Genomic DNA, 71,771 nt, shown 5'->3' with positions numbered 1-71,771 from the left:
TCCCAGGCTAAGCCCCTCTTTTCATCAGTTCCCCTTTCCCGTCTCCCCGATTCGCTCCCTTTGTCTTACCCTGCCTCCCAGCCCCACAGCAATAGTGTATATTGGTACAAATCTATATTTATTTATATCGATGCCTGTTTAGTTGTTTTGATGTGCATATATCTGTAATTCTATTTATTTACATTGATGCCTGTTTACTTGTTTTGATGTCTGTCTCCCCCCTTTCTAGACTGTAAGCCCGATGTGGGCAGGGATTGTCTCTCTTTATTGCTGAATTGTACTTTCCAAGTGCTTAGTACAGTGTTCTGCACAAAGTAAGTGCTCAATAAATACAGTTGAATGAATGAATGAATTCATTGAGTTCTTACTGTATGCAAAGCACTGTATTAAGTGCTTGACTTCTCTGGGCCTCAGTTACCTCACCTGTAAAATGAGGATGGAGACTGTGAGCCCCATGTGGGACAGGGACTGTGTCCAACCCCATTTGTTTGTATCCACCCCAGCTCTTAGGACAGTGCCTGGCACGTAGTAAGCCCTTAACAAACACCACAGTTATCATTATTCTCAATAGGACACTCCACTGCCTTCCCAAGAGTTCAGTATGGTGTTTTAATAATAATAATAATAATAATAATTGTGGTATTTGTTAAGCACTTAAATACCATAGCTATTAACAAATGCCATTATTATGGTTTTTATTACAAATCCTGATTTTACCACGGTGCGTTACCGTCGTCTCCATGGGTCTCCCAGGCTCCAGCCTCCCCCGGCACCAATCGAGGCTACGGGCCGCCGCTCAGATCATCGCCCTGAAGCATCGCTCCTCCCACTTCTCTCTTCTCCTTAAAACCCACCACTGGCTCCCTATGCCTCTTTGCAGCAAACCAAACAGCAACCCTCAATCAACTTCAGAGTTCTCCACCATCAGAGTTCTCACTAATTTTTTTAATGACCTCTGTTAAGCACTTACTGTGTGCCAGCCACTTTACTAACCGCTGGGTTAAATGCAAGCTAACAAAGGTAGACGCAGTCCATGTCCCACGAGGGACTCACAGTCTTAATCCCCATTTTACAGAAGAGGGAACTGAGGCCTCGAAGAGCGAAGTGACTTGCCCAAGGTCGCACAGCAAAGTGGCGGAGCCAGCATCAGGACCCAGGTCCCTCTGACTCCCCGGCCTGTAGTCTATCCACTAGACCACGCTGCTTCCCACTTCACTTCTTTGTGCCTCAGTTTCCTCAGCCCTCATTTTTACAAATTCCATTAAAAACAAGTGACTTGCCCAAAGTCACACAACAGACAAGTGGCAGAGCCGGGATAAGATTCCCAGGCCTGTGCTCTATCCACTACTCCATGCTGCTTCTCAAAAGCTTGCTACGGGCCCAGCCCTGTTCTAAATGCTGTGGTGGATACAAGCAAAACGGGGTGGACACAGTGCCGAGATTAGAACCCAGGTCCTCCTGATTCCCAAGTCCGTGCTTTATCCATGCCCTCTTATTTCCAAACTCCCCTCCTTCTGACCTCCCAAGCCAAGCTTCTAGTGGTACCTTCCTTACTCTCCATTCTCCCGCCTCCTTCCCCTGCTGATGGTTTCCCCATGTCAGACAGACCACACAGCTTTCCCCACATTCAAATAGTTCCTAAAATCCTACCCTCTCCAAGAAACTTACCCCAGTTAATTTCCCAGCAATCTGAGCCCTCTAATACACCTCTCCAGCTAACTCCAACATTTATGAACTTATTTTAATTCCTCCTTAGTACCCCTGTAGGTAACGTGGCTCAGTGGAAAGAGCCTGGGCTTCAGAGTCAGAGGTCATGGGTTCGACTCCCGGCTCCGCCACTTGTCAGCTGTGTGACTGTGGGCAAGTCACTTCACTTCTCTGGGCCTCAGTTCCCTCATCTGTAAAATGGGGATTAACTGTGAGCCTCACGTGGGACAACCTGATGACCCTGTATCTCCCCCAGCGCTTAGAACAGTGCTCTGCACATAGTAAGCGCTTAACAAATACCAGCATTATTATGATTATTATTATTTCCTCATCTCCCACTCCCTTCCGTGGCACTCTTTATTCACCCCTCCCTCAGCCCCGCAGCTCTTTTGTCCACATCCGTAATGGATTTATTTATATTAATGTCCGTCTCCCCCTCCAGACTGTAAGATCTTTGGGGTCGGGGAACCATCAACTCTGTTATACTGTACTCTCCCATGTGCTATACAGTTCACTGCACACGGTAAGCCTTCGATATATATGACTGATTGTTTGAAGTCCACTCTATTTTTGATCTCTCTAACTGTAAATATTTTTATGTTGCTTTCCCCCAGTTGAGTGCGATCTCCTCGAAGGCAGGAATGTGTCGCTTCATTCTAGGTTGTAAACTCATTGTGGGCGGGGAATGTGTCTAGTCTTGTCTTATGCCGTCGGGTCGTTTCCGGCCCGTAGCGACACCACGGACGCATCTCTCCCAAAACGCCCCCCTCTCCATCTGCAATCGTTCTGGTAGTGGATCCAGAGAGTTTTCATGGTCAAAATATGGAAGTGGATGACCGTCTCCGCCCCCGAATCTCTCCCAGGCCGCCGCTGCCCAGCACAGGTGAGTTTTGACTTGTAGCCGATGGCCTTCCACTGGGAACCACTGGCCAAGCTAGGAATGGGACGGACAGGCCTCTGCTTGACTCTCCCTCCCATAGTCGATACCGGTAGAGGACAGGAAACTCTCCAGGTGTGACCCTGAGAGGATGTCTAGTCTAGCGGCCCTGTTTTATTGTACTCTCCCAAGGGCTTAGTTCAGTGCTCTGCACACAGTAAGTGTTCAGTAAACATAGTTAACTGTCATTCATTCATTCATTCATTCGTCTTCCCAAGTACCTAGTACAGTGCACACTTGGGTGCTCAGTAAATTTCACCACTATTAATAATGTTGGTATTTGTTAAGCGCTTACTATGTGCAGAGCACTGTTCTAAGCGCTGGGGGAGATACACGGTCATCAAGTTGTCCCACATGAGGCTCACAGTCTTCATCCCCATTTTCCAGATGAGGTCCCTGAGGGACAAAGAAGTGAAGTGACTTGCCCACAGTCACACAGCTGACAAGTGGCGGACCCGGGATTCGAACCCATGACCTCTGAGTCCCAAGCCCGGGCTAATACTACTCCCTCCCTCCCTCCTCAAATTCCTCCTCATATCTGACTCTCCCCTACTTCAAAACCTTACTGAAGGTACATCTCCTCCTAGAGACCTTCCCAGATTAAGCCCCACCGCTTTGTGACCTTGGTTGAATCAGGAAATTTCTCTGGGGCTCAGTTTTCTCATCTGTAAAATGGGGATTGAATGTTTGTTCCCAGCTCTATCGCTTGTCAGCTGGGTGACCTTGGTCAAGTCACTTAATTTCCCGGTGCCTCGGTTTCCTCATCTGTAAAATGGGGATAAAATACCGCTTCTCAATTTTGCTTCTCAATCCATTCCTCATCTCCCACTCCCTTCTGCGTCACCCTGACATTCTCCCTTTGCTCTGCCCCCGCCCAACTCCAGGCCCCACAGCATTTATGTATAGATCTGTAATTTTATTTATTGGTACTGATGTCTGTCTCCCCGGCCTAGACTGGGAGCTCGCTGTGGGCAGGGAATGTCACTGTTTATTGTTGTACTGCACTTTCCCAAGCGCTTATTACAGTGTTCTGCACCCAGTAAGCACTTTGAATGAACGAATAAACTACTAATATGATTACCTTTCCCCTATATTCTGGTTGGTTTCTAAGGGTTCACCTTCCTGAAGACAGGAGGTGAAGCAGCGTGGCTCAGTGGAAAGAGCCCGGGTTTGGGAGTCACACAGCTGTGTGACTGTGGGCAAGTCACTTAATAATAATAATAATGTTGGTATTTGTTAAGTGCTTACTATGTGCAGAGCACTGTTCTAAGCGCTGGGGTAGATACAGGGTCATCAGGTAGTCCCACGTGAGGCTCACAGTCTTCATCCCCATTTTACAGATGAGGTATCTGAGGCACAGAGAAGTTAAGTGACTTGCCCACAGTGACACAGCTGCCAAGTGGCAGATCCGGGATTCGAACCCATGACCTCTGACTCCCAAGCCCGAGCTCTTTGCTCTGAGCCACGCTGCTTCTCAACTTAACTTCTCTGCGCCTTGGTTACCTCATCTGTAAAATGGGGATTAAAAACTGTGAGCCCCACGTGGGACAATCTGATCAACTTGTATCCCCCCTGCGCTTAGAACAGTGCTTTGCACATAGTAAGCGCTTAACAGATACCACCATTATTATTAATTAGATGGCTTGTCAAGGTCTCTTCCAGTTCAACAATTTGTAATTCCATGAATGGCACGTGGAAGATGTCACCATCCAAGGATAGTAAATCTATCTAAGAATAATAATAATAATAGTAGTCTTTGTTAAGCAACTCCTAAGTGCAAGCACTATGTTCAGCACTGAGGTAATAATAATAATAATAATGATGGTATTTGTTAAGAGCTTACTAATGTGCCAAGCACTGTTCTAAGCAATGGGATAGACACAAAGTTATCAAATTATCCCACGTGGGGCTCACAGTCTTGATCCCCAATTTGCAGTTGAGGTCACTGAGGCACAGAGAAGTGAAGTGACTTGCCCAGAGTCACACAGCTGACATGGTGGCAGAGCCGGGATTAGGACTCCCGACTTCTGACTCCCAAGCCCGGCCTCTTTCCACTAAGCCACACTGCTTCTCATCTTGCATCTTGGTGGATACAATGTATTCAGGTTGGACACAGTTCCCTATCCCACACGGGGCTCACAGTTTCAGGATGATTCATTCAATCACATTTATTAATGATAATGTTGGTATCTGTTAATCGCTCACTAGGTGCAGAGCACTGTTCCAAGCGCTGGGGTAGATACAGGGGAATGAGGTTGTCCCACATGAGGCTCACAGTCTTCATCCCCATTTTACAGATGAGGGAACTGAGGCCCAGAGAAGTGAAGTGACTTGCCCACAGTCACACAGCTGACAAGTGGCATTTACCATGTGCAGAGAACTGTACAAAGCGCTCGGGAAAGTACGATACAACAATAAACCGAGAGAATCCCTGCCCACAGTAAGCTCACGGTCTAGGGCGGGAGACGGACATCAACACAGATAAATAGACATCAATACAAATAAATAAAATTACAGATATATCATGGAGTAGTGGATAGAGCACAGGTCTGCCAGTCAGAAAGTCATGGGTTCCAATCCTGGCTCCGCCACTGGTCTGCCCTGTGACCTCGGGTAAGTCACTTCACTTCTCTGTGTCTCAGTTACCTCACCTGTAAAATGGGGATTGAGACTGTGAGCCCACATGGGACAGGGATTATGTCCAACCCGATTATCTTGTGTCTGCACTAGCGCTTAGTACAGTGCTCGGCACATAGGAAGTGCTTAAAGAATACCATTATCATTATTATAAGTGCCGTGTGGCTGGGAGCGGGGAGGGAAGAACAAAGGCAGCAAGTCAGGGCGACACAGAAGGGAGTGGGAGATGAGGAAAAGTGGGGACTTGGAGGAGATGTGCTTTCATTAAGGCTGGGGAGGGAGGGGAGATTGCTTGTCTGGCGGATTTGAGGAGGGAGGGCGTTCCAGGCCAGAGGCAGGACGTGGACCAGAGGTCAGCGGTGAGACAGACGAGATGGAGGCACAGTGAGAAAGCTAACGTTAGAGGAGCGAAGTGTGCGGGCTGGGTTTTAGTAGAGAAGCCAGGTGAGGTAGGAGTCGGGCAAGGGCCTGGAAACCTTTAAAGCCAACGGTGAGGAGCTTTTGCTTGCCTCCCAGCTTGATAGGCACCCACTGGAGATTTCTGAAAAAGGGGGGTGACATGTCCTGAAAGTTTCTGTAGAAAGATACTATCGGCAGTGGAGTGAAGTATGCACTGGATTTGGGGAGAGGCAGGAGGTTGGGAGGTCAGCAAGGAGGATGATGATGATTATGGTATTTAGTAAGCACTTACTATGCGCCAGGCACCGTACTAAGTGCTGGGCTAGGTACGCAATATCAGGTTAGACACAGTCCCCTGGCCCATCCGGGGTTTGCAGTTTTAGGATGATGATGATTATGGTATTTATTAAGGACTCACCATATGCCAAGCACAGTATTAAGTACTGGGGTAGATACAAGATAATCAGATTGGACACAATCCCTGTCCTACCCTGTCCTACCTACTTTGTCACACACAAAGTAGGAGGGAGTTGGATTTTATCCCCATTTGACAGATGAGGAAACCGAGGCACCGGGAAATGAAGTGACTTTGACCAAGGTCACACAGCTAACAAGGGGTGGAGCTGGGGACAAACGTTCAATCCCCATTTTACAGATGAGAAAACTGAGCCCCAGAGAAATTTCGTGATTCACCCGAGGTCACACAGCAGGCAAGTAGGGGAATTGGGATTAGAATCCAGGTCTTCTGCGCCCCAGGTCTGTGCTCTTTCCACTAAGCCACGCTGCTTCTCACTAGGCCATACCGCTTCTCAATTTTGCTTCTCAATTCGTTCAGTCGTATTCACTGAGCGCTGACTGTGTGCGGAGCACTGATGTGAGTTTTTGAAGAGTGATAACTCACTTTGAAGCTTCTTGCATCAACCCTGGTGTTATTTCCCACTGTAGACCAATGGTTAGACCATTGAACTAGGAGAAGGAGACCCTCTGCTATTTTTTTTTCAGTTTCTTCTACCGGTTTGAGCTAGTCACTTTAGCTTTTCTGCGCCTCAGTTTTTCCATCTGAAAAATAGGGTGATAGTCGCTAACCCATGTTCCTTACTATGCCCCAAGGACCGGTGTAGAGAAAAGACATCATTTCTAGGAAACCGCTTTGAGCTCTTAAGTGGAAAAACTAAAAGTGCTTAGTATTTTTTTATGGCATTTGTTACGGGCTTAATGTAAAAAAAAGGTGTCTCTATGAGGCTGACCCTTCCAGCCACCGGGCCCTGCCTTTCTACCGTCAGGTGGAGAAGTGGGTGCAAAGTGAGAACTTCCTTGCATTCACTATCAATCAATCAATCAATAGTATTGATTGAGAAGCAGCGTGGCGCAGTGGAAAGAGCGCGGGCTTTGGAGTCAGGGCTCATGAGTTCGAATCCCAGCTCTGCCACTTGTCGGCTGTGTGACTGTGGGCAAGTCACTTCACTTCTCTGTGCCTCAGTTCCCTCGTCTGTAAAATGGGGATTAAGACTGTGAGCCCCACGTGGGACAACCTGATTCCCCTGTGTATACCCCAGCGCTTAGAACAGTGCTCTGCACGTAGTAAGCGCTTAACAAATACCAACAAAAAAAATTAGTATTTATTGAACACTTACTGTGTGCAGAGCACCGTGCTAAGCGTTTGGGAAAGTACAACATGGCAGAGTTGGTAGACACATCCTCTTGCCCACAGTGAGCTGACTTTGTGCTGCTTGCAACCCAGGGCCGACTGAAGAGAAGTACAGAGAAGCAGCGTGGCTTAGTGGATAGAGCAAGGGCCTGGGAGTCAGGAGGCCCTGGGTTCTAATCCCGGCTCCGCCACATATCTGCTCTGTGACCTTGGGCAAGTCACTTCACTTCTCTGGGCCTCAGTTACCTCTCTGGTAAAATGGGGATTAAGAGTCTGAGCCCCATGTGAGACAGGAACTGTGTCCAACCTGATTAACTTGTATCTACGCCGGCCCTTAGAACAGTTCTTGGTATATAGTAAGTGCTTTAAAAGTACTATTGTTAATATTAATATCATTATTAATAATAATAACGATAATGCCCAGTAGTGGAAACTTTTAATAGTCAATGATCATGGAGGAGAGGAAATAATCAATCATATTTCTTGAGCACTTACTGTGTGCAGAGCACTGTACTGAATGCTTGGGAGGGGACAATACAACAAAATTAACAGACACATTCCCTGCCCACAGTGAGTTGACATTCTAGGAAGTGTCATCTCCCGAAAACCTCAGTCCTCCTTCCTGCTTCTGTTCCAGAAACCGCAGCCAGAGGAACATTGCAAGGAGAGAGAAATCTGGCTTGGGCCCGGCTTTCTTCCCCGTCCAGTCCTCCCCAAGCCCCGGCCAAATCCTCTCGGCTCAGGAGCAGGTGTCCGCCCCTGCTCAACAGATGACTTTCTCACCTCCTAGTTGAGGCGGCGACTTCCAGTCAGAGGAATTTCCCTTTTTTCATTCCCTTCCCTTTTCTAAAAAAAAAAAAAAATTTTTTTAAAATGACATGTTGCAGAGTTGGTAAAACAACAGGAAACCTCAGGCTTCCTCCCTGCTCGGCCAATACGATGAACTCACCACAACGATAACACCAGCGCAACACAGAAAAACACCCTCCGCCCCGGGAAAGCCTGGCTTTCTGCCCTTCTCCCCGCCCCCGTGGGGCCCCGTTCAGTGTCCTGGAGGTGGCCAAGCCAGTCCCCTGAACCCATGGCCAAGCCAGTTTCCTGTACCCCACCCAAGCCAGTCCCCTGTTCCCGTGGCTAAGCCAGCCTCCTGTCCCTTGGCTAAGCCAGTCCCCTGAACCCAGGCAAGTCATTCATTCATTCATTCCTATTTATTGAGCACTTACTGTGTGCAGAGCACTGTACTAAACGCCTGGGAGAATACGAAAGACAACAATGAACGGATGCTTTTTTATGATGGTATTTGTCGATCGCTTACTGTGCGTCAACCACTGTTCTAAGAGCTGGGGTAGATACAAGATTTATCCCATGTGGGGCTCCCATTGTAGAGATGAGGTAACTGAGGCACAGAGAAGTTAAGGGGCTTGCCCAAGGTCACACAGCAGACAAGTGGCAGAGCAGGGATTAGAACCCACGTCCTCTGACTCCCAAGCCTGGGCTCTTGCCACTAAGCCACGCTGCTTGCCTGCCCACAGCGAGCTTACAGTCTAGAGTCCTCCCCAGCCAAGCCAGCCCCGTCTACTCAGGTAACTCAGTTCCCTGCCCAAGCCAGTCCCATGTCTACCTTCCTGTAAACCTACCCCAGCGCTTAGAACAGTGCTCTGCACATAGTAAGTGCTTAACAAATACCGACATTATTATTATTACTATTATCTCCCCCTCTAGACTGTAAGCTCACGGTGGGCAGGGAATGTATCTCTTTATTGTTGTATTGTAATAATGATAATAATAATGTTGGTGTTTGTTAAGCGCTTACTATGTGTCAAGCACTGTTCTAAACGCTGGGGTAGATATAAGGTAATCAGGTTGTCCCACGTAGGGCTCAGTCTTCATCCCCATTTTACAAACGAGATAACTGAGGCACAGAGAAGTTAAGTGACTTGCCCAGGGCACACAGCTGACAATCAGGAGCTTAGTACAGTGCTCTGCACATGGAAAGTGCTCAATAAATACAACTGAATGAATTGAAAATGAATGAATGAGTGCCCTCCCCATCCCCCCGCCCTCATCAAGCCAGTCCCCATCCATGTCGTTCCTCCATTTCTTTAATGGTATTTGTTAAAGCACGTAATATGTGGCGGGAACTGTACTGAGCACTGGGGCAGATGCAAATTAATCAGGTTGGACACAGCCTCTGTTCTACCTGGGGTTCACAGTCCTAATAATAACTGTGGTATTTGTCAAGTGCTTACTATGTGACAAGCACCGTTCCAAGCAATGGGGTAAGATACAAGGTAATCAGGTGGAGCACAGTCCCTGTCCCTCACGGGGCTCACAGTCTTGATCCCCGTTTTATAGATGAGGTAACTGAGGCACAGAGAAGTTAAGGGACTTGCCCAAGGTCACACAGCAGAAAAGTGGCAGAGCCGGGATTAGAACCCACATCCTCCGACTCCCTTGCCCTTTCCACTGGGCCATGCTGTTTCTCATCATTTTACAGGCGAGGTGACGGAGGTACAGAGAAATGAAGTGACTTACCCAAGACCATACAGCAGACAAGGGGCGCAGCCGGGATTAGCACCCATTTCCTTCGGGCTCCCAGGCCCGCGCTCTAGCCACTAGACCACACTGCTGCTCCATTCACACGATTCCTCCATCCATGCTGTTCCTCGACCCACGCCATTCCCTCTAGCCAAGCCAGCCCCCCATCCGCCCTGCTCCCTCCAGCCCAGCCTCCCTTCCCACCCCTCACCCCGCCGAGCCGTTCCCCACCCCCAGGCTTGGAGGTTAGAGAAGAGAGCGGCTGGTACAGTGCCGTGCCCACTGAGCCATGGGGGAGACTCCCTCGATGCTTCAAAAGATGTAATTATGATAGTATTTGGTAAGCGCTTACTATGTGCCGGGCACTGTACTAGGCGCTGGGGTGGATACGAGCAAATCAAGGTGGACACAAACCCTGTCCCACATGGGGCTCAGCCCCAATCCACATTTTACAGAGGAGGTAATGAGGCACAGACTTCCCCAAGGTCACGCAGTAGACAAGTGGCAGAGGCAGGATTAGAACCCAGGTCCTTAATAATTGTGGCATTTAAGCGCTTACTATGTGCCAAGTACTGTACGAAGTGCTGGAATGAATACAAGCAAATAGATCTGGGCACAGTCCTTGTCCCGCATGGGGCTCATTTTCTTAATCCCCATTTTAAAGAGGCAGTAACTGAGGCCCAGTGAAGTGACATGCCCGAGGTCACACAGCAGACAATAGGCAGAGCCAGAATTAGAACCCATGACCTTCTTACTCCCAAGCCCGTGCTCTGTCCACTAGACCACGCTGCTTCTCTGAATTCAGTATGGGGAGAGCACATCCCGTAGCCCGCCCCCCCTCCTCGGCTCCAGACCTCCAGGGATGGGGAGCGGGGACCAGATGGTTGCCCAGTCTGGAGATAATAATAATGTTAATAATAATAATAATAATGTTGATATTTGTTAAGCACTTACTATGCGCAGAGCACTGTTCTAAGCACTGGGGGAGATACTGGGCAATCAGCTTGTCCCACGTGAGGCTCACAGTTAATCCCCATTTTCCAGATGAGGTAACTGAGGCACAGAGAAGTTATGTGACTTGCCCACAGTCACCCAGCTGACAAGTGGCAGAGCAGGGATTCGAACCCATGACCTCTGACTCCCGAGCCCGGGCTCTTTCCACTGAGCCACGCTGCTTCTATGGGATAGATAGGAAGAGCGAAGGGAGGGCCATCACCTGGTAGAGTGTTAGGCCAGGCCAATCCAGCCAGGGTCAGTTCAGCGCTTAGAACAGTGCTTGGCACATAGTAAGCACTTATCAAACACCGTTATTATTATTATTATTATTATTATTATTATTATTCCAGATCGATCCGGCTCGGGCCCGGCTAAGGAGTCCTCTTCCACCAGAGGGAAAAGCCAAGGATCCCAGCTATTCCTTGGCGGATCCTGATGGAGGACCCCAAGGAGACAGGCCAGTTCTGGGCTTCCCCGAGGAGCTGCGCCATCCCGGTCCCCGCTGGGTCACCAGGTGGCACGGGACCCCTCCCGTTGCGGGGCTGGGGGGGAAGAAGGGGTCGAAGAATCTTCTTGCAGTAGGGAAGGGGCTTCCGGAAGCCATCTAGACCGCAGACTATGTGCTAAGCACTGGGGCAGGTGCAAGATAATCAGATCGGACACGGACCCGGACTTGTTCGGGACTCAGCGGCTAGCAGGGAGGAAGAGCCGGGATTTTACCTCCACTGATTCCCGGAGGTCGCACGGAGGGGCCGGAACCCGGATCTCTCGACTCCCAGGCCTGGGCTCTGTCCACTAGGCCATGCTATCCCCCACTTCACAACCCCCTGTGAACATTAAATCTTGTCCAACATGTACATATTTTTATACTTATTCATTTATTTGTGTATGTGCCTTTTACATTCTCTCTTCCGTTTATTGAACACATCTCTATTTTTCCAACTCCTTAATATCCGCTCGCGATGATGTGGCCTCTTTTATGCATTCAATCATATTTAGTGAGCGCTTACTGCATGCACAGCACTGCACTAAGCGCTTGGGAAGTACAATTTGGCTACAGAGACCATCCCTACCCAACCATGGGCTGTTTTAGACAGTAAGCTCCCAGAGGTAGGGACCAGGGTTTATTTCCTTACCCAACACCTGCACAACGCTATGAGGCTCTGGGGGTCGTCCCTTCCAACCTCAACCCTCTCTTCTGCGGCATGAGCCAGGACAAATTTAGCCAGACAGAAAAGACTCAAGACGCCCTCGGAGGAAACCAGAAAGAAACCCGCGACCGTCCGCTCACTCCTCCGCTCATCTAATCAACTGGTCAGAGGAATTTATCAAGCACTTGTTGTGTACAGAGCCGAGTGGACAAGGAATGTGACCGTCAACTCCGTTGGAGTGTACTCTCCCAAGCACTCAGTGAAGTGCTCCGCCATCAATCCGTCGCATTTCTTGAGCGCTTACTGTGTGCAGAGCGCTGCACTAAAAGCTTGGGAGAGTACAATCAGACTTGGTAGATGTGCTTAAGGAGCTTACAGTCTAGAGGATTTTACAGTCTACGGTTTGCACATAGTAAGCGCTCAATAAGTACCACGGATTGATGATTGTACTGAGCGCTCAGGAGAATACAGCGGAGTAAGTAGACACCATCTTCGCCTCCAAAGAGCTTTAGAAGGGGAGGCAGACATGAAAATTAATTACAGACAGGGAGAAAGGAACAGAGTTAATCAATCAATCGATCATATTTATTGGGTGTTTACTGTGTTCAGAGCACCGTACTAAACAATTGGGAGAGTACAGTGAAACACAATTCCCTAACCACAATGAGCTTAAGTGCTGAGGGGATGGAAAGGATGAGGAAGTACCTAAATGTTTAGGGGATATAGACCCAGGTGCATAGGGAATGCAAAAGTCAGGGCAAGTAGGATGGGGAGATGAGAGGTTAGGCAGGGAAGACTTCCTGGAGGAGATGTGATTTTAGTAGGGCTCTGAAGATGAGGAGTGTGGAGGTCACCTCTTGGATATGAGGAGGAGGGATTTCCAAGCAGCAGAGAAGAGGGGAGTAAAGGGTGAGAAAATCAAATCACGGTAGAGTGAGTAAATTGGTATTAGTGGAGTGAAGTATGCGGGCTGGGTCATAAGGGGAGACGAGCAAGGATAAGTAGGAGGGAAAGAGAGCTAACCGCATGCCTTAAAGCCGACGCTGAGGAGTTTCTGCTTGTTGCGGAGCTGGACGGATGACCATCGGAGATTTTTTAGGCATGGGGGACGGGCACGTGCAGAACCACGTTTGAGAAAACTGAGCTGAGCAGCCAAGCGAAGTGAGGACTGGGTTTGCATCGATGAAGACCGGTGATTGATTGATTGATTGACCGAAGGAGTGACTGACTGGAAAGGGGAGAAGCTGGAGACTTTCCCCGGTGACTGCGGCTTAAGGAACCATAACTTCTACAGTTTCGGAGGGAGGGCGAAGGGCCGGGCTGGGAGGGCACAGTCAGAATGAAGCCGAGGCTGGGGCCGACTGGCTGGCAGGCTACCGCCATCGCCATCCTCACCACCAACCGGGGCCCGTTTCCTCTGGGGGATTGGAGATAAGGGATCCACCACCCCCTACCGCCTCCCTCCTCCTCCTCCTCCTCCTCCTCCTCCTCATCTATTCTGCATTAGTTCACCGACTGGCTATTTAGGTCACCCAGTGCTTAGGGGATTCCTCTCTTCACCCACGACACAACACCAGCTGTCTGGCTAACACGCACGCACACACACACACACACACACACACAAACGCAGTGGGAGCCGTTCTTCATTCTGAGACACAAGCGTACTCGTCTCCGACTGAGATCGGAGCCCCGGCCCAGCACGTTCTCTTCCCCGTCGATGCCTGACTTCAGAAAGCCTCGAGTGTTTCAAACGGTTTCCTCGCTGAGTTCATTTTGGAGTATTCATTCATTCATTCATTCAATAGTATTTATTGAGCGCTTACTATGTGCAGAGCACTGTACTAAGCGCTTGGAATGTACAGATCGGTAACAGACTACAGAATCTTGACTACAGAATCCCCTCGGCCCCAGTGACTGCCATCCCTACTCCAGTGTTACAAGCAAGCAGGTTCACCAGTGAAGCCGCTCCAAAATAGCGCACGTGGAGATGCACCTAACGTCTCCTGCTTTCCGTTTCCCTGGTAATTAGAATGATGGCATCTATTAAGCAATTACTCTGTGCCAAACCACAGAACACTGGGGTAGATGAAAGATAATCAGACTGGACACAGGCCCTGTCCCATGTTGAGATCACAATCTGAGAGGAAAAGAGAAACAAGGAGAGAAGGAGGAGAGAGAGAAGGAGAGAGAGATTATTGGATTATTGGATTGTATCACCATCTTACAGAATCCCCTGAACCCCAGGCCTGTGGTCTTTCCATTAATAATAATAATAATAATAATGGTATTTGTTAAGTGCTCATTATGTGCCAGGCACTGTACTAAGTGCTGGGGTGGACACAAACAAATTGTATTGAACCCAGTCTTTGCCCCGCATAGGGCTCACAGTCTTATTCTCCATCTTATAGATGAGGTAACTGAGGCCCAGAGAAGTGAAGTGACTTGCCTAAGGTCACACAGCAGACAAGTGGCAGAGCCGCGATTAGAACCCGTGACCTTCTGACTCCCACTCTCGTGCTCTGTCCACTACGCCATGCTGCTTCCCTGCTTCTCCAATTTACTCTACCACCATTTTTTGGAAATATGTTGAGTAAGTCTAAATCTAGAGACTATCACCCCCGACCCTTCACTCTCTCTTTCTCTCTCTCCCTATGCATTACATTTCTTCCCGTGTCCCTTTTACCTCAGACTCTGCTTCTGAGCCAAGGAATTAGGTGGCAGAAGGTGGGGCAGAGAGAGGTTGGGTGACTAAAACAGAAATACCAGGCGCACAGGAATATACTGCGTACCACAGCTGCCCTGGGTAGGGGCTAGGTTGCCAGAAAGCTAGACTGTCTGGTACGGAATTGAGTGACAGGCCCGCCCCCCACCAAGTAGACCCCATAAGCCATTCCTTCCCCGCAAATCACTTGTCCCATCCCCTGGACCAACAGAGCCAGCAGGAGAAGGGAAACTGTGCAGCAGGGTCCCCTTTGGTGAGAGTCGGGGGCTCTTAATAATAATAATGTTGGTATTCGTTAAGCGCTTACTATGTGCCGAGCACTGTTCTAAGCGCTGGGGTAGACATAGGGGAATCAGGTTGTCCCAGGTGGGGCTCACAGTCTTAATCCCCATTTTACAGATGAGGGAACTGAGGCACAGAGAAGTGAAGTGACTCGCCCACAGTCACACAGCCGACAAGTGGCAGAGCTGGGATTCGAACTCATGAGCCCTGACTCCAAAGCCCGTGCTCTTTCCACTGAGCCACGCTGCTTCTCCTTCCCAATCCCCACTCACTCCATCACTCACTCTTCTCACCTTTTACTGCTCTCTCAGCCTCCCTTCCTCCTCCTTTTCCTTCTCCTCTTTCCCTTCTCCTCCTCTTCCTCTTCCTCCTTCTCCTCGTCTTCCTCCTTCTCCTCCTCTTGTTCCTCTTTACCGTACGATCCATCGCTCCCCGCTTCCTCTTCCCCTTTCCCCCGTCTCATCCAAAATGTCATCGTAATAAACCCAGGTGACGAAACATCAAGACAAACAAAAGTCAACCACCACAACGAAAACGTAAGAAATCGCTTCCCAACGAGTTCCCCCAAAATGTCGGTGGGCCCACACAAGTCCGGTCATCTCTTCCGACGGATCGAAAGCCGGAGGAGCGTCTGGCTTCACCCGAGCAAGCGCCCGGATCGAGTCCCCGCTTTGGTCAATAAATATTCGACCGTGGAGACGGAGTAGGGGAGCGAGGACTCGGGAGGAGGAGGTGGCCGGGTTCCCTCACGAAGGGGGGCTCGCCGGCGTCTCCCGAGGCCCACCCGGGCCCTGGCGTGACCCCTGAGGCGACCCTGCCGACGGGCCGGGGTCAGTAAATGGAGGACCAATGGCAGCGCGTCTTCACGACCTGCAGCAGCGGCTTCTTGAAAGTCAGGAAGATGACGCTGCAGGCCACCAGCAGGGTGAGGCAGGTGGGGAGGAGGAGCACGAGGTAGAGCAGGGTCGGGTCGGCCCGCCCCCAGCGACAGTCTCGGACCACCTCCTCGGGCAGCTCGGCCACGCGGAAGCCGCGGGAGGAGAAGTTGCAGAGGACCCGGGCCCAGTCGGGCAGGCCGAGCCCCGGCCGGCTGAGCAGGAGGTCCCAGCCCTCCACCCGGCAGCAGTCGAAGGGGTTCTGGCCCAGGTAGAGGACCCGCAGGCTCTGCGGGAGCCGCTCGGCCACGGTCCGGCGGGGCAGGGCCGCCAGGCCGTTCCGCCGCAGGTCCAGGCTCTCCAGGGCCAGGCGGCCCAGGGCCCGGGGGATGTCGCTCAGGGAGTTGCCCGCCAGGCCCAGGACCCGCAGGCTCCTGAAGCGGGACAGGTCCGGCTCGGTGCAGTTGGGCCCCAGCCCGGCGCGGCCCAGGTGGAGGACCCTCAAGGTGGGGGCCAGGGGCCCCAGGGCCGAGCCTCCCCGGCACAGGGCGCGCTCGTTTTCGGACAGGTCCAGGTGGGTCAGGGCCGTCCCCCGGAAGGTCTGGGCGTCCAGGCCCACCAGCCCGCAGCCGCCCAGGGAGAGGCTCCTCAGGGAGGCCGCGTCCCGGAAGTCCACGCAGGCCCCGGCCGGCTGCGGGCACAGCTGGATGCGGTTGTGACTCAGGTCCACTGTAGTGATGTTCCCGGCGTGGGCGAAGAAGCCGGCGGGCAGCCCCCGCAGCCGGTTGGCGCTCAGGTTCAGGAAGCGGAGGTCCCGGAGGAGCCGGGGGAGGGCCGCCCCCGCCCCCGCCCCCTCCCCGGCTGGGCCTCGCCCCCGCGGGGTCCGCCCCGGGCCGGGGTCGGCGGGGGACGCCCCCGGGGGCCGGTCCTCCCGCAGGCCGAGCGACTCCAGGCAGTTCTGGTTCAGGTCCAGGTGGGCGAGAGCCGTCAGATTGTGCAAGAATCCGGCCGGCAGGTACCGGAACTGGTTCCGGCTGAGGTCCAGGAAGCGCAGGGAGGAGAGGTCGCCCAGGGCCCAGTCTTCCCAGAGGGTCACGGTGGTGACCGAGAGCAGGCCGCCGTCCAGGAGCAGGAACTGCACCACTTCCTCCCGCCCCCGCGGCCGGGCCTCCCCTCCGGGGGCCGCCCCGCCGGGGGCCGCCGCCTCGTAGAAGCTCATCTCGTTGTCGGCCAGGAGGAGCGTGTGCAGCCGGCTGGTCGCCGGCAGGAGCGGGAAGAAGAGGAGTCGGTTGTGGGACAGGTCCAAGGTCTCCAGGCGGAAGGCCGCGTCTCGGCCGGACGACAGGAACCACTCGAGGATGTTGTTGCTCACGTTGAGCACCCGCAGCTGGGTCAGCTCGAAGTCCACGATGCAGGGGAGGATGTTGTAGGCCAGATCGAGCCGCTCCAGGGCCCCCAGGCCCTCGAAGGTCCCCTTCTCGATCTCGTAGATGTAGTTCTTCTGCAGGTCCAGCTCCCGGAGGTTGCCCAGGCCGGCGAAGACGGAGGGGTCCAGCCGCATGAGGCTGTTCCGGGCCAGGGCCAGGGACTCCAGGGAGGAGAGGTTCCGGAGCAGCACGGCGGCCGTCTCCTCGGTCAGGCCGTTCCTCGACAGGTCCAGCCTCCTCAGGGCCGGGAGGGAGCGGAGGGCGGCCCCCGTGGCGGCGGCGTGGGTGGAGAGGGCGTTGTCCGCCAGGGCCAGGGTCCGCAGGCGGGCGCTGCCCAAGAAGGTGCCGGTCTCGATGAGCTCCAGCCGGCAGCCGCTGGCGCTCAGCTTCCCCAGCCGCGGGTAGGAGGAGGAGAGCTGCCCGCCCAAGGTCTGGACCGGGTTGTCGTCCAGGAGCAGCTCTTCTAGCTGGGGCGGCAGATGGGTGGGGGGCGAAGTGAGGCCTCTCCTCCGGCAATCAGCGCTCCGATCCACCTGGTCGGGAGAGGGGGAAAACACTCAGATCACCACCCCAGAAAATAGAGGGGCGCAGAGGGGGAGCGGGGGCAAAAGGCTCGGGGAGCAGCTCGGCCTAGTGGAAACAGCACGGGCCTGAGAGTCGGAGGATCTGGATTCTAATCCCGGGCTCTGCTGACTGCTTGTTGTGTGAACTTGGGCAAGTTACTTCACTATTCTGGGCCTCGTTTTCCTCAACTGCAAAATTCAATCCTATTCCTGCAGCTCTTACTGTGTGCAGAGCACTGTTCTAAGTGCTTGGGAGAGTGTAATGTAACAGTAAACAGACACATTCCCTGCCCACAGTGAGTTTACAGTTCTCTTGTCTACTTAGACTGTGAGCCCCGTGCGGGACGAGGACTGTGTCTGTCCTAATTAACCTACTCCAGAGCCTAGAACAGTGTTCGATGTATATTAAGCACTTAAATACCACTAAAAAAAAAATGGATTCAGCCTTCGGGGCTCGTGGTTTGCAATTCTAGGCACTTTTCCCATATTTTAACTCGATCAATTTGCGGTATTTACTGCTCCAAACACTTGGGAGCATACAATAGAGTAATAATAATAATTACGGTACACGTTAAGCTCTTACAATGTGCCAAGAACAGTCTAAGCGCTGGGGTAGATTCAAGTTAGTCAGGTGGGCGCAAGTGGGAACAATCCCTGTCCTCGAGGAATATGCAATTTGGCAGAGAGAAAGAAATGTACGAAGGGTGAGTACCTAAGTACTTAGAGGCGCGTACTCAAGTACATGGGTAACGGAGTAAGGAGAGAAAATAGATGGGTAGATGAGAGGGTGGTCTGAAAGAAATGTACGTTAAGTGCAGTAGGGGTGAAGGAGAGTGAGTATCAAAGTACTTAGGGGGTGAGGATTTAAGTACATGGGTGATGGAGCAGGGAGAGGAAATAGACGGGTAGGTGGGAGGGTAGTCGGGGAAGGCTTCCTGGAGAAGATGGGGGGGCGGGCAGCAAGGGGTAAATGGCGAGAAGAATGAGATCAAGGTACAGTGAGAAGGTTGGAGTTAGAGCAAAGGGTGCAGATTGGGCTGGGGGCGGAGAGGAATGAGGATAGGTAGAGGGGAGAAAGCTGGCTGAGCGCCTTAAAGCCGACGGCGAGGAGTTTCTACTCGAGGCGGAGGTGGATAGGCAACCACTGCAGGTTCCTGAGAAGTAGGGAGACTGTATTTTAGAAAAACGATCCAGGCAATAATAATAATAATGTTGGTATTTGTTAAGCGCTTACTATGTGCAGAGCACTGTTCTAAGCGCTGGGGGAGATACAGGGTAATCAGGTTGTCCCACGTGAGGCTCACAGTTAATCCCCATTTTACAGATGAGGGAACTGAGGCACAGAGAAGTTAAGTGACTCGCCCACAGTCACACAGCTGACAAGTGGCAGATCCGGGAGTCGAACCCATGACCTAGAGTGAAGTACGGGCTGGAGAGAGGCGAGGCCGAAGGCAGGGGCGTCAGTGAGGAAGCTGACGTAATGGTAGACACGGGACGTGACACGGTACTTGGACCAGCATGGTGACCGTTCGAAAGGGAAGGAAAGGGTGGATTTTGGAGTCGTCCTGAAGACCGGGCCGACTGGATTTAGTGACCGAATGAATACATGGGTGGAAAGAGAAAAAAGAGTCCAGAACAATACCAAGCTTGCGGCTTGTGAGGCAGGGAGGATGGGAAAGTTGCGGGGAGGGAGAGAAGATGAGCAGCTCAAGTTTTAGACATGAAGAGTTTCAGGTGTCACTGGGCCATCCAAATAGAGATCTCCTGATGGCAGGGGATGGTTTTTCATCTTGATATTAGTGAAGATGATGACCATATTAGGTAAGCATTTTTATCCCCCTCTGTACCGTAAGCTCCTTGTGGAGGAGGGAACCTGTCCGCCATCTCCTCGGTCGTACTGTACTCTCCCAAGTGCTTAGTCCAGTGCTCTGCACACCGAAAGTGCTCTATAAATACCAGCCTCGCGTCTCCTCCTGCCTTCGAGACATCTCTATTTGGATGTCTTCCCATCACCTCAAGCTTAAATGCGTCCAAAAGAGAACTCCTTCTCTTCCCGTCCAAACCCTGTCCTCCCCCTAACTTTCCCATCCCTGTAGACAGCACCACCATCCTTCCCGTCTCACAAGCCCATAACCTTGGCATTATCCCCGACTCCTCTCTGTCATTCAATCCAGATAGTCAATCCATCACTAAATCCTGTCAGTCCCACCTTCGCAACATCGCTAGAATCCGCCCTTTCCTCTCCATCCAAACTGCTACCAGGTTAAATACAATCACTCATCCTATCCTACCTGGATTAGTTTCCTTGCTGACCTCCAGCCTCCTGTCTCTCCCCACTCCAGTCCATACTCTACACTGCTGCCCAGATCATTTTTCTACAAAAACAGTCAGGCCATTTCACCCTGCACCTCAAAAAATTCCAGTGGTTGCCCATCTACTTCCTCATCAAACAAGAACTCCTCACCATTGGCTTTAAAACACCCCATCACCTTTCCCCCTCCTACCTCTCCTCACTTCTCCCCTTCTACAGCCCAACCCACACACTTCACACCTCTAGTGCTCACCTTCTCACTGAGCCACAGTCTTGCTTATTTTGCTGCCGACCCCTAGTTCACGTCCTGCCTCCGGCCTGAAATGCCCCCCCTCTTCAAGTCCAACAGAGCATTACTTTCCTGCCCTTCAAGACCTCACTGAAGAGAAGCAGCATGGCTCACTGGAAAGAGCCCGGGCTTGGGAGTCAGAGGTCATGAGTTCGAATCCCAGCTCTGCCACTTGTCAGCTGTGGGACTGTGGGCAAGTCACTTCACTTCTCTGGGCCTCGGTTACCTCGTCTGTAAAATGGGGATGAAGACTGTGAGCCTCTCGTGGGACAACCTGATTACCCTGGATCTACCCCAGTGCTTAGAACAGTGCCTGGCATATAGTAAATGTTTAACTAATACCATTAATGTTATTATTATTATTTCATTCATTCATTTGACTGTAATGATTATTATTATTATTGTTATTAATAATAATTACAATCAAATGAATGAATGAATGAATGAAATACCAATGACTGATTATAAGCATGCCTGTCAATCACTGGTATTTCATTCAGGCATGCTTATAATCAGTCATTGGTATTTCATTCATGATGCCAAACACCATCTCTAGCCCTAGGGGAAGATGCAAAATAATCAAGCTGTGTACAGTCCCTGATCCAACCGGGGCTCATATCCTAAGACATGAGGAAAAGAAGTTGTTCTATTCCCATTTTGCAGTTGAGGAAACAGAAGCATAGAAAACTTAAAGGAAGCAGTGAAGTGAAGTGGAGATAGCATGGACCAGGGAGTCAGAAGGACCTGGGTTCTAATCCCTGCTCCGCCACTCATCTGCTGTATGTCTTTGGGCAAATCACTTCACTTTTCTATGCCTCAGTTCCCTCATCTGTAAAATGGGGATTGAAACTGTGAGCCCCATGTGGGATAGGGATTGTGTCCAATCTGATTTGCTTGTAGCCATCCCAGCGTTTAGAACAGAGCTTGGTACATAATAAGCATTTAAATACCACAGTTATTAGTGGAAAGAGCCAGGGGCTGGGAGCCAGAGTACCTGAATTTAAATCCCAGCTCTGCTGTGTGACCTTGGGCCAGTCACTTAATTTCTCTATGCCTCAATTTCCTCATCTGTAAAGTGGTGATTAAACCTACTCCCTCCTGCTTAGACTGTGAGCCCCAAGTGGGACAGGCCCACGTCCAGCTTGATTTTGGTATCTACCCCAGCACTTAGTACAGTGCACAGCACGTAGTATGAGAAGCAGCTTGGCTTGGTGGATAGAGTCAGAAGGACCTAGGTCTAATCCCGGCTCCACCACATGTCTGCTGTGTGACCATGGGCAAGTCATTTAACTTCTCTGTGTCTCAGTTTCCTCATCTGTAAAATGGGGATAAAAGTGTGAGCTGCACGTGGGACAGGGATTGGGCCTAAACTGATTAACCTGTATCTCTCCCAGCATTTAGAACAGTGCTTGGCACCCATAGTAAGCGCTTACCAAGTACCATAATTACTATTATTATTAGTCGGTGCTTAACAAGTACCAGCATTACTATTACGCGACTTGCCCAAGGTCATACGGCAGGCAAGTGGCGGAGCCAAGAGTAGAACCCGGGTCCCCTCAACCCACAATACATCCAGGGGCAATGCGTAGTAAGGAAAGAACATTTCTGGATATTCAGGGACTAAAATAGAGACGCATCCATTCAATAGTATTTATTGAGCGCTTACTCTGTGCAGAGCACTGTACTAAGCGCTTGGAATGGACAAATCGGTAACAGATAGAGACAGTCCCTGCCCTTTGACGGGCTTACGGTCTAATCGAGCATCATGGTGTAGTGGTTACAGCCTGGGCCTGGGAGTCAAAAGGTCATGAGTTCTAGTCCCACCTCCTCCACTTGCCTGCTGTGTGACCTTGGGCAAGTCACTTCACTTCTCTGGGCCTCAGTTACCTCATCTGTAAAATGGGGATCAAGATTGGAAGCCCCACTTGGGACAGGGACTGTGTCCACCCCAATTTGCTTGTGTCCACCCCAGCCCTTCGTACAGTGCCCGGCACATAGTAAGCGCTTAATAAACACCATAATTATTAAAAGTATTTTAAAATTATTAAAAATGATGTTGCTCTTCTAGGACTCCCACGTGCTTATCTTTCCATTTGCATATTGAGCAGCCGAGCCCAGCCCAGGCCCTGGGATCCGCTGGAACAACAGGATAAGCAGAGGAAAGACCTGGCAGCAGCATCCCTAGGCCGAGAGCCGGGAGCTCTCCTGGGAGGCATCAGCTTCGGACAGTCAATCGATCAAAGGGATTTATTGAGCGCTTACTGTGTGCGGAGCACACAGAGCACTTGGGAGAGTACAGAACAACCGAGGTGGTGGACCCGTTCCCTGCCTGCAACGAGTTTACAGTCTAGAGGCGGAGAAAGACATTAGTATAAATATCAATCCGTCAATCAATTGATAGTATTTATGGAGCGCTTACTGCATTCAGAACACTGTACCCGGGGCTTGGGAGGGTACAATATAATGGACGTGATAGACACGTTCCCTCATTTCAGTGAGCTGAAAGTCTAGAGGAGGAGACAAACTTTGGGCAAGTCACTTAACTTCTCCGTGCCTCAGTTCCCTCATCTGTAAAATGGGGATTAACTGTGAGTCTCACGTGGGACAACCTGATGACCCTGTATCTACCCCAGCACTTAGAACAGTGCTCTGCACAGAGTAAGCGCTTAACAGATGCCAACATTATTATTATTAATATAATGATGGTATTTGTTAAGCACTTACTATGTGCCAGGCACCGTACTAAGCGCTGGGGTGGGTCCAAGCAAATCGGGTTGGACACGGTCCCTGTCCCAAGTGGGGTTCGCAGTCTCCATCCCCATTTTGAAGATGAGGTAATGAGGCCCAGAGAAGTGAAGTGAATTGCCCGAGGTCACACGGCAGACAAGTAGCAGAGCTGGGATATCAATCGATCGGTCATATTTATTGAGCGCTTCGTGCGGGCAGAGTACCGCGCTGAGCTCTTGGGGGAGTACGACGTAACAGAGTCGGTAAGACGCGTTCATTCCCCTCGAGGAGCAGACGGAAGCGTTTCGCCCAGGGCTGATGCTATCGCCCTGAACGAGGGATATTATCAGCCCCCTGAGCAAGCCAAATCATCAGACGGCGGTCTGGCGGGAGAGTCCCGAGGCATCAGAATGGGGTCTCGCGTATCACGTTGTTCGGACGAGCGAACCTTTAGCTAACTCCACGCTCTGTAGAGCCATCCAAAAGCAGCAGGCGGGAGGAGTGGCCTCGGGGGAAGAGCACCCATCTGGGAGGCCCAGGACCTGGATTCTAATCCCACTTAGTAAGCACTTAACAAATACCATAATTATTATGTGCCAGGCACTGTTCTCAGCGCTGGGGGGGAAGCAAGATAATCGGGTTGAACACAGTCCCTTGTCACACCTACGGCTCACAGTCTTATTCCCCATTTTACAGAGGAGGGAACTGAGGCCCAGAGAAGTGAAGTGACTTGCCCAAGGTCACACAGCAGACGAGTCGAGGAGACGGATTAGAACCCACGACCGTCTGACTCCCAAGCCCGTGTTCTATCCACTCGGCCATGCCACTTCTCTCAGGGAGAAGCAGCGTGGCTCAGTGGAAAGAGCGCAGGCTTGGGAGTCAGACATCACGGGTTCTAATCCCGGCTCCGCCGCTAGTCAGCTGTGTGACCTTGGGAAAGTCACTTCACTTCTCTGTGCCTCAGTTACCTCATCTGGCAAATGGGGATTAAAACTGTGAGTCCCACGTGGGACAAACTGATCACCTTGTATCCCCCAGCGCTTAGAACAGTGCTTTGCACATAGTAAGCGCTTAACAAATACCACGATTTACTTATCCACACTTGTCCACTCTGGGACCTCAGGCATATCGCTTCACTTTTCTGTGCCTCAGTTAGCTCATCTGTAAAAATGGGGATTAAGACGGTGAGCTCTAGGTGAGACACGGACTCTATCCAAACCGATTAGCTCGTGTCTGCCCCAGCACCTAGCCCTGGCCTGGCATGTAGCTCTTAACAAATACCACAAAAACAAAAATCATAATCTTGCTCGGCCACTTGCCTGCCCTATGACCTTGGGTAAATCACTTGACTTCTCTATGTCTGTCTCCTCATCGATAAAATAAGGATTAATTAACCCATTTCCCTCCTATTTGGACTGTGAGCTCCGTGGCAGACGGTGATTCTGCCTAACCTGGTTACCTTGGCACAGAGTAAGTGCTTGACAAATACCACCATTATTATTACTAATATCTCACACTCAAATCTCTCCTAGACTCCCATCTCCTCCAACAAGCTTTCCCCAGTAAATTTCCCATCTCCTCACCCGTATTCATTCATTCATTCAACTGTAATTATTGAGCGCTTACTGTACGCAGAGTGTGGCTCAGTGGAAAGAGCCCGGGCTTGGGAGTTAGAGATCATGGGTTCAAATCCCGGCTCTGCCACTTGTCAGCTGTGTGACTGTGGGCAAGTCACTTCACTTCTCTGGGCCTCAATTACCTCATCTGTAAAATGGGGTTGAAGACTGTGAGCCCCACTTGGGACAACCTGATTACCCTGTATCTACCCCAGCGTTTAGAACAGTGCTCTGCACATAGTAAACGCTTAACAAATACCAACATTATTATTATTATTATGGTACTAAGTACTTGGAAAGTACATTTCGGCAATAGAGAGAGATTCTCCTGCCCACACCGTGCTAGAAGGAGAGAGACAGACTTCAAAACAAGTAAACAGGCATCAATAGAAATAAATAGAATTATAGATATATACACATCAAAACAAGTAAACAGGCATCAATATAAATACAATTATAGATATATATGTATTTACATAAGTGCTGTTGGGGGTGGGGGGAGAGAAAAGAGAGTGAGTCAGGGTGACGCAAAAGGGAGGGGGAGCTGAGGAAAAGGGGGCTTAGTCTGGGAAGGCCTCTTGGAGGAGGTGAGCCTTCAGTAGGGCTTTGAAGGGGGGACGAGTGATTGTTTGGCAGATCTGAGGAGGGAGGGCCTTCCAGGCCAAAGGTAGGACGTGGGCCAGGGGTCAATGGCGGGACAGGCGAGAAGGAGGCACAGTGAGGAGGTTGGCACCAGAAGAGCGGAGTTTACGTGCCGGGATGGAGAAGGAGACAAGCGAGGTGAGGTAAGAGGGGGCAAGGGGTTGGAAAGCTTTGAAGCCAATTGTGAGGTGTTTTTATTTGAAACGGAGGTGGATGGGCAACCACTGGAGGCCTTTGAGGAGGGCGGGTGACATGTTCTGAACGTTTCTGTTGAAAGATGATCCAGGCATTGGAGTGAAGTATGACCTGGAGTGCGGAGAGGCAGGAGGTTGGGAGGTCAGCAGGGAGGCTGATGCATAATCCAGTCGGGATAGGATGAGTGACTGTACTAACATGGTAGCAGTCTGAATGAAGAGGAAAGGGTGGGTCTTGGCGATGACCCGTATCATCCCTTCCCTTAACCTTACCACCTACAGACTCATGTACATCTTCCTTAGCACCCATGACCACTCTAGTATTTTTATTATTATTATTATTACCGGTAATAATAATAATAATGGTATTTGTTCAGTGCTTACTACGTGTCAGGCACTGTACTAAGCGCGGGGCGATACAAGCAAATCGGGTTGGACGCAGTCCCTGTCCCATGTGGGGCTCACAGTCTCAATCCCCATTTTGTAGATGAGGTAACTGAGGCCCAGAGAAGTGAAGTAACTTACCCGAGGTCACACAGCAGATGTGGCGGAGCCTGGATTAGAACCCATGACCTTCTGACTCCCAGGCCCGGGCTCTACCCATTGTCTCTCCTGTCAGTGTGTAAGCTCCTTAGGACCAGGGAACGTGTCACTTTGAAGTCTGTATTTACCAAGTGACTTTAACGGTGCATCACACCGAGTGGTGTTATTGTGTCAGCCTTCTCTCCGACCTCCCTTCCTCCTCTCTCGCCCCGCTCCGGTCTATTCTTCACTCCGCCGCCCGGCTCATCTTCCCGCAGAAACGATCTGGGCCTGTCACTCCCCTTCTTAAACAACTCCGGTGGTTACCTATCGACCTCCGCTCCAAACAAAAACTCCTCACTCTAGGCTTCGAGGTTCTACATCACCTCGCCCCTTCCTACCTCTCCTCCCTTCTCTCTTTCTCCCGCCCACCCCGCACGCTCCGCTCCTCCGCCGCCCACCTCCTCGCCGTCCCTCGGTCTCGCCCGTCCCGCCGTCGACCCCCGGGCCGCGTCCTCCCGCGGTCCCGGAACGCCCTCCCTCCTCACCTCCGCCAAACGGATTCTCTTCCCCTCTTCAAGGCCCTACTGAGAGCTCACCTTCTCCAAGAGGCCTTCCCAGATTGAGCTTCCCGTTTTCCCTCCGCTCCCTCTGCTCCCTCTCTGCTCCCCCTCTGCCCTTTGCTCCTCCCCCTTTCCCCTTTCACCTCCCCTCCGCTAAGGCCCCTTTCCCTCTGCTCCTCCTTCTCCCCTCAGCACTGTGCTCATTTGTCTATATTTTTATTACCCTATTTATTTTGTTAATGAGGTGTACATCACCTTGATTCTACTGATTAGAGAAGCAGTGTGACTCAGTGGAAAGAGCCCGGGCTTAGGAGTCAGAGGTCGTGGGTTCGAATCCTGGCTCTGCCACTCGTCAGCTGTGTGACTCTGGGCAAGTCACTTCACTTCTCTGGGCCTCAGTTCCCTCATCTGTAAAATGGGGGTGAGGACCGTGAGCCTCACGTGGGACAACCTGATGACCCTGTATCTACCCCAGCGCTTAGAACAGTGCTCTGCACAGAGTAAGCGCTTACCAAATACCAACATTACTATTACTGATCATGATTATGTTGTCTTGTTTTTGTCTGTCCGTCTCCCCCGATTAGACTGTGAGCCCGTCACTGGGCAGGAATTGTCTCTATCTGTTGCCAAATTGTACATTCCAAGTGCTTAGTACAGTGCTCTGCACATAGTAAGTGCTCAATAAATACTACTGAATGAATGAATGAATGAAAGTGGTTGCTCAATAAACAATAACACTAATAGTAATTACGGTATTTGTTAAGCTCTTACTATGTGCCAGGCACTGTACTAAGCGCTGGGATGGATACAAGCAAATTGGGTTAGTCGTAATCCCTGGTCACAGTCTCAATCCTCATGTTAGAGATGAGGTAATTGGGGCACGGATAAGTTAAATGACTTACCCAAGGTCACACAGCAGACAAGTGGCGGAGCCGGGATGAGAACCTCGGTCCTTCTGACTCCCAGGCCCGGTGCACTAACCACTACGCCATGCTGCTTCTTTATTACTACTGCTTTTACTAAACGATTCGATGGCATAAGACGAGACCTATTACTACTCTGGCGTAGTGGATAGAGCACAGGCCTGGCAGTCAGAAGGTTATGGGTTCTAATCCTGGCTTCGCATTCATCTGTTGTGTGGCCTTGGGCAAGTCACTTCACTTCTCTGGGCCTCAGTTACCTCATCTGGAAAATCGGGGTTAAGACTGTGAGCCTTATGAGAGACAGGGGCTCTGTCTAACTCTCGGCTTGGCACAGAGTAAGTACTTAACTAGTACCAAAATTACTATTATTATTATCATTACTACTCTCAATTGATCAATTTGTACCTGAGAGTTTACTGTGTGCAGAGCACTGTACTAAGCACTTGAGAGAGTGGACTCTAACAGAGTTGGTAGCCATGTTCCCTGCACAAAAGGAATTTACAGACTAGCAGGGGAATCAGACATAAAAATAAATTATAGATAAGGACCTAAGTGCTGTGGGGCTGATTGTCTCTGTGTTGCTGAATTGTACTTTCCAACCGCTCAGTACAGTGCTCTGCACACAGTAAGCGCTCAATAAATACGACTGAATGAATGAATGATGGTGGGGAGAATAAAGGGGACAAATCTAAGTGTAAGGTCAATGCAGAAGAGATGGGGATAGGGGAAATGACCATTTAGTGGGGGAAGGTCTCTTGGAGGGATGTAACTTTAATAAGACTCTGAAGGTGGGGAGAGTGCTGGTCTGTCAATCAATCAATCATTTGTATTCACTGAGCGCTCACCGTGCGCAGAGCACTGTACCAACCTCTCGTTAGACGTGGCTCAGTGGAAAGAGCCCGGGCTTTGGAGTCGGAGGTCATGAGTTTGACTCCCAGCTCTGCCACTTGTCAGCTGTGTGACTGTGGGCAAGTCACTTAACTTCTCTGGGCCTCAGTGACCTCATCTGGAAAATGGGGATTAACTGCGAGCCTCGTGTGGGACAACCTGATTACCCTGTATCTACCCAGCGCTTAGAACAGTGCTCTGCACATAGTAAGCGCTTAACAAATACCAACATTATTATTATTATTATTAGAGAACAATGTGACAGGTCGGTAGAAATGTTCCCTGCCCACAACGAGCTTACAGTCGTATATGTGGTAAGTGAAGGGGGGAGGGAGTTCCAGGCCAGAGGAAGGACGTGGGCGAGGGGTTGAAGGTGAGAAAGATGAGATGGAGATACAGCGGTCGGTTAGCGTTAGAGGAGTGAAGCGTGCGGGCTGGGTTGTAGCAGGAAATAAGTGAGGTAAGATAGGAGGGGGCAAGGTAACTGAGTGCTTTAAAGCCGACGGTAAGGAGTTTCTTTTTGTCGCAGGGGTGGATGGGCAACCACTTGGAGGTTCTTGACGAGGGGGAAACGTGGACTGGATTTTTTTGAGAAAAACGATCCAGGCAGCAGGGTGAAATATGGACCGGAGTGTGGAGAGACAGGAGGCAGGGAGGTCAGCGACGAGGCTGATGCAGAAGTCAAGGCGGGATAGGATAAGTGCTTGGATCAGCCTAGTAATAGTTCGGCTGGAGAGAACAGAGTGGACTTTAGCGACGTTGAGAGGGTAGAACCAAAAGGATTTGCCGACAGATTAAATACATGGATCGAATGAAAGAGGTGAGCTGAGGATAATGCCACGGTTACAGGCTCATGAGATAGGGAGGGTGGTGGTGCTGTCTACAGTGATGGGAAAGTTGCGGGAGGATGTGGTTTGGGGGTGAAGATAAAGAGCTCTGCTTCCGACATGTTAAGTTTGAGATGATGGCGGAACATCCAGGTAGGGATGAATCCAGGTAGGGATGACCTGAAGATGGGAGGAAATATACGATTTCTAAGGAGAAAGATCAGGGCTGGAGAGGTAGATTTGGGGAATCAGCTGCACAGAGATGGTAGTTGGAGCCGTGGGAGCGAAGAAGTTCTCCAAGGGAGTGAGTGTAGATGGAGAAGAGAAGGGAACCGAGAACTGAGCCTTGAGGGACCCCCACAGTTAAGGGGTAGAAGGAAGAAAGCTATGAAAGAGATGAGATTTAGCAGCCAGAGAGAGATTCATCCATTCAATCGTATCTATTGAGCGCTTACTGTGTGCAGAGCACTGTACTGAGCGCTTGGAATGGACAATTCGACTACTACTGCTACTGCCTTCCCCCTCCCGGACTGTTAGCCCATTGTCGGGTAGGGATTGTCTCTGTTGCCAAATTGTACTTTCCAAGTGCTTAAGACATGGTAAGCGCTCAATAACTACGATTTAATAAATGAAAGAATGTTTGTTTTTTTAATGGAATTTGACAAGCATTTACTCTGTGCTAGGCACCGTACTAAGCGCTGGTGGAGATACAAGCTACTCAGGTTGGACCCAGGCTTTGACCCATCTGGGGCTCACAGATTTAAGCCCCATTTTACAGATGAGGTAACTGAGGCACAACACCCCCCTGCTCTTCTCCCTTCCCCTCCCCTCAGCACTGTGCTTATTTGTATATATTCTTTATTACTCTATTTTGTTAACACTGTGTATAGCTCTATGATTCTATTTATCTTGATGATGTCTGCGCTAGACTGTTTTGTTTTGTTCTGTTTTGCTTTGCTTTGCTGTCTGTCTCCCCTGTTTAGACTTTGAGCCTGTCGTCGGGCAGGGATTGTCTCTATCTGTTGCCCAATTGTCCATCCCAAACGCTTAGTACAGTGCTCTAAACATAGTAATGAATACTGTCGAATGAATGAATGAAAGTGAAGTGACTTGCCCAAGATCCCCCAGCAGGCAAGTGGCAGAGCCAGGATTAGAACCCAGGACCTTCTGACTCGCAGGCCCGTGCTCTATTCTCTATCCACATTTACTTGTTATTACTGCTGCTTCTGAGGCTTCTGCTGATTCTATCACTACTAGTCAGTCAGTCAGGCGTATTTATTGAATGCTTACTGTGTGCTAAGCACTCTAGTAAACCCTGGGATTACATGTAACAATATATCAGACACATCCCCTACCCACAAAGAGCTTAGAGTCTAAGGACTACTATACTTCGTTCATTCATTCATTCAATTGTATTTATTGAGCGCTTACAGTATGCAGAGCACTGTACTAAGCGCTTGGGAAGTACATTTAGGGAAGCAGCGTGGCTCACTGGAAAGAGCACGGGCTTTGGAGTCAGAGGTCATGGGTTTGAACCCCGGCTCTGCCACTTGTCAGCTGTGTGACTTTGGGCAAGTCACTTAACTTCTCGGTGCCTCAGTTACCTCATCTGTAAAATGGGGATGAAGACTGTGAGCCCCACGTGGGACAACCTGATTCCCCCCGTGTCTACCCCAGCGCTTAGAACAGTGCTCGGCACATAGTAAGCGCTTAACAAATACCAACATTATTATTATTATTATTACATTTCAGCAACAAATAAAGACAATCCCTGCCCAGAGCGGGCTCACTTCTACTACTAGAGAAGCAGCGTGGCTCAGCGGAAAGAGCCCGGGCTTGGGAGTCAGAGGTCACGGGTTCGAAACCCGGCTCTGCCACTTGTCAGCTGTGGGATTGTGGGCAAGTCACTCAACGTATCCATGCCTCAGTTACCTCATCTGTAAAATGGGGATGAAGACTGTGAGCCTCACGTGGGACAACCTGATGACCCTGTATCCACCCCAGCGCTTAGAACAGTGCTCTGCATATAGTAAGCGCTTAACAAATACCAACATTATTATTACTACTACCATTACTGCTATGACTACTATTCATTCATTCGGTCGTATTTATTGAGTGCTTACTTAATCCTGGTTCCGCCACATCTCCACTGTGTGACCCTGGGCAAGTCACTTCACTTCTCTGGGCCTCAGGTCCCTCATCTGTAAAATGGGGATTGAGACTGTCAGTCCCACGTGGGAAAGTGACTGTGTCAAACCCAATTTCCTTGTATCCACCCCAGAGCTTAGTACAGTTCCTGGTACATAGTAAGTGCTTAATAAATACCATTATTATTATTATCATTATTAATACTATTACCACTTCTGCTACTGCCGCTACTACTACTATTTGGATAACAATGCTGGTATTTGTTAAGTGCTTACTATGTGCCAAGCACTGTTCTAAGCGCTGGGGGGGGGGGAATACAAGGTAATCAGATTGTCCCACATGGGGCTCACGGTCTTCATCCCCATTTTCCAGATAAGGTAACCGAGGCCCAGAGAAGTGAAGTGACCGGCCCAGAGTCACACAGCTGACAAGCGACGGAGCCGGGATTAGAACCCACGACTTCTGACTCCCAAGCCCGGGCTCTTTCCACTGAGTCACGGGATCCCGGACAGAAGGGACCCAGATCTGGTGGAGCTCCTACTGAGTCTCGGGATTTCTCACCCGCAGCGTCATCAAGGCTAAAGCGGGGAGGGAAAGGGAACTTCTGTTGTCGGTCTCCCCCTTCTAGGCTGTGAGCCCACTGTTATTATTATGTTGGTATTTGTTAAGCGCTTACTATGTGCCGAGCACTGTTCTAAGCGCTGGGGGAGATACAGGGTAATCAGGTTGTCCCACGTGAGGCTCACAGTTAATCCCCCTTTTACAGATGAGGTAACCGAGACACAGAGAAGTTAAGTGCTTGCCCACAGTCACACAGCTGACAAGTGGCACAGCCGGGATTCGAACTCATGACCTCTGCCTCCCAAGCCCCTGCTCTTTCCACTGAGCCGCGCTTTAGGGATGATCTCTATCTGCTGCCGAATTGTACTTTTCCAAGCGCTTAGTACAGTGCGCTGCGCGCAGTAAGCGCTCAGTAAATACAATCGAATGAATGAATGAGTGGGTCCAGGATGGGTTTAGAGCATCATTTTAAGGGACCCCCAGAAGTTTAACCCTCGCCACGCAGAGGTCGTCCCCCGGGGCCCCACGTCGAGCACCCCCGGGGTCGATCACACCCCAACAGCCCATTTGCTGGGTTTTCGGAGGAACTGTGGTGGTCTCCCTGGGCTGCCCGGACTCACCAGCCTGCACGCATCCTGGGAAGCACCTGCGGTCATTCCCGTCCCGCTCCTCCATTCCACGGCCAAGAACACGGAACTCAGGGACAAGCAGAAGGACAGTAACTCCATCTCAAGTGCAGCACTCCTATAGGGAAGAGGAAGAGAGGAGCTGAATCACAGCGCAGAAGTCGGAGACTCTTTCGAATCGCAATTACTACCGATATTAGTTACTCCTTACTAGTAAGGAGAAGCAGCGTGGCCTAGTGGATAGAGCCCGGGACTGGGAGTCAGAAGGTCCTGGGTACTGATCCCAGCTCCACCACTTGTCTCCTGGGTGACCTTGGGCCAGTCACTTCACTTGAAGCAGCGTGGCGCAGTGGAAAGAGCCCGGGCTTGGGAGTCAGAGGTCATGGGTTCGAATCCCGGATCTGCCACTTGGCAGCTGTGTCACTGTGGGCAGGTCACTTCACTTCTATGTGCCTCAGTTACCTCATCTATAAAATGGGGATGAAGACTGTGAGCCTCACGTGGGACAACCTGATCACCCTGTATCTACCCCAGCGCTTAGAACGGTGTTCTGCACATAGTAAGCGCTTAACAAATACCAACATTATTATTCTCGGTGCCTCGGTTACCTCACCTGGAAAATGGGGATTAAGACTGCGAGCCCTATGTGGGAGAGGGACTGGGTCCGACTCAACTACCTTGTTTCTATCCCAGCGCTTGTCAAACACTTAACCAATACCACAGTTATTATTATTAATGTTCATAATCACCTTGAGTGAATCAAGTTATCGAGCAATAACAGTTATCGAGCACTGGGCTAAGCGCTTGGGAGAGTACAGCAGAACTAGTAGACATGATCTCAAGGTGGGGAAGCAGCACGGTCTAGTGGGAAGAGCCTGAGCCTGGAAGTCAGAGCACCTGGAGTCTAATCCAGGCTCTGCACTTGTCCGCGGGGTGACCTTCGGCAAGTGACTTCACTTCTCTGGGCCTCAGTTTCCTCATCTGTAAAATGGAGGTTAAAACTGTGAGCCCCATGAGGGACAGGGACTGTGTCCAACCCGATCAGCTTGTATCAACCCCAGTGCTGAGTAGAATGCCTGGCACATGGTGAGCACTTAACAAATACCATAAAAAAAATCACCCAAATATGCTGATGATGGAGTCTCGCTTCAAGAATGACAGATAAGCAGCAGGCGTGAGAGTTTAGGATGGAGCCCCACCTCCGCACCAAACAGAAACTCCTCACCATCGGCTTTAAAACACTCAATCCCCTTGCCCCCTCCTACCTCCTCTCACCCCGCTACTCTCCTACTACAACCCAGCCCACACACTTTGCTCCTCTAATGCACCTGGCCCAGGGGTTAAAGCACGGGCCTGGGAGTCAAAAGGTTGTGGATTCTAATCCTGGCTCTGCCACTTGTCTGCTGTGTGACCGTGGGCAAGCCGATTCACTTCTCTGGGCTTCAGTTCCCTCATCTGTAAAATGGGGATTGAGAACCTGAGCCCCACGTGGAACAGGGATTGGGTCCAACCCCATTTCCTTGTATCTATCCCAGAGCTTAGCACAGTGCATGGCATATAGTAAGCACTTAAAAAAATACCACAATTCTTCTTCTTCTTATTATTATTTCTCCTCTCCTCAAGAACCTCCAGTGGTTGCCATCTACCTTCGCATCGAACAGAAACTCCTCACCACTGGCATTATTATTAATGCCAACCTTCTCACTGTACCTCTATCTCATCGATCTCACCGCCAACCTCTCGCCCACATCCTGCCTCTGGCCTGGCACACCCTCTCTCTTCGTATCCGATAGAAGCTTACTCTCCCCGCCCTCAAAGCTTTATCGAAGGCCCCTCTCCTCCAAGAGGCCTTCCCTGACTAAACCCTCCTTTCCTCTTCTCCCACTCCCTTCTGCCTCACCCTGACTCACTCCCTTTATTCATCACCCCATTTCGGGCCCACAGCACTTACCTCTATATCTATAGTTTTTAAAAATGTATATTATTGTCTGTTTCCCCCCTAGACTGTAAGCTTGCTTTGGGCAGGGAATGTGTCCGCTACAGTGTACTCTCCCAAGCTCTTTGTACGGGGCTCTGCACACGGTAAGCACTCAATAAATGGGATCCATTGACTGAGATCCCCGTGCGTGGAGGAATTGATTCTAGTGCTAGTGGCTTGTGCCACTCAAACCGTCGCTTCCCTGATAGTGAGATTCCGGCTGGGCCAGGGCAACACAAGAGGACAGCCAGGGGTGAGGCACACTGTGCGGTGCACACGGAGGTCATTCACGTGCCGGACTGTTTACAGCCAAAGAGATGGCAAGGCAGTGCTGGATGCTGAGCCAGGAACTGTACTAAGCGCTGTCGTAGTCACACGCTAATCAGGTGGGACACGGTCCAAATCCCTCGTGGGGCTCACACTCTTCCTCTCTATTTTACAGATGAGGGAACTGAAGGCCAGAGAAGTGAAGTGACTTGCCCAAGGTCACACAGCAGACAAGTGGCAGAGGTGGGATGACAACTCAGGTCCTCGGACTCCCAGGCCCCTGCTCTTTCCATTAGGCTACTTGCTAGCACAGCCAAGCGGTAAATGCCTTGGAAGCCCTCCCCTCTAGACTGTGAGCCCGTTGTGGGCAGGGATTGCCTCAATTTGTTGCCGAATTGTACTTCCCGAGCTCTTAGTACAGTGCTCTGCACACGGTAAGCGCTCAATAAGTATGATTGAATGAATGACTGAATACTCTTTTGTAGTGCACTCTCCAAAGTGCTTAGTACAGTTCTCTGCATTTCATGTGAAGCAGCGTGGCTTAGTGGAAAGAGCCCGGGCTTGGGAGTCAGAGGACGTGGGTTCTAGTCCCAGCTCCGCCACTTGTCAGCTGTGTGGCTTTGGGCAAGTTACTTAACTTCTCTGTGCCTCAGTGACCTCACCTGTAAAATGGGGATTAAGACTGTGAGCCCCACTTGGGACAATCTGACTACCTTGTATCTCCCCAGGGCTTAGAACGGTACTTGGCACAGAGTAAGAGCTTAACAAATACCATTATTATCAGCACTTAGAACAGTGCTTTTGGCACATAGTAAGCGCTTAAAAAATACCACCATCATCATCATTCATTCATTCAATTGTATTTACTGAGCGCTTACTGTGTGCAAAGCACTGTACTAAGCGCTTGGGAGAGTACAGTTCAACAACACGATAAGACCTCAATAAATACCCATCGATGACAATGGTGATGATGATTTTACTCCCCCAAGGACTTAGTACAGTGCTCTGCACAAAATAAGTGCTCAATAGATACCATTGATGATTGATAATCACATACTGCGAGCTCCTTGTTGCCAGGAACTGGAATTTGATTTGCCTGTGTACACTCTCAAACAGATCACTGTACAGCATTCAATTAATCAATCTATCGATGCTATTTATTGAGCACTTACTAGGTGCAGAGCACTGTACTACGCACTTAGGAGAGTACAGTACAATCAGTCAATTAGTCAGTGGTATTTATTGAGTGCCTAATTGCTGCAGAGCACTGTACTAAGTACTTGGGAGAGTATAATACAATCAATGGTATTTATTAAGTGCTTACTACGTACAGAGCACTGTACTAAGCACTTGGGAGAGTACACTACAATAAAATTAACAGACACGTTCCCCGCCCATAATGCGCTTAGAGTCTAGAGTACACGTAGATTGTAAGCTCATCCTCTAGACCGTAAGCTTGTCGTAGGCAGGGAATACGTCTGTTGCTGCGCTGCGCTCTTCCAACTGCCTAGCACAGTGCTTTGTACACAGTAAGCACACAATAAATACAAGTGAATGAACATGTTCCAGGCTTTCAATAAATACTAGCGATGACATAGATCCGAGACTGATTTGAGAGCTCCCCAGAGAGAACTGCCTGGCCTTGTCCTTTACACCACTTTTATAAAGAAGAAAAGTTCACTCCGGAAATCATTTGTGACCCATGCCAAGATTTGGAGTATGAGAGTTACACGGTCAGTCGATCATCAATCAATTCATTCATTCAACAGTATTTATTGAGCGCTTACTATGTGCAGAGCACTGTACTAAGCGCTTGGAACGTACAAGTCGGCAATCAGTCGATGGTTATTCCTTGAACATTTACTAAGTGCAGAGGAGCATAGGACATAGTCCTCTGCACAGAGAGAACTGTAGAGAAGCAGCGTGGCTCAGTGGAAAGAGTCCTGGCTTGGGAGTCAGAGTTCATGGGTTCGAATCCTGACTCTGTCACTTGTCAGCTGTGTGACTGTGGACAAGTCACTTCACTTCTCTGTGCCTCAGTTCCCTCATCTGTAAAATAGGGATTAACTGTGTCTCACGTGGGACAACCTGATTACCCTGTATCTACCCCAGCGCTTAGAACAGTGCTCTGCACCTAGTAAGCGCTTAACAAATACCAACATTATTATTATTTTTAGTAAAAGCTTGGCAAGTTCCCTGCCCACAGCGAGCTTACAGACGAGAGGTCAGAACCCACAACCCAACGGACCACCAGTTGGGTGACATTTTCTGGACTGATGGAAAGAGGGGTTGGATGCTGCATGGCATAGTGAATAGAGCCCGGGCCTGGGACTCGGAAGGTCATGGGTTCTAATCCTACCTCCGCCACTCATCTGCTGTGTGATCCTGGGCAAGTCACTTCACTTCTCTGAGCCTCAGTTGCCTCATCTGTAAAAGTGGGGATGGAGACCGTGAGCCCCACTGGGACAGGGACTGTGGCCAACCCAATTTGCTTGTATCCACCCCAGCGCTTAGTACAGTGTCTGGTACATAGTAAGCGCTTCCCTCTCCCTGCCCCACAGCCCTTGTGTATATATGTACCTATCTATAATTCTATTGATTTATATTGATACCAGTTTACTTGTTTTGATGTCTGTCTCTCCCCTTTTAGACTGTAAGCCCGGTGTGGGCAGGGATTGTCTCTCTTTATTGCTGAATTGAACTTTCCAAGCGCTTAGCACAGTGTACTGCACATAGTAAGTGCTCAATAAGTACGACTGAATGAATGAATGAAATACCACAACTATTATTATTATGCTGACAGGGAGGCCATCTGTGAGGGGGTTTCAACAGTAAATTTGTCCTGCAGATTGAAGACAGCACTGTCGACAGAGGGACTGCAACTCTCTTATACACTATCATTCAATCAATCAATCAACGGTATTTATTCACTACACTGTCCTCTCTTAGTTCTCCTCCTATCTCTTTGACCGCTCCTCCTCAGTCTCCTTCGCGGGCTCCTCCTCTGCCTCCCACCCCCTAATTGTGGGGGTCCCTCAAGGTTCAGTTCTGGGTCCCCTTCTATTCTCCATCTGCACCCACCCCCTTGGAGAACTGTTTCACTCCCATCTCTATACAGAGGATTCCCAAATCTACAACTCCAGCCCTGATCTCTCTCCCTCTTTTCAGTCTCGCATCTCCTCTTGCCTTCAAGACATCTCTACTTGGATGCCCTGCCATCACCTCAAAATAGAACTCCTTATCTTTCCCCCCAAATGCAGTCCTCCTGATTTTCTCATCACCGTAGACAGCACCACCATCCTCCCTCTCTCACAAGCCCGTAACCTTGGCATTATCCTTGACTGCTCTCTCTCGATCAAACCACATATTCAATCTATCACTAAATCCTGTCAGTTCAACCTTCACAGCATTGCTAAAATCCACCCTTTCCTCTCCATCCAGTCTGTTACCACTTTAAACAAAGCACTCATCCTAAACTGCCTTGATTATTATATCAACCTCCTTGCCTCCTGTCTCTCTCCACTCCAGTCCATACTTCACTCTGCTGCCCTGATCATTTTTCTACAAAAATATTCAGTCGACATTTCCCCACTCCTCAAGAACCTCCAAACGTTGCCCATCCACCTCGACCATCCAACAGAAACTCCTTATCGTCGGCTTTAGAACACTCAATCCCCTTTCCCCCTCCTACCTCATCTCGCTACTCTCCTACTCCAACCCAGCCTGTACACTTCACTCCTTTAATGCCAACCCACTCACTGTACCTCAATCTCATCTATCTCACCGCCAAACTCTCACCCACGTCCCACCTCTGGCCTGGAGCACCCTCCCTCTTCACATCCGACAGCTATTCTCCCCACCTTTAAAGCCTTTCATTCATTCATTCATTCATTCATTCATTCAATAGTATTTATTGAGTGCTTACTATGTGCAGAGCACTGTACTAAGCGCTTGGAATGAATGAGTCGGCAACAGATAGACACGGTCCCTGCCGTTTGACGGGCTCGCGGTCTAATCGGGGGAGACGGACGGACGAGAACGATGGCGATAAATAGAGTCGAGGGGAAGAATGTCTCGTAAAAACGATGGCGACTAAATAGAATCGAGGCGATGTACATTTCATCAACAAAATAAATAGGGTGATGAAAATAGATACGGTCGAGCGGACGAGTACAGTGCCGAGGGGACGGGAAGGGAGAGGGGGAGGAGCAGAGGGAGATGGGGGGAAAAGAGGGTTAAGCTGCGGAGAGGTGAAGGGGGGGTGGTAGAGGGAGTAGAGGGAGAAGGGAGCTCAGTCTGGGAAGGCCTCTCGGAGAAGGTGAGTTTTAAGTAGGGTTTTGAAGAGGGGAAGAGAATCAGTTTGGCGGAGGTGAGGAGGGAGGGCGTTCAGGGACCGCGGGAGGACGCGGCCCGGGGGTCGACGGCGGGATAGGCGAGACCGAGGGACGGTGAGGAGGTGGGCGGCGGAGGAGCGGAGCGTGCGGGGTGGGCGGTAGAAAGAGAGAAGGGAGGAGAGGTAGGAAGGGGCAAGGTGATGTAGAACCTCGAAGCCTAGAGTGAGGAGTTTTTATTTGGAGCGGAGGTCGATAGGTAACCACTGGAGTTGTTTAAGAAGGGGAGTGACAGGCCCAGATCGTTTCTGCGGGAAGATGAGCCGGGCGGCGGAGTGAAGAATAGACCGGAGCGGGGCAAGAGAGGAGGAAGGGAGGTCAGAGAGAAGGCCGACACAGTAGTCTAGCCGGATATTATAAGAGCCCGTAGCAGTAAGGTAGCCGTTTGGGTGGAGAGGAAAGGGCGGATCTTGGCGATATCGTAAAGGTGAAACCGGCAGGTCTCGGTAACGGATAGGATGCATGGGGTGAACGAGAGAGACGAGTCAAGGATGACACCGAGATCGTGGGCCCGAGAGACGGGAAGGATGGTCGTGCCATCCACAGTGATAGGGAAGTCTGGGAGAGGACTGGGTTTGGGAGGGAAGATTGAAGGCCCATCTCCTCCAAGAAGTCTTTCCTGCTAAGCCCTCCTTTCCTCGTCTTCCACTCCCTTCTGCATCGCCCTGATGTGCTCCCTTTATTCACCTCTCCCTCAGCCCCAAAACACTTAGGTACATAACTGTAATTCATTTATTTATATTAATGTCTGTGTCCCCTCTAGATTGTAAACTTGCTGTGGACAGGGACTGTGTCTACTAACTTTATTTTGTACTCCCCAAGGGTTTAGTCCAGTGCTCTGCACACAATAAGCACCAATAAATCCGATCATTTGCTGGATTGATTGACTGCTTACTGAGTGCAGAGCACTGGACTAGGCATTTGGGAACGTATCTGAGCCCTCCCTTTCCCTCTTCTCCTTCCCTCCCCATTCCCCCTTCTCCCTCCCTCTGCTCTACTCCCGTCCCCTCCCCACAACACTTGCATATATTTGTCCATATTTATTGCTCTATTTATTTTATTAATTCATTCAATAGTATTTATTGAGCGCTTACTAGGTGCAGAGCACTGTACTAAGCGCTTGGAATGAACAAGTCGGCAACAGATAGAGACAGTCCCTGCCCTCTGACGGGCTTACGGTAATGAATGAGAGTGCGATACAGTAGAGTTGGTAGGCACATTCCTTGCCCACAGTGAGCTTCCCCATGAAAGCCCAGTGGTTCAACTTTTCTGGCCCCTCACTACTTGGAGTGAACACTGGATAATATAATTGATCAAGCAGGATCCAACTCGAGCTTTGACAAGGCATTCTACATGAGGGCTGAAAGGATCGCAGTGAGCCAGAAGGCCTATTCTCTACAGAGCAAGATGCACTGAAGAGGTTTCAAAGAAAAGTTTTCAAGGCTCAATCCGATCGATCACGCGGGAGTATTTATTGAGCACCTACAGAGCAGAATATTGATTCTTTTGAAATGTGGTGTTGGAGAAGGTTTTGGCAAATACCATGGACTGCCCAAAAAACAAACGAATTTTGGAGCAAATAAAATCGAAGTGGTCTCTGGAAGGCCAAATGACTCGATTTAGAGTAGCATATTTTGGACACCATAGGGAGGACTGATTCTCTGGAGAAGACACTAATGCAAGGAAACGTCCAAGGAAAATGTAAAAGAGGCAGAACGGCAGCTAGACAGTTAGAGACCGTAACAACGATAAAGGAAGAACCTTAGAAAGGTTGCGGATTATGGCAGAGGACAGAACATTCTGGAGAAAGAATATCCATGGAGTTGCTATGAATCGGAAACGACTCGACGTCGCTCGATAATAATAATACCGGGCAGAATACTGTGCTAACCACATGTCTAGAAGGAATGGATGTGATCCCTGTCTTCAAGACACTTACAGTTTAGCAGCGCAGAAAGAAACAAAGGTGAAATATAAATAGGAGGGAAAAAACAGAGAATATGAGATCTGCAAATAAGCCCTAGGGGACTAGGAGTTTGCGGTATCACAGTGGAGCCAGAACACCATATTGTGTAGAAAGAAGCAGCAAGGTTTAGCAATCTATTGGCTCTTAGGGAGATAAAACAACGAGATGCTAATGGTGTTGCAATTCCCAATTTCCCAAACGCAGCTTCCTCTTAAGCAAAGTACCCTCTATTACCACACTATTATCCTCTGCCTGGATTCCTCTCGCTTTTGCACTTTGAGTAGCTTAGAAGCAGCGAAGAGCATGGGCTCAGGAGTCAGAGGATGTGGGATCCCGGCTCCGCTACCTCTCTGCTGTGTGACTTTGGGCAAGTCATTTAACTTCTCTGGGCCTCAGTTACCTCATCTGTAAAATGGGGATTAAGACCCCGAGCCCCACGTGGGACATCCTGATTACCTTGTATTCACCCCAGTGATTAGAACAGTGCTTGGCACATAGTAAGGATTCAACAAATACCATTATTATTGTTATTATTAATATAGCCGTTTGAGTATCGGTAGGTGTGGGGATCTGAAGGTTTCTCGGATTTGCAAAAGCAAGAGTCAAGGGGCTCCCCTCCCCACTTTCTCCCTACTCTCCCATCGTTCCTGAGAGGATTGTGCCAGAATAATAATAATAATGGCATTTTTAAGCACTTACTATATGTCAAGCACCGCGCTAAACACTGGGGTAGATACAAGGTTTGGACACAGTCCCTGTCTTGCACAGTGCTCACAGTCTAGGTAGGAGGGAGTGGAATTTAATCCTGGTTTTAGAGTTGAGGTAACTAAGGCACCGAGAAATGAAGTGACTTGCCCAAGGTCACACAGAAGAAAAATTGATGGAGCCGGAATTGGAACTCATGACCTTCTGGGTCCCAGGCCCGTGCTCTATCCATCAGGCCACGCCGCTTCTCCAATTTGCTGGGAAACGTCGAACGCACCGGCGGCGGCTTCCGCCGTCCAAGAACGTGGACGAAAGTGAGGCTTTCAGAAAACCACGTCACAACTTGCAAATCAAATTAGGAAACACTTGTCACAGGGGCAGGAGAAGAAGAGATCCAGGGCTTCTCAGCCCACCACAAAACCCCAGATTCCTTGTCTTGTCTTATGCCGTTGAGTCGTTTGCGACCCATAACGACACCACAGATACGTCTCTCCCAGAACGGCCCGCTCTCCATCTGCAATTGTTCCGGTAGTATATTCGCAGAGTTTTCTACATGTCTCTAAAGACAATCTGTGGTCCTGTTCATTCCGGGCCTCTGGAGGACAAAGATAGCTAATGTCTCATTACAGACCAGTACGGAACCCTAAAAAGATGGCAAGAATATTTCAGTGTTCTCCTCAAAGAACCGTAATCGACTCATCAATCGATGGTATTTATTGAGCGCTTACTGTGTGCAGAGCACTGTATTAAGTGCTTAGGGGAATACGATGCAATAGAGTCGGTGGGCACAGTTCCCCGTCCACCAGGAGCTCTCGGCATCCAACAGAAACTCATCACCATCGACTTGAGAGCACTCCATCACCTTGCCCCCTCCTACCTCACTTCGCTAGCCAGTACACTTCACTCCTCTTATGCCAACCTATTCACCGTACCCCTACCTCATCTATCTCGCTGCTGACCTCTCACCCATGCCGTTTCTGGCCTGGAATGCCCTCCCTCTTCATTTCCAGCAGGCAGTGACTCTCCACTCCTTTAAAGTCTAACTGAAGGTCCATCTCCTCCAACAGGCCTTCCCTGACTAAGCCCCCTTTTCCTTTTCTTCCACTCCCTTCTACGTCAACCTGACTTGCTCCCTTTGTTCATCCCTAAGCCCCACAGCCCTTATGTACATTTCTGTAATTTATTCATTCATTCAATGGAATTTATTGAGCGCTTACTATGTGCAGAGCACTGTACTAAGCGCTTGGAATTCGGCAACAGAGACAATCCCCGCCTAATAACGGACTCACGGTCTGAACGGGGGAGACAGGCAGCAAAGCAAAACAGAATAAAACAAAACAAAACAAGACATCATCATCAAGATATGTAGAATCATGGGGATATACACCTCATTAACAAAATAAATAGGGTGATAAAAATATATATACAAATAATCACGTGCTGAGGGGAAGGGGGAAGAGCCGAGAGCAGAGGAGGAACAGAGGGAAAGGGGGGCTCAGTCTGGGAAGGCCTCCTGGAGGAGGTGAGCTCTCGGTAGGGCTTTGAAGAGGGAAAGAGAGTTAGTTTGGCAGAGGTGAGGAAGGAGGGTGCTCCGGGACAGCGGGAGGACGTGGGCCAGAGGTCGACGGCGGGATAGGTGCGAAGACGGTGAGGAGGGGGGCAGCAGAGGAGAGGAGCGTGCGGAGTGGGCAGTAGAAAGAGAGAAGGGAGGAGAGGTAGGAGGGGGCGAGAGGATGGAGAACTTTGAAGCCAAGAGTGAGGAGTTTTTGTTTCGTGCAGAGGTCGATAGGCAACCGCTGGAGATTTTCGAGGAGGGGAGTGACATGCCCAGGGCGTTTCTGCAGGTAGATGATCCGGGCAGCGGAATGAAGAATAGACTGGAGTGGGGAGAGACAGGAGGAAGGGAGATCAGAGAGAAGGCTGACACAATAATCCAGTCGGGATAAAATGAGAGTTTATACCAGCAGGATAGCAGTTTGGATGGAGAGGAAAGGGCAGATCTTGGCGATATTGTAAAGGTGAGACCAGCAGGCGTTGGTGATGGATTGGATGTGTGGGGTGAATGTAAGAGCGGAGTCAAGGATGACACCAAGGTTGCGGACTTGAGAGACGGGAAGGATGGTCGTACCGTCCACAGTGATGGGGAAGTCAGGAAGAGGACAGGGTTTGGGAGGGAAGATAGGAGCTCAGTTTTAGACATATTGAGTTTTAGGTGGTGGGCAGACAGACATCCAGGTGGAGAAGTCCTGGAGGCAGGAGGAGATACGAGCCTGAAGGGAGGGGGAGAGAACAGGAGAGGAGATGTAGATTTGGGTGTCATCCGCGTAGAGATGATAGTTGAAGCCATGGAAGCAAATGAGTTCACTGAGGGAGGGAGTGTAGATAGAGAGGGCCAAGAACTGACCCTTGAGGAACGCCTACAGTTAGAGGATGGGAGGGGGAGGAGGAGCCCACGAGGGAGACCGAGAATGACCGGCCAGAGAGATAAGAGGAGAACTGGGAGAGGACGGAGTCTGTGAAGCGAAGATGAGATAGAGCGTGGAGGAGAAGGGGATGGTTGACAGTGCCAAAGGCAGCTGAGTGGAGGAGGAGGATTAGGATAAAGTAGGAGCCATTGGATCTGGCCAGAAGGAGGTCACGGGTGACCGTTGAGAGGGCACTTTCGGTGGAGGGGAGGGAAGACAGATTGGAGGGGGTCCAGGAGAGAGTTGGAGTTGAGGAATATATAGAATTTATAGAGAAATTTATAGAGAAGCAGCATGGCTCAGTGGAAAGAGCCCGGGCTTGGGAATCAGAGGTTGTGGGTTCTAATCCTGGCTCTGCCACTTGTCAGCTGTGTGACCCTGGGCAGATCACTTCACTTCGGAGAAGCAGCGTGGCTCAGTGGAAAGAGCACGGGCTTTGGAGTCAGGGCTCATGAGTTCAAATCCCAGCTCTGCCACTTGTCGGCTGTGTGACTGTGAGCAAGTCACTTAACTTCTCTGTGCCTCAGTTCCCTCATCTGTAAAATGGGGATTAAGACTGTGAGCCCCACGTGGGACAACCCGATTCCCCTGTGTCTACCCCAGAGCTTAGAACAGTGCTCGGCACATAGTAAGCGCTTAATAAATACCAACATTATTATTATTATTATTTCTCTGTGCCTCAGTTACTGCATCTGTAAAATGGGGATGAAGACTGTAAGCCCTACATGGGGCAACCTGATTACGTTGTATCTACCCCACCACTTAGAACAGTGCTTGGCTCATAGTAAGCGCTTAACAAATACCAACATTATGATTTATTTCTATTAATGTCTGTCTTCCCCCTTTAGACTGTAACCTCGCTGTGAAAGGGAATATGTCCATTTGCTGTTACATCGTACTCTCCCAAGTGCTCAGTACAGTGCTCCGCACACAGTAAACACTCAAAGAGAAGGGCAAAAAAGCCTACCACTTACTTTGATGTTGTCTAGTGCGGAGTGGGAAAGGTCAGAGTCAAGGGATGATTGTAGATAGGGTTACCCCAAGGTTTAGGCTTTTCCCATGGGATAGAGAAGACCTGAACCTGTAAAGTGGACAGATGTATCTGATTGCAACTCGAACCTATAATTAGCCAGCTCTACCAAAGAAAGGTGTCCTGAAAAAGTTAATTAGAAGTTCAAAGGGCGGGCATCAGTGACCCCTTCCTTCTAGCTGTCCCTGATTTAGAATCGTTTCTTAGCGGGACGTCCCTCGGAGTTTATAGCGGCCGGGACTTTTCCCCTCCCTCCCTTTGGAGCTACCATATCAAAGTCCGTCACAAAGCCCCGCTTCCCCCGTCATCCCCCAAGCAGTGTGGCCTAGTGGAAAGAGCACAGGCCTGGGAATCAGAACACCCGGATTCTGATCGTGGTTCTGCCACCAGCCTGCTGTGTGAACCTGGGCAAAGTCACTTCACTTCTCTTTCTCTCTGTTTTCTCAACTGCCAAATGGGGATTCCATACTTGTTCTTCCTGATCTTCAGACTGTGAGACAGGCACCAGGTCTGATCTGATGATCTTGTAGCTACCTCAGCGTTTAGTACAGTGCTTGGCACACGGTAAGAGCTTAACGAATAGACTGTGAGCCCGTCACTGGGCACGGATTGTCTCTATCAGTTGCCGAATTGTACATTTCAAGTGCTTAGTACGGTGCTCTGCACATAGTAAGCGCTCAATAAATACTACTGAATGAATGAATACCATCGTCAACACCATCATCTTCACTTAACTTTGCATTCCACCTTTTTCTGCTTCCTAGCTGAGATTCTCTTCTTCTTGGCACCCCTAACTCCATCTCCAAAGCAGCGTGGCCCAATGGCTAGAGCACGGGCCTGGGAGTCAGAAGGACCTGGGTTCTAATCCCAGGTCTTCCACTTGTCTGCTCTGTGATTTGGGCAAATCGCTTCACTTCTCTGTGCCTCAGTTACCTCATCTGTAAGACGGGGATTAAGACTGGAAGCTCATGAGGAACAGGAACTGTATCCAATCCTATTTGCTGGTATCTACCCCTGTGCCTAGAACAGTGCCTGGCACATAATATGCACTGAACGAATACCGTTTTAAAAAAAAATATTGGGTTCTAACACACTCAACTCCATCTTTTGCTAATCGTGCTGTTTCATTGCTCCTTAATGGTAAGACTATCATTTGACCATTTGAACTGTAGTTCTGGGGTGAAAGTTGAAAGGAATTGAGCCCAAATCAACTAAGGCTAAGGGAAGACAATCTATGAGGGGAGGTGTGCTTAATAAATATTGGTCATGAGGAGGAGATAGATGGACATAGTTCTCCATTTTCACTAAAGACACATAAAAAGGGAAAAGGCTTACACTGCTGCAAGAGAGATTGAAGTTAAATAACAAACAGTATCTAGTTTTTTTATCATTATTATTATTACTAGTGATAATAATAATAATGGTGGTATTTGTTAAGCATTTACTATATTCCGGGCACTGTTCTAAGCGCCGAGGTGGATACAAGTAAATCGAGTTTGACAAAGTCCCTGTCTCACATGGGGCTCACAGCCTTAATCCTCATTTTACAGATGAGGGAACTGAGGCCCAGAGAAGTTAAGTAACTTGCCCAAGGACACACAGCAGTCACATGGAGGAGCCGGGATTATAATCCAGGGCTATCTGACTCTCGGGTCTGGGCTCTAATAATAATAATGATGGCATTTGTCCAGGCCATGTTGCTTTGGTATGGAACTTCTATTTTTATAATATGCATTCACCTCACATCTCACTTTATCCTCACAACTTCCATGTGAGGTGGGTATTATTATCCCCATTTTACAGGTGTGCAAACTGAGACCCAGCAAGGTTAAGTGACTTGGCTAACATCAATAGTCCAGGGACAGGGGTGAGACCCAGGTCTCCAGCCTCCTAGATCCTTGCTCTCTCTACTACTTGTGCTTGTTACAAACAAGTGCAATATCCGAGGCTAGAATCATAATTAATAATAACTGCGGTGTTTGTTTAACGCTTACTATATGCCAAGCACTCTACTAAGCACTGGGTCAGACACAAGCAAATCGGTTTGGACACAGTCCCTGTCCCACATGGGGCTCACAGCCTCAATCCCCACTTTACAGATGAGGTAACTGAGGCACAGAGAAATGAAGTGACTTCCCCAAGGTCACACCATAGACGAGTGGCAGAGCCGGGATTAGAACTCACAACCTTCTGACTCCCAGGCCCGTGCTCCATCCACTCTGCCCTGCTGCTTCTCAACCTAGATTCTAGAACTTAGAATCGGTCAGGTAGGGAGGTTGTAGAAGTTTTCTCTCGGAAGACCTCGAAAACTATCAATCTCCTCCGTCACCGACAGCAGCCTCGTAGCAAAAATAAATCTCTCAGCATTTCCCGGGGCATAAATTCAAACCCACCTGAACCTACTGGTTCAGGCCTTCTCCCTGAACCAAAGCAGGGGGTCCACCTGCAGAGATCCTTCTGCTTTGAAACAACTCCAGTTCTGCCACTTACCTGTTGTGTGGCCTGGGGCAAACCCCTAAATTTCTCTGTGCTTCGGGTTCTTCATCTGTGAAATGGGGATGAAAGACCTGTTCTCCTTCTCCTTTGGACTGTAAGGCCCGTGTGGGACAGGGACTGTGCCTGATCTATCTTCCATCTCCCCCATTGTTTGGCACAGTGCTTGGCCCATAACGAGCACTAAGCGAATATCACAATTATTATCGTGGTTATTACTGCCGTTGTTGTTGTTTGTTAACCCAGCTCTTTTCTCTTCCTCTTCTTGCCAAAATGCTCGCACCTCTGGTAGCTTAATTTTAACTGCCTGGGCAGATTTGAATAGTCTCAAGAGAAAACCACCAACAGTCAAGTTAAATGAAACCTGCTAATCTCCCCTATCGTTCAACCCCAGCTTTGATAAAACCTCTCACCCAGATCGGGGCTGCTCTCCTTGTTCTACAGTCAGTCAGTAGTCAGTGCTATTTACTGAGCGCAGAGCGCTCTACTAAGCACTTGGGAGAGTGCTACATAATGATCAAGTAGACACGTTCCCTGTTCTCAACGAGCTTACAGCCTAGAGGGGCAGACATGAATATAAATAAATACATTACAGATGTGTACATAAGTGCTTTGGGGCTGGGAGGTGGGATGAATAAAGGGAGCAGGTCAGGGCAATACAGAAGGGAGTGGAAGAAAAGGAAAAGAGGGCTTAGTCAGGGAAGGCCTCTTGGAGGAGATGAGCCTTCAGTAAGGCTTTGAAGCAGGGGAGAATAATTATCTGTTGGATACTCGTTCATTCATTCAATAGTATTTATCGAGTGCTTACTATATGCAGAGCACTGTATTAAGCGCTTGGAATGGACAATTCGGCAACAGATAGAGACAATCCCTGCCCAACGACGAGCTCACAGTCTAATGGGGGAGACAGACGGACAAAAATAATAGCAATAAATAGAATCAAGGGGATGTACATCTCATTAACAAAATAAATAGGGTAATAAGAATATATACAAATGAGCAGACGAGCACAGTGCTGAGAGGAGGGGGAGAGGGGGAGGAGCAGAGGGAAAAGGGGGGGAAAGGGGGCTTAGTTGAGGGGAGGTGAAGGGGGGGCAGCGAGGCAGCAGAGGGAGCAGAGGGAAAAGGGGAAGCTCAGTCTGGGAAGGCCTCCTGGAGGAGGTGAGCTCTCAGTAGGGATTTGAAGAGGGGAAGAGAGTTTGGCGAAGGTGAGGAGGGAGGGCATTCCAGGACCGCAGGAGGACGTGGCCCGGGGGTCGACGGCGGGATAGGCGAGAACGGGGGACGGTGAGGAGGTGGGAGGCAGAGGAGCGGAGCGTGCGGGGTGGGCGGTAGAAAATGAGAAGGGAGGAGAGGTAGGAGGGGACAAGGGGATGGACAGCCTGGAAGCCTAGAGTGAGAAGTTTTTTTTCTTGCGGAGGTCGACAGGCAACCACTGGAGGTTTTTAAGAAGGGGAGTGACAGGCCCAGAGCGTTTCTGCGGGAAGATGAGCCGGGCAGCGGAATGAAGAACAGATCGGAGCGGGGAGAGAGACGAGGAAGGGAGATCAGAGAGCAGGCTGACACGATAATCCAGCCGGGATATTATGAGAGCCCGTAGCAGTAAGGTAGCCGTTTGGGTGGAGAGGAAAGGGCGGATCTGGGCGTTATTATAAAGGTGAGACCGGCAGGTCTCGGTGACGGATGGGATGTGTGGGGTGAACGAGAGAGCCGAGTCAAGAATGACACCAAGGTTGCGGGCTTGAGAGACGGGAAGGATGGTCGTACCATCCACGGTGATAGGGAAGTCAGGGAGAGGACAGGGCTTGGGAGGGAAGATGAGGAGCTCAGTTTTGGCCATGTTGAGTTTTAGGTGGCGGGCAGACATCCAGGTGGAGACGTCCTGGAGGCAGGAGGAGATACGAGCCTGAAGGGAGGAGGAGGGAGAGCGTACCAGGCCCGAGGCAGGACGTGGGCGAGACGCGGGCGGCGAGATCGATGAGACGGAGGCACAGTGAGAAGGTTGGCAAGAGAGGTGCGAAGCCTGTGGGCTGGGTTGGAGGAGGAGAGTAGTGAGGTGAAGAAGGAGGGGGCGAGGGGATTGACTGCTTTACAGTCACCGGCGAGGACTTTCTGTTTGATGCGGAGGTGGATGGGCAACGCTGGAGGTTCTCGAGGAGTGGGGAAACATAGCCTCATCATTCTTGTAGAAAAATGACCCAGGTAGCAGAGTGAAGTATGGACTGGACTGGGGAAAGACGGGAGGCTGGGAGGTCAGCGACGAAGCTGATCCAGTAATCGGGGCGGGAGAAGATAAGCGATTGGATTAACGTAGTAGCAGTTTGGATGGAGAGGAAAGGGTGGATTTTAGCGACGTTGAGAAGGTCGAACCCACAGGAGTTTAGTGATCGATTGAAAATGTGGATTGAAAAGGACAGTCCCACAGCCTACCAATCCCTCAATCAATCAATGGTATTTATTGAGTGTCCACTGTGTGCAGAGCACTGTACTAAGAGTACGGACCAGTACAAAATAACAGAGTTGGTAAGGCACATTTGCTGGCCGGTCAAATATGCACAATTGTCATATTGAAAGTTATCATATGGAGAATTCCTCCAGGCCCTCCTCACCCTCTCTTCAACCCTCACTTGTTCATCAACAGTGGTATTTATTGAGCACTTACTACATACAGAGCACTGTACTAAGCGTTTGGAAGAGTACAACATAGCAGAGTTGAGAAGCAGCATGATCTAGTGGATAGAGCCCAGGCCTGGGAGTCAGAAGGACCTGGGTTCTAATCCCCTGCCACTTGTCTGCTGTGCGACCTTGGGCAAGTCACTTCACTTCCTCTATGTCTCCGTTACCACATCTGTAAAACTGGGGATAAAGATTGGGAGCACCCTGTGGGGCATGAAGTGTGTCCAACCTGATTAGCTTCTATCTGCTCCAGTGCTTAGTTCAGTGCTTTGCACATTGTAAGCACTTGAGAAATACCATAAAAAAAACCTATCAGCGGACACATTCTCTGCCCAGAATAAGCTTATAGTTTGTTAGTTGTAGGCTTTCATTCACTCATTCAATCGTATTTATTGAGTGCTTACTGTGCTCCGAACACTGTACTAAGTGCTTGGAAAGGACAATTCAGGAAGAGAGACAATAACAACAACAATAATAATAATAAGGATGGCATTTGTTAAGCACTTACTATCTGCAAAGCACTGTTCTCCCTGCCCAAGACAGGCTCACAGTCTAGAAGCGGGGAGACAGATATCAAAACAAGTAAATAGGCATCAGTAGCATCAATATAAATAGAATTGTAGATATATACACATAATTAATATAGAGTGATAAATATGTACATGTATTCATTCAATCGTATTTATTGAGCACTATGTGCAGATCACTGTATTAAGCGCTTGGAATGTACAATTTGGCAACAGACAGAGACAATCTCTGCCCAACAATGGGCTACAGTCTAAAGCAGGGAGACAGACAACAAAACAAAACAAAACATGTAGTCTGGCGTCCATATCATCAAGATAAATAGAATCATGGATGTATATACATATCATCAACAAAATAAATAGAGTAATGAATAATATGTCCATATATACACAAGTGCTGTGGGGCAGCAAGGGGGGTAAAGCATAGGGAGCGAGTCGGGGCCATGGGAAGGGGAGAGGGAGCAGAGGAAAAGAGGGACAGGGAACGTGTCTACCAACTTTGTTGTACTGTCCTCTCCCAAGCACCTAGTACAGTGTGCCATTGCACAGTAAGCGCTCATTAAATACCATCGACGAACCCTCCGTGTTCTCCGATTTGGCCTTGCAAAGTCACTTAGAGTGAGGGGCTTGTGGTTCAACTCAGTCCTATCCATTCCCCTGGGCTCCTATTTCTTCGGCACTAACTGATGTTTTAGGAGTCCAAGGAATCCACATCTACTCTCTCTGGCTTCTCCTCACGGTCCTTTCAGCGACCTCCCTTTCTTACTAATTTGGCCTGCCTCTAAGGCGTAAGTCCTTGGAGAGTCCCTGGTGCAGGCTAGAGTTAATAATGTTGGGATTTGTTAAGTGCTCACTATGTGAAGAGCACTGTTCTAAGCACTGGGGTAGCTACAGGGCCATCAGGTTGTCCCACGTGAGGCTCACAGTCTTCATCCCCATTTTACAGATGTGGTCACTGAGGCACAGAGAAGTGAAGTGACCTGCCCACAGTCACACAGCTGACAAGTGGCAGAGCCGGGATTCGAACCCATGACCTCCGACTCCCAAGCCTGGGCTCTTTCCACTGAGCCATGATGCTTCTCATTCAACCTTTGTAGTTGATGGTTTCGATAATGGTGACGGCGATGTATGGCAGTCTGATGGAGCGCTTTGAAGAAATAAAGCAGTGGTCTATTTTGAATGGTTCCCGCATGCAGAGCAATGTACTAAGCCCTTGGGCGAGTACTATATGATCATATTGGTAGACAGGAGCCCTGCCCACCAGCAGCTTAAGTCCAGATGCTGAACAGCCATGCGCTTGACCAAAAAGTGCGTAACTCTAAGTAGCGTACGCTTTGAAGATGGATCGTCTGCCTTCTGTTTTGCTCCTCTTTTCCCTGTTTTCCGCAGACAAAAATGTTTTTTGGAATGAAGACACGGATTTGGGGGTCACGTTCGGTTGAACGCACCCTCCTCGCCCGATTCCTTCCCCTCCAGCCAGCCTACTCACTGTGCCTCGATCCATCGATGGTATTTATTGAGAGGATACTATGCGCGGAGCGCGGTACAAAGCCCTCGGGAGAGCGCAACGCAACCGAGTCGGTAGAAACATTCCCTGCCCACAACGGGTTTACGGTCGCAATCTTGTCTCTGTCATGGTTGACCTCTTGTTTACCCTCTCTCTCCTACCTTCGTATCTAATAGGCCACTGATCTCTCCATCCTCAGAGCCCTTCTGAAATGACATCTCCTCCGGGAAGCCTTCCCTGATTCATCGTTCATCTCCCCACCCTGTTTCCGCTTCCCTCCTGCCACTTCAACACTTCTGCATCCCTAAGGACTCGGGTACTCCCCCTCATCCCCTTACCCCAGCAACACATGTTCAGATCTTGAAACTCTGATGCTTCCTCCTTCCCTCCATGTATTTAAGCGTCTGTCTCCCAACTGGATTATAAATCCCTTGAGGGCAGGAATCATGTCTACCAACTATCGTATTCCCCCAAGCACCTCGTACAGTGCTCATCCCATAGTAAGCGCTCAATACGTACTATTAATAATAATAATAATAATAATGATGGTATTTAAGCGCTTACTAGGTGCACAGCACTGTTCTAGGCACTGGGGTAGATACAGATTAATCAGGTTGTCCCACATGAGGCTCACAGTCTTCATCCCCATTTTCCAGATGAGGGAACTGAGGCACAGAGAAGTGAAGTGACTTGCCCATAGTGACACAGCTGACAAGTGGCAGATCCGGGATTAGAACCCACGACCTCTGACTCCCAAGCCCGGGCTCTTTCCACTGAGCCACGCTGCTGGATTGATGAGCATAAATTTTAAGTCATATTACAGTAATTTCATTACATTTTGAACTACAGCGCACTTGCGAGCAGTTTCCAAAGCCTTGTTTGCAATTTGTCAAAAGATTGGTTTGGCTCTTGGGCTTTTTGTTGCTTGTTGTGTTTTGTTTTTTAAAAAAAAAACACAAATATAGCCTCACCCCTAATGCTAAACCTCCCTGATGCAAAAATGGTATTTAATGTTGGTATTTGTTAAGCGCTTACTATGTGCCGAGCACTGTTCTAAGCGCTGGGGTAGACATAGGGAAATCAGGTTGTCCCACGTGGGGCTCACAGTCTTAATCCCCATTTTACAGATGAGGGAACTGAGGCACAGAGAAGTTAAGTGACTTGCCCACAGTCACACAGCCGACAAGTGGCAGAGCTGGGATTCGAACTCATGAGCCCTGACTCATGTCAATGGTATTTGTTGAGTGCTACTTCTGTGTAGAGCACTGTACTAAGTACTTGGGAGAGTACAATACAACAGAATTAGCAGATATGTTCCCTGCCCATAATGAGTTTAATAATAATAATAATGTTGGTATTTGTTAAGCGCTTACTCTGTGCAGAGCACTGTTCTAAGCGCTGGGGGAGATACAGGGTAATCAGGTTGTCCCACGTGAGGCTCACAGTCTTTATCCCCATCTTACAGATGAGGTAACTGAGGCACAGAGAAGTGAAGTGACTTGCCGAAGATCACACAGCTGACAAGTGGCGGAGTGGGGATTCGAACCCATGACCTCTGACTCCCAAGCCCAGGCTCTTCCCACTGAGCCACGCTGAGTTTACAGACTAGATGATTGTACTATCATAATAATGCACATTCATTAACAAATATCATAACTATTATTAATAATAATAATTCCCTCCAGATGTCCTGTCTGTAATGTATTTGTTTATATTAATGTCTGCCTCCCCCTCTAGATTTTAAGCTCGATGTGGGCAGGGAGTGGGTGTGTTTACCTTTATATTGTACTCATTCAAATACTTAGTACGGTGCTCTATTTATGTTGTTAATGAGGTGTACATCCCTTTGATTCTATCTATCATGATAATGTTGTCTTGTTTTTGTTTCATTCTGTTTTGCTCTGCTGTCTGTCTCCTCCGATTAGACTGTGAGCCCATCATTGGGCAGGGATTGTCTCTATCTGCTGCCGAATTGTACATTCCAAGCGCTTAGTACAGTGCTCTGCATATAGTAAGTGCCCAATAAATACTACTGAATGAATGAATGAATGCTCTGCACATAGTAAGTGCTCAGTAGACACGATTGACCTGTCACCTGTTTCAGAGGTTCGATTTCACAGTTTCTTTCCCTGGCACAAAAGTAGCATTTTTTGTCTTCTGTCTGGGATCGACTGAACTTTAGCCCTACTAGAGGCAGAGGGATGGATTCGGTGACCTTTCACGGCCTTTCCAACTCTTATCATTCTCTGAACAGGATGAATGTATTCCCAGAAGCCTCTGTGTCTACTCTAGAAACCAATCCACCCACCCACCCCACTGGAAACTTTGAACAAAAACATTTGTAGAATTCTGTTCTGCTCTTTGCCAGTCCTTTTTTGGTTTAAAAGAAAAGGGAACAGGGCATTTTTAGAGTCTCTTACAGTTACTAGACTGTAAACTCCTTGTGGGCAGGGAATGTGTCTACCAACTCATTCATTCAATCGTATTTATTGAGCGCTTATTGTGTGGAAAGCACTGTACTAAGCCCTTGGGAGAGTACAATGAAACAATAAACATATTCCCTGTTTATTACAACAAGCTTACAGTCTACGTCGTCTGCTCCCAGTAAACAATAAATACCACTGATGAAGTGATTGATTGATTTTTACACTGTTAAGAAACCTCTAGGTTTGAAGCTTGGAGGGATGAGGAATGAGCAAGCATTTTGCTTTATTTAAACATAGCTACTGAGGCCTCTGGAATTGAGTTGGAAAATGGCAAATACATAATGGAGTAGAAATTAATTCATTAATCAATTTATTTATTGAGCACCTTCTAAGTGCAGAGCCCTGGACTAAGCACTTGGGAAAGAACAGAATAATTAGCAGACATGACCCCTGAACAATCAAGAGCTCTAGATTTTACTCAGATTTTGGACGTCAGTTTCCCATCTGTAAGGTTTTTTTTTTATTATTCCGTATGGTGTTTGTTAAGTGCTTACTATGAGCCAGGCATCGTACTAAGCGCCGGGGTAGAAACAAGCTAATCAGGTTGGACACAGTCTCCTCCTAGCTCCATGCTTCCCAGAAGGCTTCTCCTGACAAATTTCCACCACTAACATGAGTGGGTTCATTATAATAATAATAATAATGTTGGTATTTGTTAAGCGCTTACTATGTGCAGAGCACTGTTCTAAGCGCTGGGGTAGACACAGGGGAATCAGGTTGTCCCACGTGGGGCTCACAGTCTTAATCCCCATTTTACAGATGAGGGAACTGAGGCACAAGCCACCCTTTAGTGCTAACAGACTGTGAGCTCACTGTGGTCAGGGAATGTGTCTGTTTGGTGCTATAGTGTGCTCTCCCAAGCGCTTAGTACAGTGCTTTGCACACAGTAAGTGCTCAATAAATACGATTGAATGAATGAATGAACAGCTATACCTTCATATATAACCTATGTAACGGATATATTCCCTCTAGACTGTAAGCTCTTAGTAGGCAGGGAACATGTTTACCAACTCTGTTCTCTTTTACACTCCCAAGCGCTCAGCACAGTACTCTGCACAGAATAAACTCTCAATAAATACCACTGATTGCTTGACTGATCTCCATGTATACCTCATTTATTTACTTATCCATTTTTCATTCTTTTTCCATACTCTTGCTTTTTCCAGATAGCTCTGTTTTTCTTCCCGCTCTCCCTGTCTGCCTTTCTCCCCCTGAAAATAGATTGTGAGGCGACCCCCACCCCCTCTAGATTGTAAACTCATCATGGGCAGGGAATGTGTCTATTGTTATCTTGTACTCTCCCAGGCATCTTCTGCAGTGCTCTGCACACAGTAAGCGTTCAATAAATACAGTTGAATGAATGAATGAATGAAAGCCCCCTGAGGGAAGAGACTTGTTCTCGCCCAAGGGTGTAGTGCAGTAAGAATCGGAGAAGAAGGAGCCCCTTGATAAATATTACTGAGTGAAGGAGAGGATGACTTGTTACCCTGTCTGGGACAAGATAATTATTAGATCTCTAAAGTAAGAGAATCGTCATTGAAAAGATTGCTTATGACTTGAAGTGTCATTTTCATTCCCCAGTCTCAGTTTCCCCTTGCTTTCTCCTGCCCCACCAGAGAATCCTGAAGGGGTTCAAGATGGGGGCTGAGGAGCACTTTCAGAAAAGAGAATCTGAAAAGAACTGCCCCGGAAAACCGAGTGTGTATTCAAACCACCTGGATAAGAGGCTCGGAGGTGGTCCGTGGAATTTATCGAGAATAATAATGACTATGGCATTTGTTAAGTGCTTACTATGCGCCAGGCATTGTACTAAGCGCTGGGGTGGATACAAGCAAATCGGGTTGGACGCAGTCCCTGTCCCACGTGGGGCTCACGGTCTCAATCCCCATTTTGCAGATGAGGTAGCTGAGGCCCAGAGAAGTGAAGTGACTTGCGCAAGGTCACACAGCAGACAAACGGTGGGGCCGGGATTAGAACCTGTGACCATCTGACTCCCGGGCCCCTGCTCTTTCCACTAAGCCAGTGAATCCCAAATCTGTTTCCCCCAGAGCAAATCTGGCTCTTGCTCTCCCACCTCCACCTCATTACTACCATCTGTTTCCGCGCCTGAGCTGCCCTCCCCACCTCACTCCACCAAACCACATCCCTCCCCTCCTTCAGAGCCCTTCTAGAAAGTCACTTCCTCTATGAAGCCTTCCCTGATTAGCCTCTCCCCTCCCCCATTCTACTCACCCTGCTCCCTCTGCTACTTTAGCCCCCTCCGGCACTTCGTTGTTTCGGAGCGACTGATTTATCCACTTACTGCCCCATATCCCCCCATCTTTTCTCTTTTCTCCGATTCCGACGCTGTTCTACGGTCATTGATTTTGGGGTGTGACTGTCTTCTCCAGGCTTCTTGAAGGCAGAAATCTTGCAACCTTATGCTTCTCCAGTAGGTCCACCCGAGTCGACCCACCCAAGTAGAGAAGCAGCGTGGCTCAGTGGAAAGAGCCCGGGCTTTGGAGTCAGAGGTCATGGGTTCGAATCCCAGCTCCGCCACTTGTCAGCTGTGTGACTATGGGCGAGTCACTTAACTTCTCTGTGCCTCAGTGACCTCATCTGTAAAATGGGGATTAAGAAGGTGAGCCCCACGTGGGACAACCTGATTCCCTTGTGTCTACCCCAGCCCTTAGAACAGTGCTCTGCACATAGTAAGTGCTTAACAAATACCAACATTATTAGTTGGGGCTCAGTAAATGCCGGGTGGAGAAGCTCTCCCCAAGTCACCTCATCCATTCCTCTGCCTCTGCGTGGGAACGCACCCTCACCTGGCCTGCCTGATGCGTTCTAACCGACCTTGGAGGCGGGGAGGACCTGCCATCTCCCTCCGTCACCTCAGGGGAGGAAGGTCACTGAAATTGCAAATTTCATCCCAAGCCAAAGCACGGCGGGGCCCACTGTTCCCCTCTCTGCTCAGCAGAAAGAGCCCAAGCCTGGGAGTTAGTAGTCATGGGTTCTGATCCCCGCTTTGCTACTTATCAGCTGTGTGATTTTGGGCAAGTCACTTCACTTCTCTGTGCCTCAGTTACCTCATCTGGAAAATGGGGATTAAAACCGTGAGCCCCACGTGGGACAACCTGATTACCTTCTATCCTCCCTCCAGCGCTTAGAACCGTGCTTGGCACATAATAAGCGCTTAACGAATACCAAAATTATTATTATTATTATTAATCTTGTAATCTCAAGACCGGGCTCATTATTATTACTATAGTGGTGTTTGTTCATTCATTCAGTCGCATTTATTGAGCGCTTACCGTGTGCAACGCACTGTACTAAGTGCTTGGGAGAGGACACTGTAACAACAGACACATTCCCGCCCACGACGAGCTCATAGCCTAGAGGGGGAGTTTCCAGTAGCACTTACTATGTGCCAGGCACTGTACTAAGCGCTGGAGTAGAGGTGCAGCCTGGCATAGTGGATAGAGCACGGGCCTGGGAGTCAGAAGGTCATGGGTTCTAATCCCATCTCCGCCACTTGTCTGTTGTGTGACCTTGGACAAGTCACGTTACTTCTCTGGGCCTCATCTGTAAAATGGGGATGTAGACTGTGAGCCCCATTGGGTCCATCCTGATTTGCTGGTATCCATCTCAGCACTTAGTACAGTGCCTGGCACATAGTAAGCACCGCAATTATTATTATTCTACAAGTTAATCAGGTTGGACACAGTTCCCGTCCCAAATAAGGCTCACAGTCTTAATCCCCATTTTACAGACGAGGGAACCGAGGCCCAGGGAAACTAAGTGACGTACCCTAGGTCGAGCAGCAGACAAGTGGAGGAGTCAGAATTAGAACCCAGGTCCTTCTGACTCCCAAGCCCGTGCTCTGTCCACTAGGCTGCATTACTTCCCAACCGAGTCACCCAGTGGACACGGCAAAGCCTGGGCAACTGCCAGCACAGCCTAGGGAAGAGAGCACAAGCCTGGGAAGCACGAGACTGGAGGTCTGAGCTTTGCCACTTGCCTGTTGTGTGACCTTGGACATGTCACCTAACTTCTCTGTGCCTCATCGACAGAAGGGGGGATCCAATATCTGCTCTTCCTCCCAGTGGACCAAGGACCGTGTCCCCAGTGCTTAGTACAGTACAGTACCGTAAGCTCCTTATGGGCAGGGAACGAGTCCGCTAATTCTGTGGTAGGCTCCCAAGTGCTTAGCACAATGCTCTGCATGTAGTAAGTGCTCAATAAACACCACTGATTGATCCATAGTCAGCGCTTAACAAATACCACAATTATCATTAGTAGCTGGAAGCCCTGGGCATTTCAGCTCTCCACAGCTCCACCACTTGCCTGCTGTGTGGCCTCGGGCAGTTCGCTTCACTTCTCTGGGCCTCGGTTCCCTCATCTGTAAAATGGGGATTGAGATTGGGAGCCCTGTGCGGGACAGGGTCTGTGCCCAACCCGATTTGCTTGCCTCCACCCCATCGCTTAGTACGGTGCCCGGCACAAAGTAAGCGCTTAACGAATACCACAATTACAATTATTATTGTTATTTACTAAATACTGGCTTGGACACGCGTACGCACCTACTCTCTCTCTCTCACACACACACAGAGCACCGGCCTCTGGCATCTCCTCGGCGGCTCAGATGCACCGAGTTCAGGGGAACACCACAGGCAGTGTGAGGGAACACACACTCCACAGCCACCGGCACCTCAGAGGTAGTCGGCCGCAGCCAGCCACAGCTTCCCCGTTGCTCCCCTCACCCTCTTTCGGTGTCTGCACTGAGCTTCTCCCCACTCGGGGTGGGCCCGGCCCGCCTCCCCACCCCTCAACAAGGCGGCCCGGGAGGGAGTTTACTCACCGCACCAGGAGGCCGGGGTACCCGCCTAGGGCTCATCGTCTCCGCCGGGGACAGCTCCCCCAGGACCCCGGGGCCCTCCCGGAGAGCCAGCCAAGCACGGGCTGCCTGTCCTCCCCTCGGCGGCTGATGAATTTAGCACTAGCGGAAGGAAGGAACGGAAACCGAAGTCACATGGAGCCCGAGAGCCAGCAGCGGCAGAGCCACCGACCACTCGCAGAGCTCGGGGGACTGCAAGCCGCGGGCCAGAAGGGAGTTCCGGGGGCCGCGGGCGGAGGTCAAGGTTCAGACCCGTTGCCCAACCCCAACCGCGGCCGGTCCCGCCACCCTCACTGGCTCTGAGGCCGGGGGAGGATCGGGGGGCGAGCTCCATTACAGGCTTCCAGCCGCGCGAGCTAACACGAGGGGGCTTCCGCTGGCTCGGCGAGCCACGGGGGTTCTGCAAACGTGGCCCCGCCACCCGGGCCTGGACTGGGCCTGGTTTTCACCGGAGACCGTCCTTTCCACGTGGGGGCCGGAGCCGAGGCACGTGCCGGAGGCCTTCGGAAACGAGCCGGAGATGACGAGGCCGGGCGGCCCGCCTCGGGCGGGAGGGGAACGACGGTTTGAATTCCGACTCTCCGTCCCAAGGGAGACCTGAAGACACCCCTGAGGGCCGCGGCAACGTGAGGAAGGCCCAGCGGGAGTGGTCGTGGCCAAAGCAGGACGGCCGCCCGGAGGTGGAGGGGAGGGCAGGCTCACCGGCCCCTTCCCCTTCTTCCCTTGTCCTCTTTCTCCACGGCCACAGACCCCGCTGCTGCCACCTCCCCGGCCCGGCCGAGTGGCTGGAGCCCGGGACTGGGAATCAGAAGGACCTGGGTTCCAGTCCCGGCTCTGCCACTCGTCCTCTGTGTGACCTTGGGCATGTCTCTTCACTGGGCCTCATTTACTTCATCTGTGAAGAGGGGATTAAGACTGTGAGCCCTGTGTGGGACAGGAACTGTGTCCAACCTAATTTGCTTGTATCTACCCCAGTGCTTAGAACAGTGCCTGGCACAAAATACTACTAATAATAATTGTACTTTTTAAGCACTTATTATGTACGAGACACTGTACTAAGTGCTGGGGTGGATGCAAGCAGATTGGGTTGAACACAGACCCTGCCCCACGTGAGGCTCACAGTCTCAATCCTCACTTCACAGATGAGGGAACTGAGGCCCAGAGAAGTGATTCGCCCAAGGTTACCCAGCAGACAAGTGGTGGAGGTGGGATTAGAACCCAGGACCTTCTGACTCTCAAGCCCACGCTCTATTCACTATGCCATGCCGCTTCTGATCTCAACACATTCTGGAGGTCTTCCAGGGGGGCCACCGTGACGTACGGCCGGCCTTGCCCGGGCACGGCCGGGCGTGGCCACCGATGCTGCCGCAACGTTCATTCGATCGCATTTATTGAGCACTTACTGTGTGCAAAGCCCTGATCTAAGCACTTGGGAGAGTACAGTGTAACAACAAACAGACACATTCCTGCCCAAAGCGAGCTCACAGTCCTGAAGGGGAGACAGACATTAAGGTAAATAGATAAATAAATTACAGGTATATATACAGATCTATACATATGTGCGATGGGGGTAGGAGGGAGGAAGAATGAAGGAGCAAGTAAGAGCAGCTCAAAAGGAGTAGGAGAAGAGGAGAGGAGGGCTTAATCAAGGAAGGCTTTTTGGAGGAGATGTGCTTTCAAAAGGCTTTGAAGTGGTGGAGAGCAATTACCTGTCCCACATGGGGCTCAGCGTCTTAATCTCCATTTTCCAGGTGAGGTAACTGAGGCCCAGAAATGGACTGATTGGCGCTAGGTCACTCAGCGGACAAGTGGCAGAGCCGGGATCAGAGCCCACGTCATCTGACATGGAGGCCTTTGCTCCCTCCGCTAGACCACGCTGCTTCCGGGCCGTGATCGTCCCAACCGGAGAGGGAAGCTGGCACCTGTGGCAGCGGCTTGGTGAGTCCTCAAGGGGAACACCGATCGATTAACGGTATTTACTGAGCGCTTACTACGAGCGGAGAACCGTACCGAGTGCTTGGGAGAGCACAGTCCAACAGCTTCAACAGACACTTTCCCTTGCCCATAACGAGCTCACCGCCTGGAGAGGGAGACACACTTTAATATGAATCAAAAAGTAATTTATAATATACAGTTTCAAGGTATGTAATAATAATAATGGCGGTATTTGTTAAGTGCTTACAATGTGCAAAGCACTGTTCTAAGCGCAGGGGGTGGATACAAGGGAATCAGGTTGTCCCACGTGGGGCTCACAGTTTTAATCCCCATTTTACAGATGAGGTAACTGAGGCACAGAGAATTGAAGTGACTTGCCCAAAGTCACACAGCTGGCAAGCAGCGGATCGGGATTCGAACCCATGACCTCTGACTCCCACGCCCGGGCTCTCTCCACTGAATCACACTGCTTCTTGCTGTGGGGTGACTAAAGGAAGCAGCGTGACTCAGTGGCAAGAGCCCGGGCGTGGGAGTCAGAGATGGTGGGTTCTAATCCCGACTCCGCCACTTGTCGGCTGTGTGACTTTGGGCAAGTCACTTCACTTCTCTGTGCCTCAGTTCCCTCATCTGTAAAATGGGGATTGAGAGTGTGAGCCCCATGTGGGACAACCCGAATACCTTGTATCTACCCCAGCACTTAGTAAGCGCTTAACAAATACCATTATTATTATTATTATTATTATTATTAAGTGTCCAAAGGTCCCAGATCTTATGCCCAGGACCCCATCGCTTTATTCTCCTTCTCTGCTTCCGCTCACCACTCACTTATTTTTCTCTCTATGTCTGATTTTCTGTTTGTCTTTGTCTCTCCCTTTCCGTGCCTCTTTCTTCTCTTTTTCTCCCTCTCTCTGCATCTCCATCTCTCTGTCTCTGGCTCACTTGCTCACTGTCTCCTTCTGCATCTTTCTCTCCCTCGCTCCCTCTCTCTGTCTCCCTCCTTTTCTTTCTCCCTCTCTATCTCTGTTGTTTTCTCTCTGCCTCGCTGTCTCTCTCCCCCTCACTGTATCTCTAGTTCCTTTCGCTGGGTCTCTCTCACAACTTGTTTATCTCTGTATGTCTCTCTCCTCTTTCTCTCTCTCTCCTTTTCTGGATGCCTCCTTTGCTGCCTCCCCGTGTGTGTCTCTCGGACTCTGTCTTCCTTTGTTCCTCTGTGTCTCTCTCACTCTTTGTGTCTCTGACTGTGTGTCTCTCTTCTTTCTCTCCCTCAATTTGTGTCTCTCTTCTTTGTTTTCTCCCTCTCTGTCCCTCTAGACTTTGAGCTTGTTGTGGGCAGGGAATGTTTCTATGAGCTCTGTCATATTGTTCTCACCCAAACACTTCGGACAGTGCTCTGCACACAGCAAGCGCTCAATAAATAAGATTGATTGCCTCGCTCTGTCTCTCTTTCCCTCTGTCTCTCTCTCTCTCTGTCTCTATGTATCTCTGACTCTTTGTCTTTCTGCGTCTCTCCTCTTTCTCCTTCTCCCTCTCTGTGTCTCTCTTTCCCTTCTCCATCTCTGTATCTCTCACTCTCTGACCCTCTCTGCCTCCTTTTCTTGCCAATTCAATCCCTCCCCTTGAGGCCCAGCTCTCTGTTCTACTTTCATCTCTCAGAACTTGGGGACACCTACACCTCTGTGGAATCTCCACTCCGGATATCTTTCTGGAGAGGAGTCTGTTTCGGTGAGTGAGTCCCCCCTATAAAGCAGAGGGATAAGCTAGTTTTTTTAGCGTCTCTTTAGCGTGGCTAAAATTCTGAATGAGATGATCCACCTTGGGCATATCGGCTTCCTGGGAGTAAAAACCATTCCTGAACCTACTCTGAACAGCACCTAGCACCTTGTGTGTGCTCAATTAATACCAATGATGGTGATAGTGCTGATGAATATGAAAATCCTCAAAAAAAGCACCAATTTGTTCCAACCCCAAAGACTTGCTTCTTTCCTTCCTACCCCGTGGACTTCCTTAGGCATCACAAGGATGACTTAGCCCTCCCTTGCACTGGCCTCAACCCAAATAATTCAACCCAAATGACAAATCTCAAGGCAAATAAATGAACTTTCCTCATAAGCCGCTATGACAAATGTTTGCCTGGGATCCAGAGATTGTGTGTTTTCTTCCCTCCTTCTCTCCGCTCCTCACCCCTCTGATCCACACAGATGTCCCTTCCTCGTAATAAGGTTTCTGGATGGACTAAAGTGATTTGCCTAAATAAACCCATAAGTTTCACGGTTTTTTCTTTGACAGTTTTTTCCATGCTTTGGCAAAGTCTGCAGGTCAGGGATTAATTTATTGCCATTGTTCTCGTCTGTCCGTCTCCCCCGATTAGACCGTAAGCCCGTCAAACGGCAGGGACTGTCTCTATCTGTTGCCGACTTGTTCATTCCAAGCGCTTAGTACAGTGCTCTGCACATAGTAAGCGCTCAATAAATACTATTGAATGAATGAATGAATGAATGAACTGGAGATTCTAGGGGCCTGTCCATCCAGTTTTATACTGGACATTCTGGTTTCCAGCCTGTCTGCCCCCGTCAGTCTAGAGTTAGCAGCGTAGTCTTCACGCCTGCTGTGTTTATTTTAGGACTGAGCCTCCCTCCCACTTGGCTCTTGTTCACCCAGGAACCTGATCACACAGGTTCAGCAGTGGGCCTGTTGAAATGTACAACCGCCACCGCCATTTTTTTTGTGTTGTTAATGGTATTTGTCAAGCGCTTACTACGTGCCAGGTGCTGTACTATGCGCTGGGGTAGATACTTGCTAATCAGATTGGACAGAATCCATGTCCTACAGGGAGCTTCACAGTCTTAATCCTCATTTTGCAGATGAGGTAACGAGGCCCAGAGAAGTGAAGCGACTTGCCCAAGGTCATGCAGCAGACAAGTGGCAGAGCCGGGATTAGAACCCAGGTCTGCTGACTGCCAGGCCCGAGCTTCTTCCCCTAGGCTACACTGCTTCCCTTCAAACCCTCCCCTCTCTTGAAGATACACCTTGAGGCTGCTGCCTTCCTCACTTCAATCCATCAATTGTATTTTTGAGGGTTGACAGTGTGTAGAACACTGTCCTAAGCACTTGGGAGAGTACAAGTTGAGTGGGTAGACACAAACTCAGCCCTGAGGGGGGGAGACAGATATGAACATAAATAAATTAGATTACGGATTTGTACGTCAGTGCTCTGGGGCTGAGGGAGGGGCGAACAAGGGGTGCAAATCACAGGGCAAGAGTGACGCAGAAGGGAGTGGGAGAGGAGAAAATGAGGGCTTAGTCGGGGAAGAGCTGCTGTCTGAAGGCAGCCCGGCCTAGAATATTTTCTCAAGCTCCCCTGGAGGGTTCCCCATTATCCCACGGCTCCCTCCTCCCCACGGTCACTCTCTCCAGGTGGACAATCTGGATAGAGGGAATGGGGGTAATGAATGTCGTGGAAATGCCACAAGAGGACAGAGTACGCTGGGACTTCCGCAGATGGGACGGGGCCTAAATGAGTTGCCTGCCCTCCAGCAGCCCACATTCATCCCAGGGAGAAAGAAATCTGCTTTGTCCAAAGGATCCATCAGTCCTATTTATTGTGCACCTACTTTGTGCAGAGCTCTGTACTAAGTGCTTGGGAGAGTACAACAGAATTAGGGACACAGTCCCTGCCCTTGAGGAGAATCTAGAGGGGGAGGATGATAATAATGAGGGGGATAATTATAGTAATAATAATGGATGGAGAAATCAAACAGATGGAGTAGAGCTACGGTTATTGGGTGCTAGATTTCCTTAGTATTGAGGTTTTAGACCACAGCTTTGTGGGGTGAGGGGCTTCTGGTGCCCTAATCTTGAACCCCACATCAGAGCTTTCCCCTTCTGGCTGAGGAAGGTTGGATTGAGTTTCCAAGGAAGAACTCTCTAGACTGTAAGCTCGCTCTGGGCAGGGAATGTGCCTGTTTATTGTTATATTGAACCCTCCCAGGCACTTGGTACAGTGCTCTGCACACAGTAAAGGCTCAATAAATACCACTCACTGACTGTTCTGATCCCAGCGCCGCCACTTGTCTGCTGTGTGACCTTGGACAAGTCACTTCACTTCTCTGTGCCTCAGTTGTCTCATCTGTGAAGTGGGAATTGGGGCTGTGAGCCCCATGTGGGACAGGGACTGTTCCAACAATAGAATAATGTTCGGCACATTAGTAAGCATTTAACAAATACCATCATCATCATCATTGATTGATTGATCGACTGAACTGAGCACCCATTTTGTGTAGAGGCTTTACTCAGAAATCATCACTTCAACCTCTGCCCTAATCTAAGGGGGAAGCCATAGGAAAGCAGAGTGGCCTTGTGGACAGAGCAAGGGCCTGGGAGTCAGAAGGACCTGGGTTCTAATCCCGGCTCCGCCACTTGTCTGCTGTATGACATTGGGCAAGTCACTTAACATCGCTGTGCCTCAGTCACCTCATCTGTAAAATGGGGATTAAGACTGTGAGCCCAGGTGGGACCTAGAGTAGGTCCAAACTGATTAGCTTGTATCTATCCCAGTGCTTAGTAAAGTGCCTGGCACCTAGTAAGAGCTTAATAAATACCAAAAGAAAAAAAAATAGAGCAAATACCAATACTTTCCGATTTTAAAGACGTAACTGTAAATTTAAAAAATTAAAAAAACTCAAAAGTTTAAATGCTGCTTGAGGACTTACCGGTTCCGTTGGAAAACCTCCCAGGACGCAAATGTTCTGAGCATCTTTGACCTCATTGTTGTTCTGATGTAGAGCCACGCTGGGCTGACGTCCCAGGAGAGAGGGCAGATACGAATCTCTCCCTCTGGCACAGTGGTGGTCCAGGGCTTCCAATAAATAAAATGTTTATGGAGGAGTTTCTCTGTGCCAAACACTAAGCCAACTAAGCAATGGGGCAGAAGGTACAAGAAAACCAACCAGATCTGATCTGGTCCTTGGTAATAATAATAGTAATGATGATGGTATTTGTTAAGCACTTACTATGTGCCAAGCACTGTTCTAAGCACCGGGGTAGATACGAGGTCATCAGGTTGTCCCACGTGGGGCTCACAGTCTTCATCCCCATTTGGCAGATGTGGGTACTGAGGCCCAGAGAAGTGAAGTGGCTTGTCCAAGGTCGCAAAGCAGACAAGTGGCAGAACTGGGGTCAGAACCCACATCCTCTGACTCCCAAGCCCGGATTCTTAATAATAATTATGGTATTTGTTAAGCGCTTACTATGTGCAGAGCACTGTTCTAAGCGCTGGGGGAGATACAGGGTCATCAGGTTGTCCCACGTGGGGCTCACATTTTTTAATCCCCATTTTTTACAGATGAGGTAACTGAGGCACAGAGAAGTGAAGTGACTTGCCCAAGGTCACACAGCAGTCAAGTGGCGGAGCGGGGATTAGAACCCATGACATCTGACTCCCAAGCCCGGGCTCTTCCCGCTAAGCCACGCCGTCCCCCCAGAGGCTACCAGATAAAGGGTCCTCTGTCATCAGCAACTAAGCACTGCACTTAAGAATTCATTGTGTTATTCATTAAGCACTCACTACGTGTCAAGCACCGTATTAAGTCCTGGGGTAGATATATATTAATCGGATCACACGCTGTCTCTGTCCCAAAATGGGCTCCCAATCTAAGCAGGTAGAACAACAGGGTTTGAATCTCCGTCTTACAGATGAGGAAACCTGACTTGTCCAAGGTCATACAGCAGAGAGATGGCAGAGCCGGAATCAGAACCCAGGTCCTCTAAGTCCCGGGCCTGGGCTCTTTCCACTAGGCTGTGCTGCTCTTGCCTCGTACACCCTACTAACCCGGCTTCCGGAAAGTTCTTGTGCTTGGTTTTCTGCTCTGCTCCCTCTGCGGCTCGGAGGGTGTGACCAGTGGTCAGTGATATTTTAAGGCTGCTACAGATGGGGAATCCCTAAAACCAGGCCCAAAGCCAGGCCCTCCTAGCTTCCCTGGGTCCCTCACCCTCGTCCCTTCCCACCCAACTTCCTTCTGCCCCCTCAGCTGCCCGCTGGTGATGCCCTGTGCACTTCACTCCCTGTGCCCCTGTGCACTTCACTCCCATAGAGAAGCAGCGTGGCTCAGTAGAAAGAGCCCGGGCTTGGGAGTCCGAGGTCTTGGGTTTGAATCCCGGCTCTGCCACTTGGCAGCTGTGTGACTGTGGGCAAGCCACTTCACTTCTCTGGGCCTCAGTTACCTCATCTGTAAAAAATGGGGGTTAAAAAATGTGAGCCCCACGTGGGACAACCTGATGACCCTGTATCTCCCCCAGCGCTTAGAACAGTGCTCTGCACATAGTAAGCGCTTAACAAATACCATAATTATTATTAAGAATCCGGGCTTGGGAGTCAGAGGATGTGGGTTCTGACCCCAGCTCTGCCACTTGTCTGCTTTGCGACCTTGGACAAGCCACTTCACTTCTCTGGGCCTCAGTACCCACACCTGCCAAATGGGGATGAAGACTGTGAGCCCCACGTGGGACAACCTGATGACCTCGTATCTACCCCGGTGCTTAGAACAGTGCTCTGCACATCGTAAGCGCTTAACAGATATCAACATTATTATTATTATTATTATTAGGGCCTGAAGCCATTCACGCTGTTCTCCCGAGGCCATTCTGAAGGAAGGGTCACTCAGTCAGTCAGTCAATTGCTTGGGGGAGTGCAATACAACAATAAACGGACACAATCCCTGCCCACAGAGAGCTTACAGTCCAGAGGGGGAGATAGACATTACAGATGTGTACATAAGTGCTGGGGAGCTGGGGCGGGGGGATGAATAAAGGGAGCAAGTCAGGGCGATGCAGAAGGGGGTGGGAGAAGACGAAAGGAGGGCTTAGTCAGGGAAGGCCTCTTGGAGGAGATGGCCATGGGGGAGAGTCACTGTCTGTAGGATATGAGGAGGGAGGGCGTCCCAGGCCGGAGGCAGGACGTGGGCGAGAGGTCGACGGCAAGATAGGTGAGACGGAGGTTGAGCGAGAAGGTTGGCGTTAGAGGAGTGAAGTGTCCGGGCTGGTTTGTGATGGGAGATTGGCGAAGAGAAGCAGGAAGGGGCAAGGTGATTGGGCACACTAAGCCCAATGTTAAGCATAGTGTCCGCTGAGGGTCTCTGGGGAAGGGAGCCCCCTTAGCAAAGGCCGCTGTCATGCCAAGAGCCAGCTGGGGCTTCAGCCCCAGCAACTGGCTGCATTCTAGTCATGGGCTAGTCTAGTCTAGTCATGGCGACTCCACCACCCATCAAAAATGGTAAACGGCCCCATGGCTCAAGTCCGTTACTGCCAGAGCCCTTGCCACATCCTCAATTCTGCCCTGTGGCTTTCTGGAATTTCCTACGGAGTCCTGGGGGGAGACGGGAGAGGAGGTGGGGGAGGCGGGGGGCTGAAATGTTGCTGCCCGGGGGCCGGGGGAGAGACCAATGTTTGACGGATGCCAGCCGAGTCGTGGGGATAAAGAGGGCTGGAGGGAGGATGGGGAGGGGATAGAGCTCTGAAGAGAGAGGGAACAGGGCAGGAGCGGGAAGAAGCAAAAGGATCAATGTGGATGCAGGTTCTGGACCCCATAGAGAAGGCCCAGATTCATTCCTTCATTCAGTCGTATTTACTGAGTGCTCACTGTGTGCAAAGCACTGTACTGAGCACTTGGGCGAGTACAATAAAACATCAGACACATTCCCTGCCCACAACGAACTCACAGTCTAGAATGGAGATAGATTCACCTCCCTGCTGGCACAGTCTGCCCAAGGTGGTACTGGTTTGACTCATGACCGGTATGGGGTCGGGGACAGTCCCCCTGTGCCCTTATTCTCTTGAGAATCCTTCTCTTTTTGCTTTTGAAGTGCTTACTATGTGCCAGACACTGTACTAAGCGCGGGGGTGGATACAAGCCAGGTGGGTTGGACACAGTCCCTGTCCCATGTGGGGTTCACTGTCTCAATCCTCATTTTCCGGATGAGGTAACTGAGGTGCAGAGAAGTGAAGTGACTTGTCCAAGGTCACACAGCGGACAAGTGGCAGAGCAGAGATTAGAACTCAGGTCCTTCGGCCTCCCGGGCCCGCGCTCTATCTACAAGGCCAAGCTGCTTCCGTTCTAGAGGGAGCCGGGTTTGGGGCCGTCTGACTGAGGAAAGGGCTCCTCCGCCAACCTGCTTCCTGGCCCCTGCTCTCTGGGACCACTGACCCCGAAAGGGAGCCCTCCGCCTCTTCCCGGCCCCCGCCTAGTCCCGGCACATGATGAGGGAGTTTCCTTTTGAGACCTTAACTGGGAATTTTATTTCTTTTGTGTACGTCAGCTGGCCAATGTGGCAAAATCCTTGACGGTTTCATTTCCCTCTTTTGGAGCAAAATTTCAAGAACTAAGAATCAAAAGGGGAAAGAAGAGGATACGCATAAAAACCCAAGGCCTGCCTAAGGGGTGAGTTGGGCGAATCAGGGGGCAGGGAGGCCAACGCCGAGGGCTCCGAGGGCCCTCCACCCTTCCGGTCCGAGCGGCTGCCTTCCGGTGGGCTACTCTTGCGGCTTCTTGGCAACATCAAGAGCAGCACAATCGTGCAAGGGATTCCTCCGTGCCTTGGTTTCCCCACGTGTCGAACGCCGATCCTTCTCAATCACACAGACAGGTCCCTCTCCTTTTCCAGAAGTCCTCCCGGCAGCCATGTGACCTCAATCCCTCCCGCTGTAACTCTGATATTTTAATGTCCATTTCCCCATGTAGACTGTAAGCTCCTTGTGTATTTTCCCAAGGGCTTATTACAGTGCTCTGCACACTGTAAGCGCTCAGTAAATACCACTGATTGGTTGATTGTTACAGTGGATTGGCATGTTGATAGTATATTTATTAAGCTCCCATTTACTGGGTGCAAAGCACTATAATACGTGCTTAAGGAGATGACGAATAACGGAAATTGTCAAGGACAAAAGAGTTTGGTGGGTGGATAGATAATAATAAGCAATGATAATATGCAAGTGGATAAATAGATCAACATTCATTCATTCGATCATATTTACTGAGCACTTGCTATGTGCAGAACACTGTACTAAGAACTGTATATTCACATCGACAGTGAATAGATAGATAAATGCATGAATGCCGCGGCAGCTGAAGGGATGGGAAGATGGGCGATACATTGGAGAATGCTTCTTGAAGGAGGGGAACTGAGTCAGTCAATTGTATTTATTGAGCGCTCACTGTGCGCAGAGCACTGTACTAAACGCTGGGGAGGATACAGGCAACGTGGGTTGGACACAGTCCTTGTCCCACGTGGGGCTCACAGTCTCAATCCCCATTTTACAGGTTAGGCAATTGAGGTCCAGAGAAGTAAAGTGAGTTGGCCAAGGACACCTAGCAACCAAGTGGCAGAGCAGGGATTAGAATCCTTGACCTTCTGACTCTCAGGCCAGTGCTCTAGCCACTACACCATCGTTTAGCAAAGATATGAGGGGCCAGAGGATACAGCCTTGGAGAAAGAAGGGAAAAACAGTTTTGAGGCAAGAGGGAGAGAGAATTAGAGCTTTCTTTCTTTCCATTTTGGTATTTGTACAATACTTACTGTGCAATGCACTGGGGTAGATGTACTATAATCAGATCCACAAAAGGCTCACACTCTTAATAATGATAATAATAATAATAATGTTGGTATTTGTTAAGCACTTACTATGTGCAGAGCACTGTTCTAAGCGCTGGGGTAGACACAGGGGAATCAGGTTATCCCATGTGGGGCTCACAGTCTTCAT

General features: G+C 49.8%; 1 protein-coding gene across 1 annotated transcript; it reads right to left on the bottom strand.

Annotated features, from left to right (window-relative positions):
- Positions 1-15,768: 15,768 nt before the first annotated feature.
- Positions 15,769-60,278, bottom strand: NRROS (negative regulator of reactive oxygen species). Its single transcript, XM_039913350.1, has 3 exons — positions 60,051-60,278; positions 32,714-32,837; positions 15,769-17,852 (listed from the first exon to the last, which is right to left on the bottom strand). The coding sequence occupies exons 2-3, from the start codon at positions 32,819-32,821 to the stop codon at positions 15,849-15,851; spliced, it is 2,112 nt and encodes a 703-aa protein (XP_039769284.1). The 5' UTR covers positions 32,822-32,837; positions 60,051-60,278; the 3' UTR covers positions 15,769-15,848.
- Between the last annotated feature and the right edge of the window lie 11,493 nt (positions 60,279-71,771).

This window comes from Ornithorhynchus anatinus, chromosome 1, assembly GCF_004115215.2.
Source record: "Ornithorhynchus anatinus isolate Pmale09 chromosome 1, mOrnAna1.pri.v4, whole genome shotgun sequence".
NCBI classification, from domain to species: domain Eukaryota; kingdom Metazoa; phylum Chordata; class Mammalia; order Monotremata; family Ornithorhynchidae; genus Ornithorhynchus; species Ornithorhynchus anatinus.
This window is presented reverse-complemented; position numbering and strand designations above follow the sequence as displayed.

Coding starts and splice junctions, on each gene's coding strand:
- NRROS (XM_039913350.1), bottom strand. CDS start 32,821: ATGGAGTTACTGTCCTTCTGCTTGTCCCTGAGTTCCGTGTTCTTGGCC. Junction 17,853..32,713: donor CCCAGGATGCGTGCAGGCTG/GTGAGTCCGGGC, acceptor TCTCCCGACCAG/GTGGATCGGAGCGCTGATTG.